Source organism: Pleurodeles waltl, chromosome 10, assembly GCF_031143425.1.
Source record: "Pleurodeles waltl isolate 20211129_DDA chromosome 10, aPleWal1.hap1.20221129, whole genome shotgun sequence".
In the NCBI taxonomy this organism is placed as follows: Eukaryota; Metazoa; Chordata; class Amphibia; order Caudata; family Salamandridae; genus Pleurodeles; species Pleurodeles waltl.
In genome coordinates, this window is record NC_090449.1 from 1,008,604,382 (window position 1) to 1,008,676,196 (window position 71,815).

At 46.5% G+C, this 71,815-nt stretch overlaps 2 protein-coding genes across 2 annotated transcripts; one reads left to right on the top strand and one right to left on the bottom strand.

The window, feature by feature from the left end:
* Positions 1–481: 481 nt before the first annotated feature.
* LOC138262469 (cis-aconitate decarboxylase-like) lies at positions 482–11,200 on the bottom strand. Its single transcript, XM_069212363.1, has 6 exons — positions 11,042–11,200; positions 4,433–4,487; positions 3,893–4,080; positions 2,404–2,496; positions 1,925–2,130; positions 482–1,429 (listed from the first exon to the last, which is right to left on the bottom strand). Exons 1-6 carry the CDS (start codon positions 11,198–11,200, stop codon positions 508–510), a joined length of 1,623 nt encoding a protein of 540 aa, XP_069068464.1. The 3' UTR covers positions 482–507.
* A 24,503-nt stretch (positions 11,201–35,703) lies between these two features.
* On the top strand, positions 35,704–48,497 carry LOC138260849 (uncharacterized). Its single transcript, XM_069209272.1, has 9 exons — positions 35,704–36,085; positions 36,705–36,818; positions 38,158–39,843; positions 40,790–40,889; positions 41,630–41,778; positions 43,777–43,889; positions 45,229–45,318; positions 46,481–46,603; positions 47,961–48,497. The coding sequence occupies exons 1-9, from the start codon at positions 36,019–36,021 to the stop codon at positions 48,153–48,155; spliced, it is 2,637 nt and encodes an 878-aa protein (XP_069065373.1). The 5' UTR covers positions 35,704–36,018; the 3' UTR covers positions 48,156–48,497.
* The last annotated feature ends 23,318 nt before the right edge of the window (positions 48,498–71,815 follow it).

The window sequence follows — 71,815 nt, forward strand, 5'->3', positions numbered from 1 at the left end:
AGTGAGTAAAAGGGACCTCGTTGTAATGTTGGACCTGACAGCATCTTTCATGAGAGGAGAGGAGAACAGTCTCTCGGTGTCTGATGCAATGTGTTGGGATTGTTCCTCACCTTAGGCCGATTTTCAGTCTTGTGTAGAACAAGTTCTGGTAATGATGAATGTATAGCGTGGGAGGTTTTAGGTTGAACCCCTACTTTGTGAGAGGGATGAATTTTCATTGAACACGTTTACTGCAGAGAGGATGCCAGTTGGGAGCTGTCAACATGTTTACTGCAGGGAGGATGCCAGGTGTGAGCTCTCTACACTTTTACTGCAGGGAGGATGCCAGGTGTGAGCTGTCTACATGTTTACTGCAGGGAGGATGCCAGGTGTGAGCTGTCAACACCTCTACTGCAGGGAGGATGCCAGGTGTGATCTCTCTACACTTTTACTGCAGAAAGGATGCCAGGTGTGAGCTGTCAACACCTCTACTGCAGGGAGGATGCCAGGTGTGAGCTGTCTACATGTTTACTGCAGAGAGGATGCCAGGTGTGAGCTGTCTTCGAGGTTCTCGATCTCCTCCACCACCTCAATAATGGCCTCCGCCTGGACTTGGTGGAGCACATGGGCAGTGTTGGAGCGGAACTTCTCATAGAGCGATTCTTGGCTGAGGGGCTTCCTCCAGTGTCCATAGAAGGTGTCACATCTGCCCGTCACGATCTCTCCGCTCTCCAGGAGTAGCACTACTTCTCCGTACATCTTGTCGAAGTTAGCCACATTGTCCTCAGGGTGCTCCACCACCACCTTCTTCAACAGGTTGATGAGCTCAGGTCTCCTGAGGCTGTCCTCACTGAAGGAAGAAATGCCCACCTTGCCATCCAGGAGGGCTGTGCATGCGTTGAACTGGAATGAGTGTCGGGCCTCATGTTCAGACTCTGGGAAGGACCTGTTGATGTACTTCGAGACCGGAACCCTCAGAAGTACAGAGCAGATGGCAGCGGGGTTGAAGAATCCCATCATGTTGATGACTCGGTTTCTGACTGACAGGGCAGCGTCTGCGACCCAGTGCATGCCCAAGTGAGCTGGGAACCTCTTGAAGGCAATGTCTTGCTTCTCCAAGAGGAAGCTGTAATCTAGATCTGGCACTGCCAGTGGTGAGGGCTGGTAGTCACCATAGAAAGCACTGAACCCTGAGCAGCCGGGCACATCATCCAAGATGAGTGGGTTGGCTTCCATCCCGCAGGCAGCTAGAAGTGCTGCTTCCATGCCAAGGCGGGTGGCGTTGCCAATATGGAGAGGCTTGGCAAGAGTTGCTGCATTGGCCATAGGTGCCCCTGCCAGAGAGGCAGCGATCGCCAGAGCATGGGCACATTGGTCTGCATTTAGGGAAAGAAGTTTTGCTGTGGCAGCAGCACTGCCTATGGTGCCAACAACAGAAGGTGGATGGAACCTGAAGGAAATACAAACAACAGTGTCAGAGAGGAAATAATGACAATACCAACATAAAGAAGGACAAAGCTAAAAATTAGTGTAAACTAAGGAAATATACTTAAAGCATGTCAGACATGCAACATTATTGTTAGCATGAACTATGAGAAGGAATTGAAAATATGCTACGATCTAACTAATTAAGCATTTAATACAAAAAAGAATCCCGTTATAGTGAACAGAAACATACACTTTACCATATTTTTCTTGTATTGTGTGGTATACACATACATGATTTTGTGTCCATCATAGTTTCCTCCTGGTGGTATTTTTGCCCTTTTTTGCACATCAGGCACACATCATAACATTACCCCCCTTTAGGGATCTCACACATAACGTATGGGCTATGTGTACCCTCTTTGAGCATCATAACCGTGACCTGGAGATACTGCAGCCACCTATAGGCATTGTGTGTTGGTCATGGGATATTTATGTCCTTTGTGGACATCACACATACCTCTTGGGAATATTGCTGGCTTCTTTGGAGAAATGCATGAGTCTTCCTTGCACCTCGATGCCCAAGTTGAATGCCAAGAGGAAGTCTGAGCTGGTGGGTCGTGAGCCCCCGGGGAGCACCTGGGAAGCAGCTATTAGAGCTGGCAGCACAGCGCCCGAGGGGTGAGTGGCAGGGTGCCAAGTGTCATCGAAGTCCATGGAGTGTGTCTGTTAGTAGAGGAGAAGAGGGTTAGGAGGTCCTCAAATAGGGGGATCAGGAAGTGAGGTTAAACAGAGAGATTGTGTCATCGACCTATGGAAACAATTTACAGATGTGGAGAGTTTGTTGAGTTGCTGCACAGTTGCCCAATACAGACTCTTTACAGAAGTGGAAACAGACAATATTAAATATTGAAGGAGACAGCATTTATAAAATGTTCATAAACTCATCGCTCTTCGTCTAGGATTGATGGATAAATTGATAGCTGTTAAATTCCTCACCGCTACTCCATTGACATATGCAGCCAGTGTGGGAGGTAGTCGCAGTCCTTTTCTTCCATACACAGAGCTGATTGCAGACAAGGAGAACATGTCCTGTTAGAGAAAGAATTAAGTTAGGAATGAATAGTGCACATAGACACCTAGTGGAGAAAGCATGGGAGCTTGTGGAAGTATGGATTACTCAACACCTTGGCCTTGAGAGTCACCTCATACCTGATGGGGGCTATTAGGAGAAAGACAGGAGGTGAGGTGGGGATCTCCATGAGTAGAGGTAGTGTTTCTGAAGGACAGCTGTTTAGATGATCAGAGGTCCCAAGTTTAGTTGCTTACCCTAGTTGATGCTTGCTCTCCTAGTAGTGTTTCGAGACAGTGAGTCCGTGGTGTGGCTAGTGGATGAATAATTCATGTGGATTTGGTGACTTGGTCTTTCTCGCTTCTTACCGATGATTTCAGGTAGACGGTCACGCTGTTTGTCTAGAGGGTTAATTAATGTGTGGGTAGTCCATGGTGTGATGCTTGAGTAGATCCCAGACTCTGATAAGCTGGTAAAATCTTATGATGATAATAAACAACTAAATTCCAAAATGGGTTTTCATTAAAGAATGGTATGATTCATGAAACCTTGCTTTTTTAATGAATGTCTTATTTTTCTTTTGAGTATCTCAAGGAGATGTGAGGTCTGGATCCTGGTAGGATGTTTTAATGGTTGTGTGTTATGTTTTAGTGGACGTGTACTCCATGGTATGCTTTCTGATTTGGGCCTTGCCTCCTTTTAAAACATGGGGTCTCGACGAGATTATGACATAGGCGCTTTTTAATTGCTGGGTGGTGAATGGTCTGCTTGTTGTGGCCCATTTCTCAGGCTGGATCACAAGGAGATGGTGATCAGGGCAGGTGTAGAGGGGTTTAATGGGTGTATGCTTCATTGGAGTTCAATGGCGTATTTGGTGGTGCAGCGCCTGTCGCCTTTTACTTGGCAAGATCACGAGAACATGGTCACACTCTTTGGTCTAAAAGGGGTTTGTAGAGAATGTTCTATGTCTCTTCTCACCTGGCAAGATCCCAGGGAGACAGTTACACTGTACATGGCAGTATCACAGGCCAATGGTCACACTGTTGTCCTAGAAGGGTTTTTAATGGATGCATGTTGCATGGTGTGTTACATGTTGTGTTCCATGTCTCCTCTCACCTGCAGGATCACAGGGAGATGATGCACACTGTTGTCCTATAAGGGTTTGTAATGGATGGCATGGCATGGTGTGTTTCTTGGTGTGTTCCATGTCGCATTTTACCTGGCAGTATGTAGAGGGCGGTGGCCACACTGTTGGCCAAGCGGGTGTTTTAACGAATGTGTGTGGCGTGGTGTGTTGCTTGGTGTGTTCCATGTCACATCTTACCTGGCAGTATGGAGAGGGCGGTGGCCACACTTTTGGGCAAGAGGATGTTTTAATGGATGGGTGTTGCTTAGTGTGTCAATGTTTCCTCTTACCTGGCAGTATCCCAGGGCGATGTTGAACACATGGGTCGTGCTTCCCACCAGTCCAACCCCGATGCTGTCCAGGATCATACGCTTGCTTCGGTGCCGCACAGCTTGGGACAGGTGATCTGCCTGGACTCCATGTATGAAGGAAGCAAAGCTGCTGGTGACTGCCTTCTCAAGGGGCCTCTCCTCCAGTGCTGGGTGAGGAGAAGAAACAGGATCAGAACTACTGGCGCACTGGGTTGGCATGAGACCAGAGTCCAGCTGATCCAGACCAGCACCAGTGCTTGTTTACATGGGACAATCATTACGCAGGACCCTTGGAGTGTAGACTGATAGCAGACTCCAGCCGGGGCGAGCAGCACCAGATCTAGTAACTGGGACCATGGCATAAGGGACCCAAGTCAAGGTGAGTGACACCAGAACCTGTTACTGGGCCCTAGTGATAGAGAGTGGTCTTAGACCAAGGGGAGTGATACCAGAACCAGTAACTGGACACAGAAGCTACAGAGCGACCTCAGACCAGAGAGTGAGTGAAGAGAGACTTACCTTCCACCACTGCCGAGTGCACCTGCCTGGACATCCTGAGGATGGCCTGTGGTTTCTGGAAGAAGAAAGAGAGAGAGAGCAATATTAGCAGAGTTGTTGCAGTGTATTGGAGCATGGAAAGGAGAGCAAAGGGGTAGAAGAGAAGGGGAGTGGGCAACAGGGCCGAGATGGGGAAGAGGATAGAGAAGGAGAAATAACAGAGGAGAGATTTGAGGGTGGTCACTCTTAGAGCCCCTGGTTTGTCAAACTGCTGTCCAAGAGTGGTAAACGAGAAAGTTCATGGCCCATGGCCAGTCCCAGCCTTTCCTACGAGCAATCCTAGGATGGCACATGACCTCCCCCAGCATGACACATAAGTAGTCACTGCCTGGAATGTCAGCAGTTAAAGTCTGGTTTGTAAACAGCCCAAGGCTTGTACATCGGCTGCAGGACTGGCACCGTTGCCACTCTGTCAAAAGGATCAACCTGGTACACGTGATCAGCACCGCTAACGCACTGAACAGTCCCCAGGATGCACTGGCACCACCCTGGCATATGATGCCAGCCTCTGGACACAAATATGATGTCAGCACTCTGATATTTGATGCCAGCACCTTGGCAAATGAAGTCAGCACACTGACATATCATGAAAGAACCCCGGCAACATAGGACCCACCCTGGAATGTTATGCCCGCACCTTAGGTTGGCATACTGGCAAATGACGCTGGTCGATCGGCCTTTGCCGCCAGCACATAGGGCTATGATGCCAGCATCCTGGCACATCATGTCGGCACTTGAGGTGGTCTCTGTTCTGGTGCAGGCATTCTGATGGGATGTTGGCAGAGAAACAGTCTGGGTATGATGTCATTTAGCACAGTATGAAACGGTTTATCTTACTCCTGACGTAGACGTGAGATGGGCACTGGTTCCTGGGGGCACAGTCTGCCACACTGGCACTATTTACCAAAAGGCACAAGCATTTCATCTGGGACACCGTATTCATCATGGCACAGGTTTATGATCGCTAAAGTAAAGTCATTTTGAAAATCCCCCCCAGGGCTGCCCCTAAAGCCTACTGCTATCTGAAAACGTTGTGTAACGTGCATTACTACACATACTTTGTGAAACAAGTACCTACAATCCAGACCCAAACTCCTTTTACAACAGACCTTAATTACCTTAGATGCTTCTATAATGTTCACGGCAAACATGCACCTCCGCAGTATGAACAGCAGAGAAATACAGGACAAATGGACTAGAGCTGACGATATTAGGACACGTGATGAGGTAAGAATAAAAGGTGCTACCCTTTTATTCACCAACGTACATTTAAAAACAGAAAAACACATTAAAAGTATGAGAACCAACGTACATTTAAAAATAAAAACAGAAAACAACATAAAAAAAAGTATGGGAGTTTGAAAAGTATATTAAGAAAGTACGAGAATGTTACAGTGAAATAAAAAACGAATACACGTGTAAAAGGAATATTATGATCATGTGCATTTTCTAAGAAGTAAGTGCACCATCTGGTGTATTTTATAATAAATCCATCTGTAAAAACGAATTGATTTTCGAGATCGGGAGATAGGTTTTCAGCCAATCTAAAGTGTGTTATGGAAACAAATGATGTCTCCCAAACTGACGCAAAATATACAAATCCAGCCATTAAAGCTCCGGAAACCTGATGTCCGTGGCAGGGCTCACCTGGAAGGAACATTGTAGCATCTTGTGCACTGATGTCTGCCTCTGTCCTGAGAGAGGTTGTATCTGTCCCTGCAGTCAGTCTCTGGGGGAGGTCTTCTCTGCCTCTACAGTCAGTCCTAGTCACAAGAGACGTTTCCTCGGTCTCTGCAGTCAGTGTCCGCCCCAAGAGAGGTCTCTGCAATCAGTTGCTGGTTTCCAGATAGACGTTCTCTGCCTCGCAGTCTATTTCTGTCCTTCTTAGAGGGGTCTTTTCCGCTCCTGTCCTGGGACAGCCCAGCCCTTCTCTCTCTCTCTCTGTGGTGCTGACAGGAAGGGGCAGGTTGGGCCTCTGGTGTTGGCAGATGCTGTGTCTCTTTCCAGGGGTTATATACGCTTAAAAGGGAAGTGATCTCCCCCCAAAAAAGCCCTATGCAGAGTGACATCACTGAAAGGGGCGGGGCGAGATATATCCCGGGCCGGGCATCACCCTCTGGGAAAGACCAGGAAGAAGTCTTGGGAATTCCTGTAGGGCAAATACTACAGAAAAGACCAAAGGCAGGAGGGGCCGGGGGGAAATCCCAGGAAGGCATCCCAGACGGATTCTAAGTGTCCATGGAGCCCTCCCCTGGCTTCCTAAGATGGAGAATGGACTTAGATAATAGTGACCGTGGTATGTGCGCGCGCTCAGGCATATAGTTCTTTCTCTGTATGGTTCTAAATCTGAGCATGTATATAAGTATGAATGAAACCGCAAATTTAGTTTACAATAGAACATTTACATTTACACATATGAGCCCACTTTAAATGATTTTTGCAAACCTCACTGTCGTAATTCGAGGGAATAATACATCATTGTTTTATAAGGAATGTATGAAAAATGATATTTTACTGTGGTTTTTATTTTTGGAATACCGTTTTAAAATAACGGGCTTCAAATAGTGAAACGAAATTATTTCTCTTTGGAAACCTTTGAAAACCTGTGATGTCATATCTCAGGAGCTGGGGATGGGAGACTGCGAGGTGAAGCTCCTGCTGGAATTCCCCACAATAAACATGAACATTCCAATAAGTTAAGTTTCTTTTATGCATCGGGTTGGGGGGAGGGGGGGTCTCTCTAAGTAACACCTACCCGGAGCCTGCAGGGGGCTCCACTCACTGCCTTTGTTTCCGAAGTCAGGAAACCCCGGAAGTTTAGGACTATAACCCCTCGCAGGGGCGGCCGCTCTTTGGGACAGTCCATACTAGACCCCCGCCCCCCCCACACAGAGCACGTTCCACAGGTCCAGGACCCGCAAGTAGAACACGTCGATTCACACCGAGACTAGTGATTAACATTGTACAAAGGTGGGGACATTACACAGCATTCACAATAGAGATGTTTGGCTTTTTGAGGAGCGCACATAGCGCTTTAATGCAGCCTCACAGCGCTATGAGATAAAGGTGCACGGAGAACGGTAGGAGTGATGGTGGTGCAGAGTCTGACGGTGATCAGTGATCCAAGGCCTCAGAATGGTCGTGAGATGTAGAAACCTTGGGGCCTATTTACAAGGAAGTGGAGGAGGGCAGTGCAGCAAGTCACCTTGGCTCACTGCCCTGCGCCACAGGGAAAGGGCAGAAATGCACCGTATTTACAAAATACAGTGCAATTCTGTCCTCTCCCCTGCGCTGGCGCCCTTTAGCATCCCTCTGCCAGTTAACAACTCTTCACAAATTCTATTAGACATGACTCTATGATATGCCAGGGCTCTGCCGTCATGTGCTAGTCCAATACAAATCTAAGGGTTGTACAAATATTCCAAAGTTTTCTCAGTTAAGAGTGTTCTTAATATGATGCTCAGGGTGCCAGTCTGTCCCTTGTTCTTCTCAGCTGTGCCAGACTTAGGATGCTGCTCACAGTGCCAGAGGTCTCCTCACTGTGCCAGAGGTCTCCTCACAGTGCCTGGGGTCTGCTCACAGTGCTTCAGGTCTGCTCACAGAGCAGATGTCTGTTCACTGTGTCAGGATTACGATCAGAATGCTAAGGGGATATGCTCACATTACTAGGGTCTGCTCCCAGTGCCAGAGGTCCCCTCACAGTGTCAGGTGTCTGCTCACAGTGCCAGGGGTCTGCCCACAGTGCCAATAATCCTCTCAGACTGCCAGGGGTCTGTCCACAATCCCAGGGGCCTACTCACAGTGCCATGGGTGTGCTCACTGGGCGAGGGGTCTGCTCACAGTGCTACAGGCCTGCTCACGGTGCTAGATGTCTGCTCACAGAGCAGATGTCTGCTCAGAGTGCCAGGATTATGATCAGACTTCTGGGGGATAAGCTCACATTGCCAGGGTCTGCTCCCAGTGCCAGTGGTCTTCTCACAGTGCTATGGTGCTGTTCACCATGCTAGGGTCTGCTCACAGTGCCAGAGGTCGCTCACAGTGCTTGATGTCTGCTCACAGTACCAGAGGTCTGTTCACAGTGCCAGCGATCAGCTCACAGTGACAGGGGTCTGCTCACAGTACTATAGGTCTGGTAACAGTGCTAGGGTGTTGTTCACAGGTGTCAGAAAACAGCTCACACAGCCAGAGACATACTCACAGTATTAGGGGTCTGGTCACAGTGCCAGTGGTCTACTCACAGTGCCAAAGGTCTGCCCGAGGTGTGCTCTTAGTTCTATCGGTCTGGTCACAGTGCCAGGGGTCTGCTCACAGTGCCAGAAGTCTACTCACTGTGATAGGGGTCTGCTTACAGTGCTAGAGGTGTATTCACAGTACTAGGGGTCTGCTCACAGTGCCCGAGGTCTACTCACAGTTCTAGGCACTGCTCATATGATGTTCAATGTGCCAGCCTGCTGGCTATGGTGCCCATCTGCGCTAACTATGCTCATGGTATGATTGTGCCAGGGAGGGGCACAGATGCTCAGAAAGGCTGAGTCTTTCTCCAAATCCAACAGTCTGCCACAGTGCCAGGGATCTCCTCACAGATGGTTAAAAACTCACTGCATTGCTGGCACCCTTCCTTTTGGCCACTGGAGCTTGCCCCCACTCCTACTAAGTGGACAAGTCCTAAAAAAAGAAGTGGGAGGACTTAACAAGTTAGGCAGTATGCAAGTGACATCATGGTGCATGACATCACGGCGCATGACATCGCCCTTGGCATCACAACCAATGACCTAACAGGAAGTTGCATCAGATATTAACACCTCAGACATATGTTGAGCAGTTTTATTATGACTACATTTGAGTGCATTGCAAGATTTAACAAGTTAAATTTTGCATTGGGGTTGTGTCAAAAAAGTTGTGCACCCCTGAAACAAAATCTGGGTCTCAATTTACACATTTCAGGGCAGATTTACGAGCCCCCTTGCATCGCTGTTGTGTTACATTTTGTGATGCAACAGCAGCGCAAACCTTAAATTAATATCTATGAGACCACACAAAGTCACTTTGCGTGGCTTAGAATGGACTCATAGATATGGGGTAAGGCAAAGCATTGCAAATCGCTGTGTTGTCTTACTCTGCGCAAGGGAGGCATTCCACGAGTGTTCCCACGCAACACCCATGGATTTTGACACATCCGCATATTTACAAGACCTTGTAAAACTAGTGATGTGCCAAAACATTTACTTCTCCTCATTTTTTCCTCTTGCTATGTGTGCTGCGTACTGCAGCACCCATAGAAAGAGGAAAAGGCCTCCTAGGATTGTTTGTGTGCAGGAAGGTGTCCCTTCCTGCACAAAAACAATCATACCTACAACGCAGGCACCCTTGAACCATGGTGCAAGGCTGCCTGCGTTGGTGCTCGGAAGCCCATTGTGCACCAGGGCAGTGGGAAAGGACAGGAATGCGGCGTATGCCACAGATATGCCACATACCAACTATTTCACGCTGACGCAGGGCAGCGCAGCAAGGTGACTTCTTTCGCTGCCCGCACCACAAACCCATAAACATGGGCCTGATTTTTTTAAAGCTCTGCCACAAAGATATTGGCAGCAAGGAGAAACGTGGCAGTAAATCAGTTCTGCTTAATTGGTTGCAAATTCTGCATTTGAATTTTGAAATATCGCATATGGTTAAGGCACCTGCTGCAGAGATCTTTGTGGCCCAGTAAATCTCAGGGAAGAATAATAATGGTAAGATAACTCTGGAGGCTCATGCATGTGCTGGATAAATCTGTGCTTTGCCTGGTCCCAGATTTGAACGTGTCTCCTTCAAAGCACATCATGTAATATGCAGATGATAGATTTGTATTTATGTAGATCGGTAACTGGGTTACCACTTTTAACACAAATATTTTTTTGATAGCTTGCAGTTCAGAACTTGTAATCCTTTTAATAAAAGACAGGGAGCTGCGAAGGACTTGAGACTCTTATTACTTATAAACCTTAGTTTATTATGTAACACATCCTTATTAACACACATATCATTTGTCAATGTATTGTCAGACATCCTACATTGGCATGAGAAGTGCTATAAAAGCAATAAAACAAAGTATTAAATTGGTATTTGTGTAAATACTGGGACAGACCAACACATCAGAGATTCTTAGAGTGCATGCCTATCTCTTGTATAGAGAGACTGAACAAAATAAAAAACATGCATCTCTTAAGTACATATGAAGTGATAACAAGCTGTGGGCCTTTGTTTCCTCCACTGCAGCTAGGTGTGAGGCTCCAGACTGCTTCCAGCCAGGCTAATCAAACAAAGGAAGGGCTGATGGCCTCTTAATTTCAGCCTTGTGTCCTGGGCCAACAGGAATTTAAAATAAGAAAGCCCTCTCTGGTCCTGCATGTTGCTGCTCAGAACAAAGGAAAGCATACAACGTGCAGACACTGTTAACGCGTGTGCAGACCCTGCTGAAAGTGTCCTGGTGCATTGGACGAAATCACTATATTTTTCTGGGTGCTGAACTTGGCACAGTGGACTGTGAAAATAGTGGGTGGCCGCCGCCCACTTGCATGTACCCCTCACCTGTGCCCTGCTCCTACTCCAAAAAAAGTGACGAAGAGCCTTGTGATTCTTGTTGACGAAGATCAACGAACCCCCAGATTGCAGCAGTGCCTTCTTCCAGTTGTTTCGGCTCCGCAAGATTAAAAATATCAGGATTTTCTTCTCTACTGAGGCGATCATTCAGATTGTTCTTGCACACGTGATGTCCCGCATTGATTATGATAATGCTCCCTACTTAGGTCTCCCTAAAGGTCTGAGTCAAAGATTGCAGCTTGTGCAAAATCAAGAAGCTAGATTGGTATTTCAGCAACCTAGATACTGTCACACTAAACCATTGTTAAAGAAACTGCGCTGGCTTCCAGTTGCACAAAGAGCACTGTTTAAAACAGGCTGCATGATTTTTAAAATCTGTCAGAGCAAAAGCACCTCCTGTGTGTCTTCCAAACCACAGAACTACGGGCCAGATGGATGAAAACAGGGGTCTGCTAATCGCAAAATGCGAATTTTAAGAAATGAGTCGCAATTGGCCATGTAACAAAATTGCGATTCGGAATTAGCGATTTCTTAAAAATCGCTATCTGTGCTTTGCGAGGCCCATTTTCCTAATCGCAATTTTCAAGAAGCGAGAAAGTTCGAGAATGCACACCTGGAGGTGATTGATGACTCATCAGCAGGAAATGAGTCATCCCAGGCAGGTACAAAAGCCACACCCAAGCCAGCATCCAGAGGGAGAGCAGCCCAGCCACTGTGAGGAGCACTGTGAAGGAGTAGAATCATCTGAGCCACCATGGAGCCCCAAGGTCCTGGAGCAGAGAAGCAGGAGAGGAAGCGCAAGCTCAAATTTAGTGAGCAGGAGCTGGAGCTCCTAACAGAGGAGGTGGTGAGGAGCCATGACTGCCTGTTTGGCAAATCCTCCCTCCAGGTGCCAGCGAGCGAGAAGAGGAGACTCTGGCTGGACATTCAAACGAAGATTTGCGCCATTGGAGTGGCCCAGCGCTCCTTAGATGAAATCAAGAAGCACTGGTATGACCTGCGGTCCCGGGCCAAGGAGAGGGTGGCAAGGCAACTTGCAGAGGCCAGGAGCACAGGAGGTGGACCACCAACAGAGCCACCTGCCACACCACTGGAGGACCTAGTGGAATCAACCCTCCTACCAGAAGCAGTGACTGTGGTCACTGACATAGACACCTCGGCCCAACCAAGTACCAGCCAAGGTAAGTGCCAAATCTGTTGTGTGAACACTGTATGTGCATGCATAAAAGCCACGTAGGAATTAGCATGCAATGTGAAGTAGTGTGTGCAGTAGTCCACTCCACATCTCATTAGCAGCCAAAACATGCATTATGGGAGTCGCGGTCCACAAACTAGAACAGACAGCGGCATGATAATGTTAGCAAGCATAGGGACACCCAAGGTAACACAATCATGTACAGCAGTATGTATAGTATTATTGCCATTTCTGGACAGATAATGTAACATACAGAACTGACATGCTCCATATTGTTGTTGCAGGTGGGCCTGGCACAGCAGCCACAGCAGAGACGGGTGTAGTGGACACGGACACGCAGCTGCCCTTAGACAACAACACCAGTGGGTCCAGCAATCTTCCTACTGTGCGCCGCAGGCATAGGCCGTTACCACTACCGGACCTCAGTGGTGACTCAGATGTGCAGCAGGAAAGTTCCGGCACACCATCCGCATCTGGGATGCGCAGCCAGGTACCGGAGGACAGGTGTCCTGCAGCGCGTCGTCCACGTGCCCCAGTGTCACTACAGCAATTGCAGGAGGCAGCTGAGGGTACATCCCTGTTCGGTGGACTGGAGGCTGCAATGTTGCAGCAACAACGGCAGCAAAATAGAAGGATCCAAAGTTTGGACAGGAGCCTCAGAGTCCACAATCGGAACACGGTCGGACTGCATCGGAGACTGGACAGCCTCAATGAGAACATAAACCAGCTGCGTGAGGGACAGGTACAGGCCTCCCAGGACACTCGTGAGTTGACAACTGCTGTGCGTGACCTGTGCGAGGAGCTGCGACAAGAACGCCTGAGTAAACGCAGACATGAGCACCGATTCCGCACCATGTTTGCAACATACTGCCGGTCATCCAATCGCATGGCCAACTCCACCGCCCTCATTGCCGATCGTGCTGTGGCGGCCCAGGTTGAGGCTTCACACACCAGTAGGGATGTGGTCCAGGCCCTTGTGCAGATCACCACTGTGATCGAACAGGTATTGGGACAGAGGTCGGCCACTCCGAGTGAGGTTGCCTTGGGTGACACGGAGGATACCTCAAGCCTCAGCAGTGTGCACCTACCAGCTCCAGACCACAGACGGCGCAGTGCCAGGCGCAGCACTGCCACAGAGCCTGACATTCAGGGTGCCAGTGATGCAACTGGGCACCCCAGTGGTGTGCGAGGGAGGAGGAAGTGACTTCTGCCTCATTGACTCTGGTGTCCCCACTATGGAGTAATAGTATGGGACTCTGTTCATTTGTTAATTTTCGTTTTGACAATCCCCCTTTTATTTTACACATCACAATTCTGAACCTGCCGTAAAGGAATACATTTTATTTCTCACTATAGCTACAGTAGTCAGTAGAGTTTGATTGTGCATACTCACATCTGGAATGGTTGTGTGTGATGTCAGCAGGCCTTTGCCGTCCCTCTGCTGCACTGGTCCTGTCTGCTGGCTGTAGAGGTGGTATGGGATCGTCATCCTCAACTGATTCGGTGTCACTGATTTCTATAGGTATGCCCCTGGTTGTAGCTATATTGTGCAAGATTGCACAAGTAGCCACTATTATACCTGGCCACAAGATCAGTTATGATGTAGGTGGCATTGCATATCTCCTGTTTATTCATGGGATGTTGGTGTTTACGGTTTCGGTACACATACTCTGTGACTGATGGTGGACACATTGCCACATGTGTGCCATCTATGGCACCTAGGACGTGGGGGAAGTGTGCAATTTGATAAACGTTAATTTTTGTCTGCTGTATTTCCTGTGGGGTGTGGGGGAATCGGATGTACTGTTGGAGTTTGCTTAGCATGGCGTTGATACATGCATTGACAAATCAGAAGAGGGTGTTCTGTGTGACCCCCCCAGCCGCTGCTATGACCCCTTGATAGCTCCCTGAGGTAAGTAGGTGGAGGGTGCATGATACCTGCCCATGCTATGTGTCCTTAGTGTTCTGCGCTGCAGTATGGGTTGTAGCTCAGCTATGAGATCATGAATCATGGCTGAGTTCACCCTATACCTCTCACATATGTTCTCCTCTGTCACGTCAAATAGTGTAATGCTCCCTAGAAATGCGCTCCTGTCTCCTCCTCCCTCTCCTCAAACCTGCCAGGATCCTCATCCTCCTCGCCATGACGTAGAGTGCAGCCATTGTGGTGGGGGGTCTGAGGCATTCTGGGCCACTTCATATAGGTTGCACCTGGTTACCACCTGCTTTCACTTAGTGGTATTTTGCATGTGCAAAATGCCATTCTGCAAAAAATCGCTAATTGCGATTTTTTGATGCATCTCTTTGGGATTCGGATTTTGCGATTCGCATTTTGCTTCTCGCAATTTCCTACTGGAAATACTGAATTGCAAAATGCGACTCGCAAAACCAGGTCGCAACGCAAGAAATCGCAAATTTAGCAATTTCTTATTTTTGGTCTGCGAATGCCTTTCATGCATCGCAGACCACGTTTTTGCACTCGCAAACGGCCGGTTTTTGCGATTCGCACCGTTTGCGAGTGAAAAAACTTTTCATACATCTGGCCCTACATCTCCAGGCGTAACCTCAGAGCAGCACACCTCAGTCTTTTAGAGGTCCCTAAGTACAAGAAGAAAAGGCTGGGGGGGGGTACCAGGGTTGCGGCATTGGCTCCTGGAACTCTCTCCCAGACAACATAAGAGCAGCCACCTCTCATGAGAAATTTAGAACTCCCCTAAAATCATGGCTTTTTAGACAAGCCTATGATATGCCTCTCCGCCCTGCTTCTAGTGCTCCCAGCACCAAGAAACCTTTCGGTGAACCAGCGCTTTAGAAGTTACACATAACATAACATAACAGTGGCAATGTGCCAGAGGTCTGCTCATAGCATCAAGGGTCTCTGCTCACTGTGCAGAGGTCTGCTCACAGCACCAGGGGTCTCTGCACACAATGCCAGGGGTCTGCTCACTATGCCAGAGGTCTGCTCACAGAGCCCGGGGTCTCTGCTCACAGAGCCAGGGGTCTCTGCTCACAGCACCAGGGGTCTCTGTTCACTATGCCAGAGGTCCGTTCACAGTGTTAGGGGTCTGCTCACAGTGCCAGATGTCTGCTCACAGCACCAGTGGTATCTGCTCACAGTGCCAGGAGTCTGCTCACTGTGCCAGAGGTCTGCTCACAGTGCCAGGGGTCTCTGCTCACTATGCCAGAGGTCTGCTCACAGTGCCAGGGGGTCTACTACTCATTACCTCCCGTGCCTCCCTCACCTTCCTTTAAGACCAATGAAGCTCCTTGCCTCCCCTAGACCCTTCCCTTTTAAAAAGTCCCCCCACCCGACTCCACCTGTTTTTTCTTTTCTAGCCTAACTAGACTTACCTTTTCTTTCTCCTCTACAGCAGGGCCTGGAGGGGCATTGTGTTGCCGCATGGCGGGTGCTGAGCTCCTCGCAGTGGGGTCCCGGCCGGAGCTTCTTCCTGGAGGTGTGCAGGGCTGCCTTGCTGGAGGCTGTTTCCGAGTCGGCTGATGGAGTCGGTCAGCTCTATGGTGGCTGGGGCTGCGCTTCCAGATCTTAGCCTCGTGTTGCTGGACGAGTTTGCCGGTTGGTTTCGTCTTCTCTCTCCTGGTAAAGCGGGTGGTTTATACTCGCGTTTTTCTTATTTTTGGTTGATTGGTGCTGGGTCTGTGCCACATTTTTATTTGCTGATGGTTGGGGGGGGGGGGGGGAGTTTCTCTTCCCTATTTAGCTGGCTTCTGTTTGGAGTAGCAGTGGCTATTTGGTCATGTCGGTGCAGGGACTAGGAAAGAGACGCCGGATTGTATCTTCCTCCTCCTCCTCCTCGGAGGGGGAGGCTGTTGCGGTTCACGTTCAGCCGCCTGGTGGGCACCAGGTTGCGGTGGGGACTCTTGCCCCTCTCATGTCTAGGGAGGAGGTTCAGGACATGATTGAGGTGGCTGTGTCCAAGGCTCTTCAGGCTGGGGTGACCCGCCCTGGGCGTCCTACCTCTCGCCCTAGTGGCGGCAGAGGGGTCCTCTTCCTCAGAGGATGATGCTCCTTCTACGTCTTCTGGTAGGAAGTATGTCTCCAGGGAGGAGATGGAGGATGTTCTGGCTCATGTTCGTGACAATTTGGGCTTTCCTGTTTTTTTCCCTCCTTGGGCTGACTCCCGCTTGTTTCTGCAATATGTTACTCCTTCTCGGTTTGCCATACCTTTCCAGGGCCCGGTTAAGGATATGGTTTTCCGTTAGTGGAAGTAGGTTGACAAGGCCCAGGTTCCTTGTTTTCTTCAGAAGTTATACTTGCTGCAGGGGGATGAGGATTTACCACCTTCCATTAAACTGGATTCCATGTTGGTTCCTTTAACTGGCAAAACTGTGGTCAATCCGGAGGACTGTATTCCTGCTGATGCCACTGACGGGAAAGTGGATTCTGGTCTGAAGAGGGCCTTTGCTGCTGAAAATTTGGCTCTTAGGATTGGTTTTTTCTCTGCATATTCTGCACAATCTTTGGTTCAGGACTTTGACAAATGTACGGTGGCAGTGCAGGAGGGCTCTGAATGCTCGGAGCTGCTAGCTGTTATGGGACAGCAGGCCAGGTTGCTGGCTGATATGTCTTCTGATGTGGTCCGCAGTTCGGCTCTGGAATCAGGGGCCTTGATTGGGGTCTGGTTGTATATATGGGAGGCTTAACTCGGGGGAGAAGACTGCTCTCCTGTGGCTTCCCTTTGAAGGTCAGGCACTGTTTGGGGATCAATAGCCCCTCCATGATTTCCAAAGCTTTTAATGACAGGAAGCACGCCTTGCCATATAAGGGTGGTTCCTCGTTGGGTAAAGGTTGGCGGAGGCATTCTCGGCCTTCTCCCAAGTTTGATTCCAAGTCTTTTTCTTCCAGGAAACGTTGTTTTCAGCCCCGGTTTTCTCCTAAGAGATCAGGTCCTTCTGTTCGGGGTGGCCTCAAGAAGGGATCCTGACAATCACTGTTGGACTGGAGGTTGGCTGGTTGAGGGTCGGCTTAGATACTTTCTTCCAGATTGGCAGGGGGATGTCAACGATCGCTGTGTCCTGGACATTGTGGAGAATGGCTACGCCATCAACTTCGATCTGGTTCCTCCAGATACTGGGGTTCGTCCGACACCCTTGCCTGCAGCCGGTACCAGGAGAGCAGCTTTGCTGGAGGGTGTCTGAGACTTGCTGTTGAAATGGGCCATCTCCTGGATTCCTGTCGGAGAACGGGGCCAGGGTGCTTATTCCCTCTTGTTCCTTGTCCAGAAGGTGTCGGGGGTTTTCGTCCGGTCCTGAATCTAAAGTGGGTAAATTCCTGGATCAAGACTGTGCACTTCCGGATGTTGTCCATTCAGGCAATTTTTCCTCTGATCAGTCCGGGGGAGTTCCTGAGTTCTCTGGATCTGCAGGATGCTTACCTGCACATCCCTGTCACCTTTTCCTTTCAGAGGTTCCTCTGCTCTGCAAAAGGCCTGGAGCATTTTCAGTTCTGTGTTCTTCCGTTTGGCCTTGAGTCCTCTCCCAGGATTTTCACCAAGGTGCTGGCTCCCCTGGTGGCCTTTCTTCATTCCGAGGGGGTGTTTGTCCATCCATATTTGGACGATATTTTGATTCAGGCTCCCAGCAGGGAACTGTTGGGGGTTCATGTGTTGAGAGTTTTGCTGATCCTCCAGGGTGACAGGTTTTTGGTAAATTGGGGGAAGTCAGATTTGGCTCCTTCCCAGGCCCTGGTGTTCATCGGCCCAGTTTCTGAGTCTGCAGGGTTTGGTGACTGTGTCGGAAAGGAGGCTGCTAGGCCTCCGAGCGCAGGTGATTGCTGTTTTGTTACAGGGGGCTCCCAGGGCTCTCCAGTGGTTGTGCCTGCAGGGTCACTTGAATTCTGTGATTTTTCTGGTGCCTTGGGCACGGTTTCATCTTGTTTGCCTGGTCAACTGGTTTTTCTCCCATTGGTCTCCGGATCCGTGCGATCTTCAGACGAGGATTCCTGTATTAGGGTTCATTCGCAGGGACTTGGGTAGGAGGCTGGTGCCAGCTCATCTTTAGTTGGGGGTGTCTTTGGCCCCTTCGGTGCCTGTGGTGGTGACGACCGATGCCAGTCTCTCCAGTTGGGGCGCCTGGATGGGGTTGGGCAGGTACAAGGGTTTTGGTCTCTCCAAGAGTCGGTCAAGTCCTCGAATTGGCAGGAATTGAAGGTCGCTCTTCTTTCTCTGGTGCATTTGCAGGTGCTCCTGCGGGACAAGGGTGGGCTTGTCCAGATGGACAACTTGGTCATCCAGTCTTACATTGCCAGGCAGGGTGGGAACCAGGCCCGGCCTCTTTTTCGGATTGCGAGGGACATTTTCGTCTTGGCTCAGGGCTTTGTTTTGTCTCTTCAGGCCACATACATTCAAGGGGTGGTCAATGTTCAGACGGATCAGTTGAGCAGGGTCATTCCTTCCTCCCAGGTTTTTTCCCTGGTTGTCTCTGTTCCATCGTCTGGTATGGACGTGGGGTCGTCCGGTGCTGGATTTGTTTCCCTCCCCAGAGAATGAAAAGGTGATGAGCTTCTGTTCCTGTTTCGGTGCCCTCAGGCATGGGCAATGGACGCAATGTCTTGTCAATGGCCACGGGGTCTTCTTTATGCATTTCCCCCTTTTCAGTTGCTCCGTGCCTTTCTGGTGCGGGTCTGCCTGCTGGGGACAAGGGTTGTTTTGATCACTCCTCGTTGGCCTCGGGCGAATTGTTTTCCGTTGCTTGGGTTGCTGGCCTCTGGTCAGTAGTGGACTCTTCCTCTCCATCCCTCTCCTCTAGCGTTTCCTTGCCTGTCCCGGGGGTCGTGGTGGAGGCTGCACTTGACGGCTTTGAGGTTGAACGGTGGGGGTTGACGGAGTTGGGGGTTCCTGGTCCGTTGACTGGGACTTTTTTGGCCTCCAGACGCCATTCCACATTGCTTTCCTATGGTCATCAGTGGAAAGGTGTTTTCGGCTTGGTGTTTGCGTCACCAGGTAGATCCTACGGTGGCGTCTCTGTTTGTGGTGATGTTGTTTTTGCGGGATGGGGCTTACATGGAGTTGATTGTTGCTACTCTGTGGGTGCAGTGGGTGGCTATTCAGGCTTTAGGGGTTGTAGGAAAGTACCATCTTGCCTGGCATGTTACCCCCTTAATTCACTGTATACATGTTGTTTTAGTTGTATGTGTCACTGGGACCCTGCCAGTGTGCCCTGTATGTGTTACCTGTGACTAACTGTCTCACTAAGGCTCTGCTAACCAGAACCTCAGTGGTTATGCTCTCTCATTTCTTTCCAAATTGTCACTAACAGGCTAGTGACCAATTTCACCAATTTACATTGGCATACTGGAACACCCTTATAATTCCCTAGTATATGGTACTGAGGTACCCAGGGTATTGGGGTTCCAGGAGATCCCTATGGGCTGCAGCATTTCTTTTGCCACCCATAGGGAGCTCTGACAATTCTTACACAGGCCTGCCATTGCAGCCTGAGTGAAATAACGTCCACGTTATTTCACAGCCATTTACCACTGCACTTAAGTAACTTATAAGTCACCTATATGTCTAACCTTTACCTCGTAAAGGTTGGGTGCTAAGTTACTTAGTGTGTGGGCACCTTGGCACTAGCCAAGGTGCCCCCACATTGTTCAGGGCAAATTCCCTGGACTTTGTGAGTGCGGGGACACCATTACACGCGTGCACTATACATATGTCACGACATATGTATAGTGTCACAATGGTAACTCCGAACATGGCCATGTAACATGTCTAAGATCATTGAATTGTCACCCCAATGCCATTCTGGCATTGGGGAGACAATTCCATGATCCATGATCCCCGAGTCTCTAGCACAGACCCGGGTACTGCCAAACTACCTTTCCCGGGGTTTCACTGCAGCTGCTGCCAACCCCTCAGACAGGTTTCTGCCCTCCTGGGGTCCAGCCAGGCTTGGCCCAGGAAGGCAGAACAAAGGACTCCCTCAGAGAGAGGGTGTTACACCCTCTCCCTTTGGAAAAACGTGTCAGGGCTGGGGAGGAGTAGCCTCCCCCAGCCTCTGGAAATGCTTTGATGGGCACAGATGCTGCCCATCTCTGCATAAGCCAGTCTACACCGGTTCAGGGATCCCCCAGCCCTGCTCTGGAGCGAAACTGGACAAAGGAAAGGGGAGTGACCACTCTCCTGACCTGCACCTCCCCTGGGAGGTGCCCAAAGCTCCTCCAGTGTGCTCCAGACCTCTGCCATCTTGGAAACAGAGGTGCTGCTGGCACACTGGACTGCTCTGAATGGCCAGGGCCAGCAGGTGACGTCAGAGACTCCTTCTGATAGGCTCTTACCTGTGTTGCTAGCCTATCCTCCTTCCTAGGTAGCCAAACCTCCTTTTCTGGCTATTTAGGGTCTCTGCTTTGGGGAATTCTTACGCATAACGAATGCAAGAGCTCATCAGAGTTCCTCTGCATCTCTTTCTTCACCTTCTGCCAAGGAATCGACCGCTGACTGCTCTGGACGCCTGCAAAACTGCAACAAAGTAGCAAAGACGACTACTGCGACCTTGTAACGCTGATCCGGCTGCCTTCTCGCCTGTTTTCCTGGTGGTGCATGCTGTGGGGGTAGTCTGCCTCCTCTCTGCACTAGAAGCTCCGAAGAAATCTCCTGTGGGTCGACGGAATCTTCCCCCTGCAACCGCAGGCACCAAAAGACTGCATCACTGGTCCTCTGGGTCTCCTCTCAGCACGACGAGCGTGGTCCCTGGAACTCAGCAACTCTGTCCAAGTGACTCCCACAGTCCAGTGACTCTTCATTCCAAGTTTGGTAGAGGTAAGTCCTTGCCTCCCTACGCTAGACTGCATTGCTGGGTACCCCATGATTTGAAGCTGCTCCGGCTCCTGTGCACTCTTCCAGGATTTCCTTTGTGCGCAGCCAAGCCTGTGTCCCCAGGACTCTAACCTGCAGTGCACGACCTCCTGAGTTGTCCTCCGGCGTCGTGGGACCTTCTTTTGTGACTTCGGGTGATCTCCGGTTCACTCTTCTTTGTAGTTCCTGTTCTGGCACTTCTGCGGGTGCTGCTTGCTTCTGAGTGGGCTCTTTGTCTTGCTGGACGCCCCCTCTGTCTCGTCACGCGATTGGCAACTTCCTGATCCCTCCTGGGCCACAGCAGCATCCAAAAACGCTAACTGCAACCCTTGCAGCTAGCAAGGCTTGTTTGCAGTCTTTCTGCACAGAAACACCTCTGCAAGCTTCTTCACAACGTGGGACATCCATCCTCTAAAGGGGAAGTTTCTAGCCCTCTTCGTTCTTGCAGAATCCACAGCTTCTACCATCTGGTGGCAGCTTCTTTGCACCAACAGCTGGCATTTCCTGGGCATCTGCCCACTCCCGACTTGATCGTGACTCTTGGACTTGGTCCCCTTGTTCCACAGGTACTCTCGTCTGGAAATCCATCGTTGTTGCATTGCTGGTGTTGGTCTTCCTTGCAGAATTCCCCTATCACGACTTCTGTGCTCTCTGAGGAACTTAGGTGTACTTTGCACCCACTTTTCAGGGTCTTGGGTTGGGCTATTTTTCTAACCCTCACTGTTTTCTTACAGTCCCAGCGACCCTCTACAAGCTCACATAGGTTTGGGGTCCATTCGTGGTTCGCATTCCTCTTCTAGAGTATATGGTTTGTGTTGCCCCTATACCTATGTGCTCCCATTGCATTCTATTGTGACTATACATTGCTTGCACTGTTTTCTATTGCTATTAATGCATGTTTTGGTATTGTGTACATATATCTTGTGTATATTTGCTATCCTCATACTGAGGGTACTCACTGAGATACTTTGGCATATTGTCATAAAAATAAAGTACCTTTATTTTTAGTATATCTGTGTATTGTGTTTTCTTATGATATTGTGCATATGACACCAGTGGTACAGTAGGAGCTTCACATGTCTCCTAGTTTAGCCTAAGCTGCTCTGCTAAGCTACCTTTTCTATCAGCCTAAGCTGCTAGACACCTCTTCTACACTAATAAGGGATAACTGGACCTGGTGCAGAGTGTAAGTACCCCTTGGTACCACTACAAACCAGGCCAGCCTCCTACATTGGTTGTGCAGCGGTGGGATAAGTACTTGCAACTACTTACCACTTTGTCATTTTGTACTTTTCATAAGAGAAAAATATACAAAACAAGTTCAGTGTATGTACACCTAACCAAAAAGTTTTGCTTTTCTTCTCTTACTCTTTTGCTAAGTGCTGAAAAGTACCTATAAAACTTTCAAAAAGTTCTTTAAAAAGTTTTAAAAGTTTTTTTTCTGTTCCTTAAAAAGTTCTGAAACTTTTTCTTTCTTTTTCTGTCCCTTAAACCTTTTCTATTATGTCTGGTACAGATCAAACACTGGATCTGTCCAGAATCGCTTATGACCACCTTAGCTGGAAAGGAGCAAGGAGTCTCTGCATTGAAAGAGGTTTTAGGGTAGGGAAGAATCCCTCAAGAGAATTGTTAGTTAATATGCTCATTGAACAGGATAAGACCATAGTTGGCACATCTGGTGAGAAATTAGCTGATTGTTCACACTCTGATTCTGGGGCACCCCAGTAAGAGGATTAGAAGGGAATCTCCCTAACCTGCCCATTAGCAGACCACCTAGCAGGGTTGGTACTGATGTGAGTTCTCATCATAGTATAGAGGTTACTCCTTTAGGCCAGGTTGTTAGAGTGCCATCTGTTAGGGACAGGTCTCCCTCTGTTCATTCACACCATTCTTCTGTGTCAAAGCATGCCCAACCCACCCTCCATGAAGACAGAATGTTAGAAAGGGAACTCAATAGATTGAGAGTGGGAGAATCCAGACTGAAGCTCAAGAAGCAACAGCTGGACCTAGACAGACAAGCATTTGACTTAGAAAACGAAAGACAGAGGTTGGGGTTTGGACCCCATGGTGGCAGCAGCAGTATTACAGATAGTAATCCTGTAAAAGAGCATGATTCTAGGAATCTGCACAAGATAGTTCCCCCTTACAAGGAGGGGGATGACATTAACAAGTGGTTTGCTGCACTTGAGAGGGCCTGTAATGTACAGGGGGTCCCTCAAAGGCAGTGGGCTGCTATCCTATGGCTATCTTTCAGTGGAAAGGGTAGGGATAGGCTCCTTACTGTTAAGGAATGTGATGCCAATGATTTTACAGTTCTTAAGAATGCACTGCTAGATGGTTATGGCTTAACCACTGAACAGTACAGGATCAAGTTCAGAGAAACCAAACCTTGTTGACCATTCAGTGAAGGCCTTGGAGGGGTGGTTACATGGCAGTAACGTTTCTGACTATGAAAGCCTGTATAACTTAATCCTGAGAGAGCATATTCTTAATAATTGTGTGTCTGATTTGTTGCACCAGTACCTAGTGGACTCTGATCTGACCTCTCCCCAAGAATTGGGAAAGAAGGCAGACAAATGGGTCAGAACAAGGGTGAACAGAAAAGTTCATACATTGGGTGACAAGGATGGCAAGAAGAAGGATGGTAAGTCTTCAGACAAGGGTGGGGACAAATCTAAAAATGAGTCTTTATCAGGCCCACAAAAACACTCTGGTGGGGGTGGTGGGCCCAAATCCTCTTCAAATCAAGTAAAGAAACCATGGTGCTATTTATGTAAAGTAAAAGGCCATTGGACAACTGATCCCAGTTGTCCAAAGAAAAGCACCAAGCCTCCTACCACTACAACCCCTGCTGCTACACCTAGTGCCCCTAGTAATAGCAGTGGTGGTGGGAGCAAACCTACTAATAGCCAATCCAAGGGAGTAGCTGGGCTCACTTTTGGTAATTTAGTTGGGGTTGGTCTTGTTAGGGAGACCACAGAGGCTGTGTTAGTCTCTGAAGGTGCCATTGATTTGGCCACCTTGGTTGCTTGTCCCCTTAATATGGATAAGTACGAGCAAATTCCCCTAATAAATGGTGTTGAGGTTCAGGCCTACAGGGACACAGGTGCCAGTGTTACCATGGTAATAGAGAAACTGGTCCACCCTGAACAACACCTACTTGGTCACCAATACCAAGTGACTGATGCTCATAACAACACTCTTAGCCACCCCATGGCTGTTGTGCATCTCAACTGGGGGTGGGGGGGGGGTACTGGTCCAAAGAAAGTTGTGGTTGCCTCAGATTTACCTGTAGACTGTCTACTAGGGAACGATTTAGAGACATCAGCTTGGGCAGAAGTGAAGTTGGAGGCCCATGCAGCAATGCTGGGCATTCCAGGGCATATTTTTGCTTTAACCAGGGCTCAGGCCAAAATGCAAAAAGGACAGGGTGACTTGGATCCTGGAACAATGGACCAAGTGCTCCCTAAAGCTAGGGTTAGTAAAGGTAAGACACTACCTACTATCCCTCCCTCTACAGTGGATTCAACTTCTGAGGAAGAAGAATGTCCACCCTGTGCAGAACCTACACCAGAGGAGCTGGAAGCAGACACTGCTGAGCTTTTGGGTGGAGGGGGGCCTGCCAGGGAGGAGCTGAGTGTGGCACAGCAGACCTGTCCCACACTAGAGGGTCTAAGACAGCAAGCTGTCAAACAGCAAAATGGGGATGTCAGTGACTCTCACAGAGTTTACTGGGAGGACAACCTCGTGTATACTGAAGCAAGGGATCTAAAACCTGGAGCTGCCAGGAGATTGGTGATTCCTCAGCAAAACAGAGAGTTCCTCTTAACTGTAGCCCACGACATTCCCTTGGCTGGACATTTGGGACAAATGAAAACATGGGACAGGCTTGTTCCCTTGTTTCATTGGCCTAGAATGTCAGAGGACACAAAGGAATTTTGTAAGTCCTGTGAAACCTGTCAAGCCAATGGCAAAACAGGTGGCACCCCAAAGGCACCCCTTATTCCACTACTTGTGGTTGGGGTTCCCTTTGAAAGGGTAGGGGTTGACATAGTTGGCCCCCTTGACCCTCCTACTGCTTCAGGCAATAGGTTTATCTTGGTGGTAGTGGACCATGCCACCAGATATCCTGAAGCAATTCCTCTAAGGACCACTACAGCTCCTGCAGTGGCAAAGGCCCTCCTGGGTATCTTTTCCAGGGTGGGCTTCCCAAAAGAGGTGGTATCAGACAGGGCAAGCAATTTCATGTCTGCTTACTTAAAGGCCATGTGGAAGGAATGTGGTGTTACATACAAGTTCACCACACCCTATCATCCACAAACAAATGGGATGGTTGAGAGGTTTAATAAAACTCTCAAAGGAATGATAATGGGACTCCCTGAAAAACTCTGGAGGAGATGGGATGTCCTGTTACCTTGCCTCCTTTTTGCTTACAGGGAGGTACCCCAAAAAGGAGTGGGCTTCAGCCCCTTTGAACCCCTATTTGGACACCCTGTAAGAGGTCCTCTAACACTTGTGAAGGAGGGTTGGGAACAACCTTTAAAAGCTCGCAAGCAAGACATAGTGGACTATGTACTTGGCCTAAGATCTAGGATGGCTGAGTACATGAAAAAGGCCAGTAAAAACCTTCAGGCCAGCCAAGAGCTCCAAAAGCAATGGCATGACCAGAAGGCTGTTCTGATTCAGTACCAACCAGGGCAGAAAGTGTGGGTCTTGGAGCCTGTGGCCCCAAGAGCACTCCAAGACAAATGGAGTGGCCCCCACATTATTGTTGAAAAAAAGGGAGAAGTCACCTACTTAGTTGACTTGGGCACTGCCAGGAGTCCCCTTAGGGTGCTCCATGTCAATCACCTGAAACCCTACTATGAGAGGGCTGATCTCACCCTGCTCATAGCAACAGATGAAGGACAGGAAGAAGAGAGTGACCCTCTCCCTGATCTTTTCTCTTCCACAGAACAAGATGCTCTAGTGGAAGGTGTCGTTTTGGCAGATTGTCTTACTGCTGAGCAGAAAGACCACTGCATAAATCTCCTGGGTCAGTTTTCTGAACTCTTTTCTACTGTGCCAGGCACCACTTCTTGGTGTGAGCGCACTATAGATACTGGAGATAGCTTGCCTGTCAAAAGTAAGATCTATAGGCAGCCTGACCATGTCAGGGACTGCATAAAACAAGAGGTTCAGAAAATGCTTGAACTGGTAGTGTTGGGCACTCTGAAAGTCCATGGGCCTCTCCTGTGGTACTTGTACCAAAGCCTCATTCCAAAGATGGGAAAAGGGAAATGAGATTTTGTGTTGACTACAGAGGTCTCAACCAGGTAACTAAAACTGATGCTCACCCTATACCCAGGGCAGATGAGCTAATAGATACACTGGCATCTGCCAAGTATGTAAGCACCTTTGATTTGACTGCAGGGTATTGGCAGATCAAGTTATCAGAGGATGCTAAAGCAAAAACTGCATTTTCTACCATTGGAGGGCACTACCAATTCACAGTAATGCCCTTTGGTTTGAAAGATGCAACTGCCACTTTTCAGAGGTTGGTGAATACAGTCCTGCAAGGGCTGGAGGCTTTTAGTGCAGCATATCTAGATGATATAGCTGTCTTTAGCTTCAGCTGGGATGATCACCTGGTCCACCTATGGAAAGTTTTGGAGGCCCTGCAAAAGGCAGGCCTCACTATCAAGGCTTCAAAATGCCAGATAGGGCAGGGGAAAGTGGTTTATCTGGGACACCTGGTAGGTGGAGAACAGATTGCACCACTTCAGGGGAAAGTCCAAACTATTATAGATTGGGTTCCCCCTACAACTCAGTCTCAGGTGAGAGCCTTTTTAGGCATCACTGGGTACTACAGGAGGTTCATAAAGAACTATGGCTCCATAGCAGCCCCTCTTAATGACCTCACTTCAAAGAAAATGCCTAAAAAGGTATTATGGACAGCAAACTGTCAGAAAGCTTTTGAGGAGCTGAAGCAGGCCATGTGCTCTGCACCTGTCCTGAAAAGCCCCTGTTACTCCAAAAAATTCATTGTCCAAACTGATGCATCTGAATTAGGGCTAGTGGCACTCTTATCACAACTTAATTCTAAGGGCCAGGATCAACCTGTTGCTTTTATCAGCAGGAGGTTGACCCCTAGAGAAAAGCGTTGGTCTGCCATAGAGAGGGAGGCCTTTGCTGTGGTCTGGGCACTGAAGAAGTTGAGGCCATACCTGTTTGGCACTCACTTCATTGTTCAGACAGACCACAAACCTCTACTTTGGCTAAAACAAATGAAAGGTGAAAACCCTAAATTGTTGAGGTGGTCCATATCCCTACAAGGAATGGACTATACAGTGGAACACAGACCTGGGAGTACCCACTCCAATGCAGATGGACTCTCCAGATATTTTCACTTAGACAATGAAGACTCATCAGATCATGGCTAGTCTTATTGCCCTTCGTTTGGGGGGTGTGTGTGTAGGAAAGTACCATCTTGCCTGGCATGTTACCCCCATATTTCACTGTATATATGTTGTTTTAGTTGTATGTGTCACTGGGACCCTGCCAGCCAGGGCCCCAGTGCTCATAGGTGTGCCCTGTATGTGTTACCTGTGTTATGACTAACTGTCTCACTGAGGCTCTGCTAACCAGAACCTCAGTGGTTATGCTCTCTCATTTCTTTCCAAATTGTCACTAACAGGCTAGTGACCAATTTCACCAATTTACATTGGCATACTGGAACACCCTTATAATTCCCTAGTATATGGTACTGAGGTACCCAGGGTATTGGGGTTAAAGGAGATCCGTTTGGGCTGCAGCATTTCTTTTGCCACCCATAGGGAGCTCTGACAATTCTTTCACAGGCCTGCCATTGCAGCCTGAGTGAAATAACGTCCACGTTATTTCACAGCCATTTACCACTGCACTTAAGTAACTTATAAGTCACCTATATGTCTAACCTTTACCTGGTAAAGGTTGGGTGCTAAGTTACTTAGTGTGTGGGCACCCTGGCACTAGCCAAGGTGCCCCCACATTGTTCAGGGCAAATACCCCGGACTTTGTGAGTGCGGGGACACCATTACACGCGTGCACTATACATATGTCACGACATATGTATAGCGTCACAATGGTAACTCCGAACATGGCCATGTAACATGTCTAGGATCATGGAATTGGGGAGACAATTCCATGATCCCCTGAGTCTCTAGCACAGACCCGAGTACTGCCAAACTACCTTTCCCGGGGTTTCACTGCAGCTGCTTCTGCTGCCAAACCCTCAGACAGGTTTCTGCCCTCCTGGGGTCCAGCCAGGCTCGGCCCAGGAAGGCAGAACAAAGGACTTCCTCAGAGAGAGGGTGTTACAACCTCTCCCTTTGGAAAAAGGTGTCAGGGCTGGGGAGGAGTAGCCTCCCCCAGCCTCTGGAAATGCTTTGATGGGCACAGATGGTGGCCATCTCTGCATAAGCCAGTCTACACCGGTTCAGGGATCCCCCAGCCCTGCTCTGGCGCGAAACTGGACAAAGGAAAGGGGAGTGACCACTCCCCTGACCTGCACCTCCCCTGGGAGGTGCCCAGAGCTCCTCCAGTGTGCTCCAGACCTCTGCCATCTTGGAAACAAAGGTGCTGCTGGCACACTGGACTGCTCTGAGTGGCCAGGGCCAGCAGGTGACGTCAGAGACTCCTTCTGATAGGCTCTTACCTGTGTTGCTAGCCTATCCTCCTTCCTAGGTAGCCAAACCTCCTTTTCTGGCTATTTAGGGTCTCTGCTTTGGGGAATTCTTTAGATAACGAATGCAAGAGCTCATCAGAGTTCCTCTGCATCTCTCTCTTCACCTTTTGGCAAGGAATCGAGTGCTGACTGCTCTGGACGCCTGCAAAACTGCAACAAAGTAGCAAAGACAACTACTGCGACGTTGTAACGCTGATCAGGCCGCCTTCTCGACTGTTTTCCTGGTGGTGCATGCTGTGGGGGTAGTCTGTCTCCTCTCTGCACTAGAAGCTCCGAAGAAATCTCCAGTGGGTCGACGGAATCTTCCCCCTGCAACCGCAGGCACCAAAAGACTGCATCACCGGTCCTCTGGGTCCCCTCTCAGCACAATGAGCGTGGTCCCTGGAACTCAGCAACTCTGTCCAAGTGACTCCCACAGTCCAGTGACTCTTCAGTCCAAGTTTGGTGGAGGTAAGTCCTTGCCTCCCCACGCTAGACTGCATTGCTGGGTACTTCGTGATTTGCAGCTGCTTCGGCTCCTGTGCACTCTTCCAGGATATCCTTTGTGCACAGCCAAGCCTGGGTCCCCGGCACTCTAACCTGCAGTGCACGACCTCCTGAGTTGTCCTCCGGCGTTGTGGGACCTTCTTTTGTGACTTCAGGTGAGCTCCGGTTCACTCTTCTTCGTAGTGCCTGTTTTGGCACTTCTGCGGGTGCTGCTTGCTTCTGAGTGGGCTCTTTGTCTTGCTGGACACCCCCTCTGTCTCCTCATGCAATTGGCGACATCCTGGCCCCTCCTGGGCCACAGCAGCATCCAAAAACCCTAATCGCAACCCTTGCAGCTAGCAAGGCTTGTTTGCAGTCTTTCTGCACGGAAACACCTCTGCAAGCTTCTTCACGACGTGGCACATCCATCCTCCAAAGAAGAAGTTTCTATCCCTCTTCGTTCTTGCAGAATCCACAGCTTCAACCATCCGGTGGTAGCTTCTTTGCACCAACAGCTGGCATTTCCTGGGTATCTGCCCACTCCCGACTTGATCGTGACTCTTGGACTTGGTCCCCTTGTTCCACAGGTACTCTCGTCTGGAAATCCATCGTTGTTGCATTGCTGGTGTTGGTCTTCCTTGCAGAATTCCCCTATCACGACTTCTGTGCTCCCTGGGGAACTTAGGTGTACTTTGCACCCACTTTTCAGGGTCTTGGGGTGGGCTATTTTTCTAACCCTCACTGTTTTCTTACAGTCCCAGCGACCCTCTACAAGCTCACATAGGTTTGGGGTCCATTCGTGGTTTGCATTCCACTTGTAGAGTATATGGTTTGTGTTGCCCCTATACCTATGTGCTCCCATTGCATTCTATTGTGACTATACATTGCTTGCACTGTTTTCTATTGCTATTACTGCATATTTTGGTATTGTGTACATATATCTTGTGTATATTTTCTATCCTCATACTGAGGGTACTCACTGAGATACTTTGGCATATTGTCATAAAAATAAAGTACCTTTATTTTTAGTATATCTGTGTATTGTGTTTTCTTATGATATTGTGCATATGTCACCAGTGGTACAGTAGGAGCTTCACACGTCTCCTAGTTCAGCCTAAGCTGCTCTGCTAAGCTACCATTTCTATCAGCCTAAGCTGCTAGACACCTTTTCTACACTAATAAGGGATAACTGGACCTGGTGCAGAGTGTAAGTACCCCTTTGTACCACTACAAACCAGGCCAGCCTCCTACAGGGGTCCTTGGTGTAATCTGTCTGATGAGGGGCATTTGATGCCTACATTTTTTCAAGGCCTTCTGAACTTGTTTCCTCGTCCAGTGCATTCCTTTCCCACCTGGGATCTTCTGTTGGTGTTGGAGGTCTTGTCGGGCCCTCCTTTTGAGCCTCTGGAGGCCTGTGATTTGCGTCATCTGACGTTGAAAACCTTTTTTCTGGTTGCCATCACTTCGGCCCGGCATTTGGGGGAGTTGGAGGCGTTGGCCTGCACTTTTCCTTTTTGCAAGATTTTTCCGGATCGGGTTGTTCTTCTTTCCAGTTCCCTCTTTTGTTCCGAAGGTGAATTTGGCTTTCTATGCTCGTCAGGAGGTGATTCTCCCTGCTTTTTGTCCTGACCCTTCCTCAGATGAGGAGGTCCGGTTGCATTCCTTGGATGTGCGTCGGGCCTTTTTGGGGTACCTGAAGGTCGTTGCTCCATTCTGGAAGGGTGATTCCTTGGGGAGAAACCGTCTACTGCTTCTTTGAGTCACTGGGTCCGCTCATTGGTTTTGCTGGCCTATTCTTTGAAGGGGGCTGTGCCTCCTCTAGGCATTCAGGGGTGTTCTACTTGGGGTATGGCTGCTATGGTGGCTGAGTTGCAGGGTGCCTCTGTGGTGGAAATTTGTAGGGCGGCTACTTGAGCCTGTCCCACCACCTTTGTTCATTACAGAATTGCGGAACTGGGGTGTTTGGAGTCGGTGTTAGGACACAGGGTATTGTCCTCTATGTTGTAACAGAGGTGTTCTTTTCTGATGTCCTGCTTTGTTGTGATTAAATATGTTTTCTGTTGCAACTCAGAGTCTTCGTGTCTTGTTTTTCTCTTGCTACATCTCATTGGTTTTAAAGGAAGGCGAGGGAGGGACGCGAGGTAATGCGTCCATTACTCACTGGTAATGGCATTACTCCTAGTCCTGCTCCATGGCCTTCCTTTCGCCTGAGACAGGGATGCCTGAGTTTCTTTTTTGGGCTTGTTTCTGTAAAGGAGGAGTCGGGTGGGGGGCTTTTTTAAAGGGGAAGTGAGGGATCTAGGGGAGGCAAGGAGCCTCATTGGTTTTAAAGGAAGGCAAAGGAGTAGGACTAGGTGTAATGCCAATAACTGGTAAGTAATGGACGCATTACTGATATCATGTTGGTAATGCAATGATGCCCAAAAGTGTGAAATGCGCATTCCTATGCCAGTCACTTACACGGTCCTGCATGTAAAGCACCATTGTCATGCAAGTAACTCGGAATGGATGCCTGGTGTGGGCAATAAGGAACTATTTATACATATGTAATGATACAGTCTTCATAGGTATGTACTTATTAATGTGAAGGAAAAGACGTGAACACCAGATAGAATGATCTGCCTTGAAGAAGGTGCATGTCTTCCACCGGGGGTAATACTGCTCAGATGCCTTCTACTGCACACATGAGACTTGTACACACTTGTGTACACTGGAAGGGTTGAAGGAAATCCATAAACAGAAGGCCCCGTCCTTCTCGACGTTTACTCTTTGTATCTGGAACAACATCTTTCCTTGGCCTCGTCCCAGACACGTTGCTCTTTAAAATAGAACTTAAAATACTATCGCTATATACATACTTTACTTAAAGTCAGTGCTTAATTTGTGCTTGTTGTTTCCGGTGCTGAGCACCGGCACTTATTTTTGAGGGCCGGGACTTATTCTTCTGCCTCAAGCATTTGCTGCGAGCAAAAGACACATATGGGAAAGACGGATGAAGGGAAAAACGAAAAAGCGTCACAAGGGGAGAAAGTACAAATCTGCAAGAGTGAGCAGAAGGGGCAGGGAGTGGCTTTATATGGATTGAAGAGGCCCGGGATAGCTTCAGGATTACGTCGCCTCAATATTCCGTGTTCACACATTTAATTGCACGAGCCGCATGTTTAAGAGAAGGCCTTTGGCACCAGCACCTTTTTATTTTCAAATTAAGCACTGCTTAAAGTAAACGACCATAGACTGTCCCGGAGCCACATCTACAGCTATACACACTCATCTGTCACCGTCAATCAATCAGTAACTCTCACAAACCTCTCACAATATCCTCACTAATTGTTGCAAAGAATTATTTCTCTTTACACCTCTGTTCTTTGCACACCAGAGCGTCCTCTCGGTAGGTAAGTCCTCTCTCTCTTTCTAATATCGGCCACTTGCTGTACATCCCTGTTGTGTAATTATTACATTAATCTAATCTTTAATTGTTTCTGATTAGATGCGCTTTATGTGTAGTCTGTTCACAATTCCACAGTACAGGTGCTATGGTGCCTCAGGGGGGCTAGTCGGCGCTATATTGCAATGAATAACCACACACATTAAATACGTTTTATTTTATCTGCTCTTGGTTTGAGAGATGCACATCCTTCCCTCTTTAAACCGGTGTAATTTCTGGAGAAATCATGACCACCTTCCCCCTACCTGACCAATTTCTGCCCTATGGAAAGTTGTGCCAGCCTGTCCTGGACACAGGCCTGTATGTAAAGTGTGACCCTGCTGCTACAGGTGCCAGCAGAAGCAGCTCCAGGTGTGACCCTCCTGCTACTGTAGAAGCAGCTCCAGGTGTGACCCCTGCTGCTACTGGTGCCGGTAGAAGCAGCTCCAGGTGTGACCCCCTGCTGCTGGTGCCCGTAGAAGCAGCTCCAGGTGTGACCCCTGCTGCTACCCGTAGAAGCAGCTCCAGGTGTGATCCCTGCTGCTACTGGTGCCCGTAGAAGAGAACAAATTTTTACGCCGATTACTTTGTCTAGGTAATGCTACACCAATGAATGCAATAAGAATTGATCTGCAGATGAGAAAGGTTGAGGACTACATCGCTCTGGCTCCAGTAAGATACTGGATCCGTATTTGGACAAAAGAGGCTCTCAAACCATTTAGAGACGTACTTAAGGATATCATGAAGCTGCAAAACCATTGGAAACTGCCCTGGTTCAAACATATCTCAACTATCCTGGCTGCTATCGGCCAGGATGACTTTTGGCTCCATCCAGAAAAAATCGGAAGGCCTAGTCTAGCTGTTATAAAAAAGGCATATTGGGAGCGAAAGACAGAGATTATGTGCGAGTCATTTAGCCCTTTATTCAAGCGGTATATTTTGTTTAACCAAGAGCTTAAACCAGCAATATTCATAGACAGTATTTATCCGGAGGAAAAAGGGCTCTCTACTTTAAATTCCGTATGGGCACACTACCAGTGACAGCGGTGGTCAACAGATGGCAATCCGCTCCTCCGGGTAGATCAGAATGTTGTCCATGCCTTCATGGTGGTCCGGAAACACTTTCCCACTTCCTTTTATTATGCCACTTTACGCTCAAACTCCGTAAACTGTACCTTCGTCCACTTTTCAGATCTTACGGAGTTAGGAAGTGCAAGGAGGCGGAAGCGCTATGTATGCGTTCAGATGAGAAACACATTGTGACAAAGGTCTCAACTTATATCTTGGAAGCATGGAAATTACGTCTATCAATGCACCCACAGTTGGCATAGGCACAACAGCCTATGGTATCCCGTAGCTATTTAGCTTGGGAAATCGGTGCAGGGTAGTGTAAAACTGGGTCAGGCCTCGGGCTTTTATCATTAAATCATTAAATGGTTGGAAGGCAATGTAAGGCCCCAAACGATTCGTCCCATAATAAGACATTTTAAATATTAGACTTATAATGTTTTTCTAGAATAAGTTACGTTTTTATGTAAATTACGGCCAAATCAGGTTTTACGATAATGCATGGTAATTTGGATACATTTTGGCACATGTTAAATCAAAAATTCAAGCATAGTTTCCTTTTTATTGAGATGTTTTATTCAATGTGATTTTTATTGAGTTTGATGGATTGATATTTATGGTGTGATTATTGTTAAGGCCGGATAGGCTAATAACAATTAAATAAATGGTAAAAAAAATGGTAAAATGGGCTACTGGTGCCCGTAGAAGTAGCTGCAGGTGCGACCCTTTCTGCAGCTGTAGAAGCAGCTCTTGTGTGACCCCTGCTGCTACTGGCGCCCGCAGAAGCAGCTCCAGGTGTGACCCCTACTGCTACTGGTGCCTGTGGAAGCAGCTCCAGGAGTGACCCCTGCTGCTACCCGTAGAAGCACCTCCAGGTGTGACCCCTATTGCTACTGCTGCCCGTAGAAGCAGCTCCAAGTGTGACCCCTGCTGCTACTGGTGCCTGTAGAAGCAGCTCCAGGTGCGACCCCTTCTACAACTGTAGAAGCAGCTCTCGTGTGACCCCTGCTGCTACTGGTTCCCGCAGAAGCAGCTCCTGGTGTGACCCTGCTGCTACTGCTGCCCGTAGAAGCAGCTCCAGGTGTGACACCTGTTGCTACTGCTGCCCGTAGAAGCAGCTCCAGGTGTGACCCCTGTTGCTACTGCTGCCAGTAGAAGCAGCTCCAGGTGTGACCCCTGCTGCTACCTGTAGAAGCAGCACCAGGTGTGAGCCCCTTTGCTACTGCTGCCCGTAGAAGCAGCTCCAGGTGTGACCCCTGCTGCTACTGGCAGGGATGGCTTTAGCATTGGTGGTGCCCTGTGCGACAATCTTTCCTGGTGCCCCCCACCACCCATGACCGTTTCTTCTGATTCCCGCACTACCACTGACAAAAGTGCCCCTCATATCTCCATAGCCCCTCTTTCACATACATTTCATTTTTTTTCAAGCTCTGGTAAAGGCTGGCTTTACAGCACCCACTCAACTATACACATAAAATAGAGATTTGTTCTTTGCAACAGGCATATTATCCCTCTGCGCTACTTTATGAGTCAAAACTGACACTGGACAAAACTCCGCTCTCTCTCTGTCAGGAACATGGATCACAAATGTTGTCTTGACATTTTTAGTGTTGCCTGATAGCTGGTCATATGGAACTTTGGTTCAGTGCTTTTAAATTGTAAGTTATTGCCAACCACAGTGCCCCCTCCCCTGAGGTCAGCGCCCCCCCTCCAGGTTAGTGCCCAGTGCGGCCGCACCAGTCGCGCCTCATTAAAGCCGGCACTGGCTACTGGTGCCGTAGAAGCAGCTCCAGGTGTGACACCTTCCCCACCCCCTCAAATGTGTCCCACCCCACAGGGAGGGTGACGGCTGGAGAAGGAAACAAGGGGCTGCCCTTTGGGAAAATCCCACTGCAGCTTGAGTGACAGCGACTAGACACTCCCCCCTCGGGGGCACTGTACATAAAGTGCTGATGCGCGCGGATGTGGAGTGAGACACCAGCACTGTCTGACCAGGGGCTCTTCAGCTGAGACGGGATTTAAATTCAACCACACTTCGAACTCACTCCGAATTCAGCCGAGACTCATCCCGGATTCAGCCCATACTCCAGGCTCATCCCGGATTCAGCCCATACTCCAGACTCACACTCCAGACTCATCCCGGATTCAGCCCATACTCCAGCCTCATCCCGGATTCCGCCCATACTCCAGACTCATCCCGGATTCAGCCCAGACTCATCCCGGATTCAGCCCATACTCAGCCCGGATTCAGCCCATACTCCAGACTCACAACGGATTTACTCCAGCCGCAGGATGCCGGAGCCAGGGAAGGCACCAGAGCCCCTTCACTATTCCGTAGGGATCCTGTCCATCTCAGCAGGTAGGACCCATACTGCCACTTAGGTCATGTTTAGTGAGTTTCTATAGCGCTAAAATCCGTTTGAGGCAGGCAGGCGCTTTGTGAATGGAGAGTCATGACCCTTGTTTAGACGAGGTGTTGTTGAGGGATCCTATTGTGCTGAGTTATTTTCTGAGGCCTAAGAGACGATGGGATTACAGGGACCGGGTGCAGGTAGAGCTGGGGAGAGTCAGTGACTTGCTTCCTTCACAATCCACTGCGACTGACAGTCTCAGCTCTACCGGCCTTCGGATGCAGGAGCCTCTCAGGAGGTCTCGGCCCCTGTAGCTCAGCTCATGTCTGAATACAGCCACATAGGGCGCCTTCCCCCACTACCTCACCTGTAGCCAATCATTACTGAATATTGGAATAATACTGTGAACGCGGATTCCTGAGTTAACGCGCATGCTGCGGAGATCTGAAAGGAATAGGTGCGTGTTTATGTCACGGGCGTCTTTGGTGTGTATCCGGGTACCTCCGGTCTGAGTGTACGTCATCATTTCATGGCTGTTGTGTTTCCAGATGTCCTCCTAAGGTGGGACTCTGGCAGGAGTGTATCTCGTGTATCATTGCATCATGGTTGTGTTTGCTGTTCTTCCAGGCTCCCTCCTGCTGGCAGTGACGTCCTATAGCTCCTCCAGAGCCCCGCCCCTCATCCCCAGCACATCCCTGGGGGTCCTGCTGATCATAGTGGCAGCTCTGCTGGGATATACAGGTGAGAGATCACATCTGTGGCGGTGCAGGGGGATCGGGGAGGGAGGCACACAGGCGAGACTTTGTGCGACATAGCGCCTAAAGACCTCATCATTGCTTCAATGCGCTTTTGACAAAGCAATATGGGAACTGAGTGCTTGAAACGAATGCCAGGCGGAGATGCGGAGAGAGAAAGTCTTCCCTCGCTCACCCTGTGGGTGAGAGAGACTCGTTCTTTCGGATTAATGAAAGAAAACTTGTAGAACAGCCTGGAGCCGGTTCTCCGGGTTACTGGGGGCAAATAAAGCGCAGTCCATGAACTAATACAACCTGACACCGGCTCTGGCCGAGATACTGATGAGTTGGTAAAACTATCAGCTGGGAAGACAGGAAGTGAAATTGATGCTGATCCGACCCCTTTTCTTTTTACATTTTCTCTTTCTTGTTTCCACCTTTTCTTTCCCCCTCGAATAACCATTCCACTCTTTCATTCCTCTCACTCCGACTACTTTTAGCATTCCTTTCTTTTAATGATTTTCTTTTCCTCTGTAGCCACTTCTCCCTTCTGTTTCTTTTCCTGTCTCTCACTACTATCTCCCTCATTCCACATACTACCCATTCCCACACTTGCTCCCTTTCTCTATATTTACTTGGCCCCTTTTTCTGTCACCCTTTATCTCTCTCTCTCCTCTTTGCCACCCCTGTTTTATATCCCTTTCTCTCGTTTCTCATTGCCTATTTGTTTTCTACATTTACCCCCCCGACTCTTTCTTTAACCACCCTTTCCCTTACATTTATCTTTTCATTTTCTCTGCCTCTCTGCTTTTCTTTCTGTCTCTCCTCTCCGCCATCCCTCTTTTTAATCCCTTTGTCACACTTTTTCATTGTTTCGTTTTTTTTAATTTTTAAATGTACTTTTCCATTCTCTCTTTATTTCTCTCCTCTTTGTTTTCCTCTTTCTCTTCTTGTCCTCACTCCTACTCGCTCTTTTTCCATTCTCTCCTTTTTATTTTATTTTCTTTCTTCCTACATTTACCGCCCCCTTTCTGTTTCCCTACCTATTTTTTCTTTTCCTTTCTCAGTCCTCTCATGAGCACCTTGTCACTTGTTTCTTTGTCTAGTTCTCTTTTTTCCTTAAATGTATTTCTCCCATCTTCCTTTATCTTCTCACCCCCTCTCACCCAATCTCTTTAATTCCTCTAATTCTCTCCTTTTGTCTTTCTCTCTCCAATGCCATCTTTCCTATACTAACTTGTACCTTCTATATCTTTCACTCTCTTTCCCATCTCTACCTCGTCACCCATTTGTGCCTTTTATTTTCTTCCTGCCTATATTTACTTCTCCCTTCTTCTCTCCCGTAGGAGTCCGGAGGAGCCGAGGTCCTGTCCCCTTGTTTGTGTCCTTCTGCCTGGCTGTCTCAGCGCTATGGTGCTCTAAGGGAGTGATCCATATCATGGAGGGGCAGGGGGTCCTGAGAGGGTCCCTTGATCTCCGTAATGCCATGGTCCCAGGTCTTGCAGCCTTCACCCTGGGACTGCTCATCATCAGTGTGGTGGGCGTCCTTCAGAAGGAAGCTGCCCTCGCCATGATGGCGTTGGCCATCTGGCTCTCCACTGCCCATGAAACCGCCACATACTATGACAGTAGCTTTGGTGCCTCGGCTGTGGCTTCTAACCACCTCATCGTCTGTCTTGTTGGGGCTTACTTTGGTGGAGGGAGGCTCCTTTATATACTTACTAGGAAGTGGGTCACCCTCCCTGGCACTGACCTGGCTAAGGCGAAAGCCAACACACAGGGCTCACCCATGGGCTCTGGCACCAACGACCTGGTCATCATTGGGCTGATCTTGAATATGGTGTCTGCCAGCGTCTTCGGATGCAGGGTCCTGGGAGTGACCACCAGTCTCTTTGTGGGGCAGGTGCCTTGGCTTTGGATGGCGGGGCTCATCCAGATTGGGGTCTGCATCCTGTCGTATCGATCTTTGGATACCCTGGTGGCCACCTTCTTTGGCTTCACCTCCATCCTACGGTTCGCTGAAGGGTATTCCTTGCTCTACCAGGTCTGGCAGTCAATTGAACCCATTTTCCCTGTCCCATTACAGGTGGTCTTTCTGCTCCTGTTTATGGTCTTGGCCGTATTTATGGCTGGCAGGAGCCTAGTAGACGGCCTGTACCTGTTGTTTTATGTGACCTACTGCATCGCTTCGGCTTCACGTCCCACTGGTTTCTTCCATGGTGGATCCCAAGGAGTCAATGTGGCTATTTACGTGGCTTCAGCACTTATGACACTTGTTAAACTTTACAACATGAAAGCATCCACCAAGATCCCAACAGGGGAGGGGATTGTTAAGAACCTGTTCACATCCAGTAGCATTTTCAAGTTACGTCAAGAAAAAGACCTGCATGTTCCTTACCTTGGTTATTCTAAGTTTGCTGATGCGGAGGTGCTGGGCCACGCAGGCAGCATTTTGTCTGCCTTTGCCATCACCATGTCTGTGGACCCAACAGACCCACGTGCCACTGTTGTCCTACCATGGGTGGTGGTAGCTGGAGGGCTTCTGAAACTTGTCTGTGGCTCAGTGGCCTTCTCCCGTGGTAAGACCCTTGAGAGCAGCACCTTCATTCTCTATGGATTTATGTGGATCATCTGGGGTCTCACCAGGTACGGTGGCCTCTACGGCCCCACAAGAGGCTTCCACATGGCTGTGGGCATCATCTGCTTCATGCTCTTGAATGGGTTCATTATTTTCTGCACACTGTTCCTAAGCAAAGCCTGGTTTCTTTATTGCCTCACCTTTGAACTCATCCTCATCAGTTTTCTATTGGACGCCATCGGAGCCCTCCCAGCTGGGTATGACATTGCTGTCACCATCATCTTTGGCGTGGTCAGCTTCTACTGCTTCCTGTCTGGACTGGTCAGTAACACCTTTGAAGAACCCCAGCTGCCCATGGGCTGCCCACTTCTTCAGCTCCAGGGATATGGGGGTGGATCCTCCAAGTGCCCCCACCTTCCTGCCAGGAGAGCCACATCCGTCATACAGATCGCAGGTAAGGAGATTTTGGGGTGAAATCCTTTTTTGTGTTGCATGTTGGGGAATTTAAAACTCTTCTAATCTGCTGATAGTAATGTCTGAAATTGTCAAACGTTTCCATTCTTAGTTTAACAGAGCTGTGCCTTGTTTGCTGCTAACATTTGGCATAAAAGAGTTAGTGAAAGCATGATTTTTCCAGCAAAATAATTTCTCCTTGGTAAAAATATGACTTCGCTTTTACCTCCAAGTCCCTGATATTGAACACTAAATAATATTAGCCACATTTTAGTTCTTTCTTCTTTGTTTTACCACTTAAAACCATTTAGAACTATTTAATTTATTTTAATAGGATAAGGGAGGTGCTTGTTTATTCTAGCTGTTCCCAATCCAACCCGCACATTTTTTATCTACTTTTGTCTGGCTACCTACCCTGGCAATGTGTGCTGCTCCTACAGCTGCGTGGTTTCGGAGGACTACAATGCCCAGCATGCAAAGGAATGCTTTTGTATTAGAATCCCCCTATGACTTCTGGAATGTTGGGTATATGTTACTTTCTGAGTCACAACTATGTCTACATGCTTGACTCTGATACCAAGTATATGCCACCTGCCCCATGTCATGAGGCCCACTGTCATCCACTCCTGTTGTTTAACCAACAGTACTTTGCATTCTGGGACTCATAGTTTCTCCTGCTCCAGATGCCTACCAGCCCGAGGATGCAAAGTGCTGCTGGCTAAAAAGCCAGGCATGGATGAGGGTGATCCTCGTGACATGGAGTCAGCTAGCAGCTCTGAAGCCATGCCTCTGAGTCTTTGGCCACAAGATGGGAAGCCCCAGAGGGTAGGTACTAGTGATACGTGAAAGCCCAGAGTAAATCACACCATTCACTAATTTCAGGACTGAACCTGCTTTAGTAAGCTCAGTATTCTTATATTCATGGGGTTCTCACTTTTCTGTTGCAGAAATCATGAAAAACGGAGGAGTCTGTGGTGTCCCCACAGACACAGTGTATGTGGTGGTGGGAGCCTGTAACCGCCCTGCGGCCGTGGAGAAGGTGTACAGGTGGGTGTCATCAACACAAGCCTTATTTTCAATCAATAGTAGATATTTTAGATTGATGGCTTCATATGACAATGAGAAAAATGGAAATGAAACAACCAGACAGCAATTACACTGAGGAAACCCGAAGAAGAAACAACTATATAACAACAGCACAGAGCACCCTTGGAAATGAAGCAACCAAAAGCCAGTAACATTAGACATTTTGTAAAGAATAAAGCAAGTATCCTTTAACAATTGGGTAACAGGTTAGTAGGCCTATCCCTCGCTCTGCATCTTTTTAGGCACATGAAAAGCCAATAAAAAAACAGGATTTCTTTTTGGCAAGCAAAAAGGACCAGAGTCGTGCTCTATAAATTTGTGCTGGGTGTGTGATGGCTTCTTCAGGGCTGTGGTTTGAGTCAGGCTTAGGAAGGACAGACTGCAGATTGTTCAATGTCAGGTGTGAGCAGCTCAGCTGGTTCTGTCTGTGTCTGTTGATGCTAGAAGTTGTAGTAAAACAATTCCCAAAAAACACAAGTCTACAGCAACCAGAACATGAAGACGACGTACGACTTTTTAAATTGTTCAGGCCCAAGATGGAAAGTAGATGTGATCCTAAATGTCCCTCGTTCTGTCATCATGTTAATGCTGGGGTGCTGGTGGTCTGGGGTTGGGCAGGATCTCAACCATGGATCCTCCAATCCCGGTAAGATGGATCTCTTCCCTTCGCTCAGCTGACCTCAGCCTTGTTTCTTCTCCAGGACAAAGCTGAAGCCCAAGGACGCCCCCATGTCCATCTGGATCTCGAGCCTGAAGCAGCTGGAGCCGGCTAGGCACCTCTTCAGCCCTCTGCTCTGGGACTTCATGCAGGTGGCCTGGCCTTCGCAGATGAGCCTGGTCATTCCACGAGGTGAGTAGCGGAGTCTGTATCTGTGGGTGCACATGAAGACCAGCAGATCCCAGCACAGGGCCTCCAACAGAGGGGACTGATGGGACAAATAACACCCATCATCTGGATGCAAACCAACCACAAACATGAAGTGTGATTGCAGACCCATCTCCCGCCTACACCCATGCTTCACTGCTTCATCTGTACACACAGACCACTCATGCTCTCCAGCCTCTCTGTGGGGTTGCTCCCCTGTTCCCTCATGTACTGTTGCTGTTGCCACTCCTGCTGCATACATGCACTGCCAGTTCTGAGTGTGAGCTGAAGCATTACATCATCGCCACATGTCCGGCAAACCCATGTGCTTTATCCATCACATGCCTTTATGGAGGAAGCCCCTTCATTGCTTGATTCATGCATGTAGGACGAGCCCCTATGTACTGTCCGACCTCTGACTGTAGCAAGGAACTTCAATGATTATTTATACCTTGTGAGCTCTTGTAAATATCCCGGTCTGTGACTGCAGAGAGCCTCTCCAGTATGTGACCCCAGTCATAGGATGTGCACTGTCCGCTCACTGTCCTGTATCTGTGTCTACAGGGAGTGAATCTCTCCATTATCTGACTCCACCCACAGGATGTGCACTGTCCGCTCACTGTCCTGTATCTCTGTCTACAGGGAGTGAATCTCTCCATTATCTGACTCCACCCACAGGATGTGCACTGTCCGCTCACTGTCCTGTATCTCTGTCTACAGGGAGTGAATCTCTCCATTATCTGACTCCGCCCACAGGATGTGCACTGTCCGCTCACTGTCCTGTATCTCTGTCTACAGGGAGTGAATCTCTCCATTATCAGACCCAGCCCTCTGGGATGAGCACACTTTGCTGTCTGTACCATATATAGACAAGGTTCTCTTCATCATTTGACCCGCGCCTTTAAGGTGACACCTGCATACTGCCTGACATCTCTCTATAGGGAACCTCTCTATTGTGTGAGTCCCGTCTACAGCATGTATATTGTCCTTTGCATGCTGTGTTTCTGTATGGAGAGGTTATTCCATCATCTGACCCTTCCAACCTATAGTGCGAGCACCTGTGGATCTTGAATGCTGGTTATAGAGAGGCTCCAAGCCGTAGGTGCATTGAATGTTGGCTTCCAGGGATGCGCTGAACAGCAGCAGGCCATGTTACGCGTTTAGTGCACATCATAGGATCCTCCGGCTGCTTGGGAGGAGAGGGTGCTCTCGTGGTCTCTCAGTAAGGGGCCACGTTGGATGCTGCACTGTCAGCCACAATGCATGAGTTTAGTGTATTTCTAAGACCAGAGTTGCTTGGAGCTTCCTCCATCATCAGTGACTCTCACACCTAGTCGTTAGTTTACAAGTAGAGGGGCATCAATGACTCTCACACCTAGTGGTTAGTTTACAGTAGAGGGGCATCAGTGACTCTCACACCTAGTGGTTAGTTTACAAGTAGAGGGGCATTAGTGACTCTCACGCCTAGTGGTTAGTTTACAAGTAGAGGGGCATCAGTGACTCTCACACCTAGTGGTTAGTTTACAACTAGAGGGGCATTAGTGACTCTCACGCCTAGTGGTTAGTTTACAAGTAGAGGGGCATCAGTGACTCTCACACCTAGTGGTTAGTTTACAAGTAGAGGGGCCCATAGCTTTTCTTAGGAGTCCACTGCTGGCATCACCGAATGCTGGGCTTTAGCAAATGCCAAGGCTGCCTCACCTTGTTCCACCTCACGCCTCTTTCTTCTACCACCTTACACTTCTTGTCTCTTTATTTCACTTTTACAGATTCTTCATCCTTGCTTTACTTGCTGTTGTTTTCCTTTCTTTCACTTCTTCCGTAATTATCTGGTTCTCCCTTTTTAACTCTTGCTGTGGATCCAAGTGGAACGATGAAACATAAGCCTTGGTTGCCAAAACTGAGCGCTGAGGCTTAGCGACAGCAAACAGCAGTCCAAATGGAGGACCGCTCACTCCCTTCTGTCTCCTCTCTCATCCACAGGCGAGTGGCTGCAGTGCTTCGGACTAAAGGACTCCGCGAAGTACATTGGTACCGCAGAGAGCATCGCCATCAGGATCCCAGACTGTTCTGTAACCACATCCCTGATTGACCTGGTGAGTTGTCTGGTGATAGTGAGCTGCCAGCGCTGCAGGGGAAGGGATGGCGATATTCTGCCACCAGTGATGTGCATGTGTGCCAGCCTGCTGCACCCTCTGCAGGGGCAGCACTGGCATTGGGCTGCTAACACTACACAAGCAAGGGCTGTGTGTAGATCTGCAGACCCTTAAGTGGGTGATATGTAAACAAATCTCTCGATATCTTGGAGAGTGTATGGAGTTTTCCTCTATCTGCCAATCAAAAGTGAGTTGGAAAGTAGAAATATCAATATGTTCCACGAGGACAGGGAGGGAATTAGAGATGGAAGGAGTAAGAGCCCTTCTCTGTGTCTTAGAGAAGGCAGAATGGCTGACACAGACAGAAGCCTTAAAAAGTTTGGAGTTTGGGCTCATCTCCCACTGAATGCTCTGCCTTCTGTTTTGCCATCTTTGAAAATGTAGTCTGTGACACACGTCCGTACCCCATAGAGTGTCACTGGGTATCCTACATGTCCATCAACAAAAAGGGCAAGTAGAAATATTGCTCTCTTGTCTCTGAGTAGGGGGGTAGACACAGGTCCATTTTAGTCTGAAAGTGTAGGTTTGGACACTTGCATCACCTATAGGTAGTTCAAGGGACACACCAACCTCCGTGATGTAAAGGATAAAGTGTTCACGACTTCATGCCTAAGAGTAGGTAGGAGCCTGGAGACGCCTGAGCACATCTTTAATCTCACTGATAACACAAGAGCATGTAGTGCATCTCCATAAGAAGGTGTGGATGTATGTGACATCTGCATGCCTTAAGGAGACCAAAGAGGGTAGAGAAATGTTCCTAAACCTCAAGAAGGTGGGCGTGTTGACACATTTAAACACCTAGTTGTTTTCTCTATAATCCCAATTTGTTTCGTCAATTTACTGTGCCATGGTTGTGCACCACAGGATCCTTTTAGAATACAGATCGAGAGTAATTAGCAGTGTCTGAAAATAATTCATTAATTTAAGCACTCCATTCATCACTTCCTTTTAAACAAAGATCTCGGTGCCATAGCAACTCATGTGTCTGACAAACCTCCATCGCTGAGGGTCATTAGATATATGTGCTTTAAAATGGTCATTTACTACCGTACACCTATAATCAGGGAAATCACATTACTTTTATTTTATTTCTCAGCAGATAATCATTTTTTCTACTTGAATACAGCATAGTTTAGACAAAATGTTTATAAGGAGCAGCAAATGTGTTTTGTTCCTTCCGCTAGGTAACAGGATGACCCTGCTGTGCGCGCTCACTACTTCCCATCCCGACTGTGAAATGAGAAGTCACCAACTATGTCTCTTTGTTGTTTCTCTCCAGGTTGGGCCCATTGTGGTCTCATCAGCCAATCCGAGCGGAGAAGCCGACACCACTCATCACAACCAAGTGTACGCCAAGTTGGGAGACAAGGTAAATTACTATTACAAACACTAGAAACAAATCTGAGGACACTGTGTTTAGAACTTAGAGACCTAGTAGGTCAAGGAGTCTCTGCGTGCACAGCCTTGAGAAGACAACATTTACTGGGGACTGTCTATTTCAATTGTTACTTGTCCTGGTGATAATAGGTTTTGCTAGATATTTCTGACTCAGTAACTAACCTTTAGTAGCTTGTGTTACCAAATATAAATTCATAAAGTTTACAAATATGGCTCAGTTTAAAAACATAAAATTGTTAAATGGGAGTAGGTGAACTTTGACAACTTTGTTTACAGACAGCATAGCATTTCCAAATAGTGTGATGGTTGCTTACTCTATGTGTAAAGAAAATCCAAGGGTAGGATGGTAAAAGTACACGTGGAGTCTGAAGAAAGTCCTCTCAGTACGACAATGAAAATCTAGGTGGTATGTGTGGGGGGATCCCAGAGTAGGATGTTGAAGGTGTGTGCAGTAATGCATAGGGGATACTCACAACAGGGCGAGGATGATGCACACAGTGTCTGAGGGTGGTCCGTTGATTAGGATGATGGAGAGGGAAGCGCTAGTGGAGCATGGTTAAGGGGTGTGCTGTGCCTGTAGTTGATCCCATAACAGGATGGTGAACAACCATGTTGTATCCTGAGAGTTCCACGATTGGGCAATGCTTATCTAAAGTACTGGATCATCAGTTCTGATCCTAGAGCAGGATGGTGAAGACCGGAGAGGACCACAGAGTGAGATTTTTTTCTATGCAAAGCGGCAGACAGTTGTGACCCGTATTTGTAGAATGGAAAGATTGTGGATAAGGGTGCAGTAGTGTGATGGTACTCAGACGGCAGTGAAAGTGAAGACACTCTAGTGGAGGAATCCTGATAGACAGGGGGCAGGGTAAACTTAAATTTAATAAGAGGTTTTGTGTAATTCTCAAACACTCCAGAAAGTAATGATTGGATAATGATAAAACTGAATGAATCAGTAGAGCAGTGAACTCCCTTTGTGGTGTCAACCGTGTCTTTGGTGAGAAGAAGGCCCAGTTGGACCCTGAAATGAATACAATGATCCAATTTCTTTACTATCCATGGAAGGACCATAGCTGTCTGCAATATGGGACAACCTGTTGCTCTGTGATCTCACACGTGGCTTTGTTCCTCAGGTGGACGGAGTCCTCTGCAATGGACCTTCTCCAGAGAACATCGCCTCCACCATCGTCAACTGCACCAAGATCGACACTGGGACCATTGGGTTTTTCAGGATAGGAACGGTGCCCAAATCTCACGTAAGTACTCTGTGTCTGTGTGTCAATTTGTGTGTGTGCCTGTGTGTGTATGTGTGTGTGTGTCGGTCCACCTGTTTACGTGTGAATGTGTGTGTGTGTGTGTGTGTGTGTGTGTGTAAGAGAGAGAGATTGTGTTGCCATTTATTTCACTGGAAGATATTTGGACTATAATATAGTGAGAGGGAGATAGGATAAGGCATTGGATGGTGTGGTTAATGGGAAGTAGATCATGTGTACTTGTTAGTTTAATTTAAGGCAAGTAGCGTCATCCAGCGGTAAATGCCAGGAAAACAACTGGTCACTTACTCTTGGAAATTGGAAGAAGAGAGTTGAAAGAACATTAGATGTAATCAGAAAATGTGTGGTAGAGGAAACTCAAAGTAGTGCAGCGAGAGGATAGAGTGGAGTCTAAAAGACTTGTTGTCAGATGTCCTCGGGTAGAGGGCTGTGTGTGGAGTTAGAGGGGTGCCATCCGAAAAAGAGGGGTTTGAATATCTAGGTCGGAGGCAAACCTGATGATTTGGCGTTGCCCAGGGCCAACTTCAGTTTGGAGTCACATACAATGTTGCTGGCCAGTTAAATGTAGGAGAAGAAATTAAAGTAAACATGTCAGCAGGATTGATAGAATGCTCCCTGGATGAGCCTGAGATGCCAAGAGTAGGTGTTTGTCAGTAGAGTCTGATTGAGCACATCCAAGAAGGTAGTAAGTACAGAGACGGTGACTTTAGTGTGGAGATGGCTGTGGTAAGTTGTGGTGAGGGCGCTTAAGACGTGGGTAAGTTCTAACTCCATCCGGTGCATTTAGTGAAATCATGACTACGGGTGGTCTGTGGGCAGACTGGTGGAGGGAATGGTGAGACTGCTGAAGAGCTGCCTTATGTGAGGTTTGGACATGAGAAGGAGGAGGCAGAGGAAGAGGCTGGATGAAAGTTTACTGAACCTTAGGGCTGGTGAAAGGAGTTTTAGGCAGGGACGATAATGGCCGTCTGTAATGAGAGACAACAGGCACCAGTGAGTAGAGATTGGAGATGGGATATTGTGAGTGCACAGGGTGCATTCTCTAAAATGTACACCATGAAACTATTATAACACAGAGGTACCTGAGACATATGGAGCGGAAATAAAACCAATTACTTTACAATAGAACACATTCTCCACAGGCACACAGAAGTACAACATTAGTTAACCTTCAAGAGTAGACAATTAAACAGCCCTCACTAGAGCCTGAACGGATAGGCCAGAGAGTGGAGGATTCCATTGTACCTCTCTCTTCAGGGGGAGGCCTACAGCCCAAACCCCTGGAGGGGAAGTCATGACATTGCTCATTCAGTAATGGCGCCGGTGTCTCTCTTTACAGGTGCTCCAGCTCTTCGAGCAGGTCCAGAAGAATCACAGCTCCGGTCACGTGTCCAGCACCTTCACCGAGGTACCCTTGGAGCCTCCATACTGGTCCAGTGCCTTCACGGAGGACGCGCTCTCCAATAGCTCTGGGGACGCTTCCCAGCAGTCTTACGTCAATGGAGGATTCAGCATGGAACATGAGAAGTTGTGATCCATATGCGTGAGGAGAGCGTCACCTAGTGGCGCAGCAGGAGTGCTAGTGACTCTAGTCGGTGCAAGGGACCCCCTACTCTTTGACTGGGTAGTAAAACTCTGTCAGCACTGGGATCTCGCGGAACCCGAAAAGGCAGGTACTATTAATTACAATGAAAAAAAGACTTTACCATCTTGGAATCCCAAAGTCATAGATCTTTACAAAGACATTGACAGGAGGGACCTCACCCGGCTTGAGAGGGTTCACCGCATCACTTGTGTGTGATGTTGCGCACATACAAAAACTCTTTAGTCTGTTCCATACCGCATTGTTGAGATTGTGTCAATGGGTACATTATTCTATTAGTGAAATTTTGAAAATATGTTTATATATCAATGTATTTATTTATATTTGGTACTTTATCTATGAATAAACTCAGTTTTGATCCTATGTCGTTCACCATTTTTTTAATATCAGCCCATCAATTCAATCTTGATTCCAGTTCATAAAGTACTTTAAAGCCATACGGCTCTTCAGAGTACTTCACCGACTAGGCGGTATACTTGAAGAAGTGTGGAGTGGTTGCCCGGCCAATCCCGCTAAAGGCAGGGAATTGATTCTGGTTCATTAGATGACAGATTGCAACCACCCCTGAGGATTTATTTTACACACTTATCTCACTTAATTGTACCTTGGCGCTGTACCGTTTGATTGGTTCTACCCTCTCACTCTCATTCAGATCGGTTCTTATTTGCTAACACTCTGGGGCCCATATTTAAGAAAAAGTGGTGCATCAGCTATGATGTGCTACTTTTCTTGCCCCGCCCCCTTACAATACCATGGTTGCACAGTATTTATAATACGGTGCATCATGGCAGTCGTTAGCAGCACAATAGCATCAAATTTCTTGACGCTATTGTGGTGCTTTGCAACACTAGCATCGAAAATATTGCCGCTACTGCTGCGTGGTGCAAGGAGGCTCGCGGGTACTATGAGAGCGTCATTTTCACGCCTGCTCCGATCAGGCGTTAAAAGCGATGCTAAAAATGACGCAGTGAAGTCTTTTAAGTTTCACTGTGCTTTTTTGCAGGCCTCCTAACGCCGGAGCGGCCCCCTTGCATACATTATGCCTGGTGCAGGCATAATGTGGCATGGCACAAAACCCACCTTAGCGCTGCCTCAGCATTGAAAAAGGACGCTATGTTGTCACTAAGGTGGCACGAGGGGCTCTTAAATGTGCCCCTGGGTCCCTTCAGTGGGATCGGAGTGCAGTGCTGGCACCGTCTCTAGGCCCTCACTAAACACAAAGCACACAGCGCTCCGCCCGAATCTTTAAATGAGGACTGCGCACGACAGTCACACAGTCACTACAGTGTAAAAATATGTCACAACTTAACATATCCTTCTGAATGTAGCCTATGAAGAGCCGATTCTCAAAACAATTTGTAAATCACTGACTGCAGGTTCCAACCTTCCCTGTGAGCAGGTTTACAAACTGTTGAAACTTACAAAAGTTACAAGTCTTTGCAAACTTTTATGAATTGTTGAATTCTGTCTACACAAAGTCATTTGTGCATGCTTAGTTGTAGGCGGTGTAACATCACACATGGAGGAAAAACATCCCATTTGTGCAATTGAACTTATTTTCCAACATTTTTTCGAGTCGAGATCCCTCTTCTCTTTCCACAACAAATTTTCATTTATCTTGTGCGTAATCCCTTCCATTCCCTGCAACGTGACATTGTTTGATGGTAACAGACGTATGAGTAAATGGATGTAGGAGCGCAAGTTTGCTCTGCGTGAACTGATTGCACCTGTAAATTACACTATTTGCAGACGTAAATTAGACCCGTGGGCACGAACTGGGTTGTGAATTAGGTCCATTGGTCCCGTCGCTTGTCCTTCATGATGGGTCTCTCTCTCAACTCAACACAAACCTCATGCTGCTTACATAATCTACTAATCCTCACTCAGGATCCATCTCCCTCTCACACCAATCACAAATTAACTGAACTGCAACAACAAAACCAACAAGGGGGAAGGGAGCACTGTACAAAACTGTACAAGAGAAAACTAAAACTAAAACAAGAACAATAAAAATAGGATTACGGAGCAAACACATCTCTTTGTTTCTCACTCACTATCTAATCAACTAAATCTAGCTCCTACTTCACAAGTTTGTTGAGTGAGGCACAATCTCACCCCCAATGAAGTGTGTGTTAGAGACTCCAATTTAGGCGCTTGGGTGACTTGGTTGGCCCATTTAGAACTAAAAGACATCTGCTAAATGTTGCATGACACTGACATTCGTGCTACAGAGGTCCATCCTGGATGCCAGGTAGTTATCCCTAAAGAAGCAGAGGATGGGACACTGCCCTTCCCTCCTCTGCAGGAGCCTCATCCACCTGTTCCAGGCCAGTAAGTGTGCTCCCTCCTGCCTTACACACTGCACCTTCATCATCTCGTGCTAGACAGTCCCTTCATCACAACTGTGCACATTGAACATAGGTCATAGCTGGATGGAACATTAGTATAGTATATGCCACAAGAAGTCATTGTTTCTAGGCGCTGTAGAAAAACACTTAATCATTTAATAAATGTTTGATATTATGGTTTCACAACACAGGATAAGATAATATTCCACAGCTGTGCTCCGAGGGAGTATAAGGGCCATCTCCTATATCTGGAGTTTAAAGAAAGGTCGAGGGACTAGTTGGCCTAAGGTTTCTTGGTTGTGTACCTTGGTGTTTTCATTAAGGTATGTAGGATCTAGAAACTGTTTACACTTGAAGATGTTGCTCAGAATTTTCAGGAGTTTAAGATGCATCCTAGAAGAATAGCTCTACTGTGGTGTGGAGTTAAATAAATGACTTCCCACAGCTGAATGAGAACAAACAATGGGGCCTATTTACAAAGACGTCATGCAGTGCAGCAAGTCACCTTCCTGCGCTGTTCTGCATGACACGCAAAGGGGCAAGAACGCGGGGTATTAAGGCAACACGGCACATTTCTGCCTTTTCCTTGCGCTGGTGACCTTTTGGCAGCCTAGCACCAATGCAGGCACCATGGTGCAACGCTGCCTTCGTTGAGTGCAGGATTGTTTCTGTGCAGGAAGGTGCACAGAAACAATCCTTAGAGGCATATTACAGCACACACAGAAAGAGGAAGTAACGAGGACAAATAAGATACCCCTCCTCATTACGCCTCTCCTGTGGTGGCGTATCTTTTTGGAGTGTTCCCAGATTTACCAGTTTTGGTAAATCTGGAAATGCGTCAAAAACTATGGGAGCTGCATGGGAACACCTACGCAGCACCAATGGAATGCCTTCCCAGGGCAGAGTAAGGCAACGCAGCAATTTGCACTGCGTTGCCGTATTCCAGATTTATGGAGCCACTGAGTGCCACACAACGTGGCCTTGCGTGGCTTCATTAATTGCGTTTATGATTTGCGTCGCACTTGCACCACTGTGCGTGGTGCAAGAGCGACACAAACCACCTCGTAAAGAGACCCCCATGCTTTTATCACAATGAGGGTGCGGTCTCACTTAGATATAAACCCAGAGTTTTTTTTTTTTTTTTTTGGTTAATTCATGTTCACCTTATTCTATCAAAAGCAGAAGCAGAAAGGCTCAAGTATCACATTTATCCAACCAGGCCCTAGGTTTTGTAAATATGAGCTCCATTTCTCTCCCATCAGATTTAAATGATGCATTGATCTCTTTCAGGATAGTCAATAGAGAATTCTGATTCTAGTGGGTCCCTTCACCTTCACACAATAAATTAGTCTCAGGGATACTCTCTCTTCTCAACAATTACACACATATTAAATTGACGGAAACCTTTCTTACAATTCATTAAAATTGGACACATTACTCATGTTGAAAGTTCTCAATCCTTGTCATTTCTTTTATTTTCCTTTGGAATTGTATTCATTATTATAAATCAAATTTGTGTTTCACACACAATGCATTACTTGGTTATAACTCCCCTTTCTTTGCAAGAACCAAAAAAATATTTCTAAAATGTCTAATTTTTAATTTCAAAAGAACACTAACAAATGTGTGCATGACTTAAACTGCATATTAATTATTTATACAATGAATATCTCCAATGTAAATAATTTAAAATTAGTGTTAGACTGTCCATGTTTAATCCTTCATATTATCGTCCTTAATGCAAGTCCATTGGTAATTATTTAATGATTCCTGTGATTGGAAATGGTGTACCCTTCCTTAGAAGCGCTTACATGATGGCATTCACATGCTGTGCTTTTGGACATATGGTATTAAGTAATTCATCTTCACCTAGAACTTATAACTATTTGTTAGAGTTAAAGCATCATTTTAGGAATTCACATAGATTCATGAATATATGCACTAAAAATTCCTCATCTTTTTCACTCATATAAAGCTGCATACATTCCGACATTCAATTAAATCATGCAGATGCAGTGCTATTAGTCTGCTCAGCCACAATCTTTCTCTTTTTAAAAACATGTTTTAATGTCTTCTTCACATGATGGTGTCTCATTTCTTCCACTATCAGGAAAATTATGCAACTGATTGAATCAAATTTTTCTAAAAATGTCTTAGCAGCTCAGGATTTAACGCTATCATTATATATATCAGGTTTATTTCGATTCATTTTATTTTGCCTTTCGCCTAGTGTCTCCTAAAAAGTAATATATAAGTTTCCATGTGGGAAGAAAAACTACACTTCATATGAAACTATTGTTAACAATTTTACAACTAAAACAAGGAAAACATGCCAGGTTTGTGGAGTAGGCAAAATTTGAGTCAACGTTTGGTAGCATGTCGTTTTACCTTTTTCCACCATGATTCAATATTTGTCCTTTTTTGTTAGCCATCACTCGTCTTTCATGAAATTATTTGACTGCCAATTTCCATTTTCTTTGCAATTCCATTTATAAACAACATCTTTTTTATACAGTAGTTGTGCAAATTAAATGCTTTTTAAAATTATTTTTGGGTTATCACTTAAACAAATCATTTTGTACCTCATTTCACCCCAGTATTGTTTGTCTCAGAATGTTAGAAATAAGTTTTCTTGAAAACAATATCATCCAGTGCAAGTCAGATAATCTTTAATATCTTATAGTATGGTACCACCCAACAACACTTTCTCTGTGTGTGACTAAGTCACCTTGAAAAACAGCACTGTTGCAGTGAGGTGCTCTAGAAGAAAGATCTGCCTATGTAGCCGCCTGGCGTCTACTTGAGGGAATGACATTAATAGAAAAAATGAAATCAATTTCCTCAAACGTTCTGAGCAACAATCACAGAGAAGCTGCAGCCTTGGCAAATATATCAGACACTTACTGTGGTCCCAGTTCAAGTTTGTGAATGGGAGCCACCAAAAATAATTTCTAAAATATACACATCTGTGGGGTGTGGCACATTGGTGTGACACATCTGTAGGTGTGACACATCTGTGTCGTCAAACTACACATTAACTGAAAATGTCAGACCGAGTGTGCGGGAAGGCAAAAAATAATTCCAGAAACTAAAAGAAAAATAGAGAAAAAATAGAAGATAAGGATAGGATCTCTGTCAACTCAAGAGTCCAGTCGGGGTGATTACAATTTGAGGGACTGTAATAAAATGAAAAAGCCGGAACAGAATGATAGCAGTTCTTCCCGTTCCTTTCAGGAATCTGATAGTAAAAGGGCAAAAAGTATTGGTCAGATCGATTACCACAGAAAGGACGAGAATTCCAAGCATAAAATTGAACCAGGACATAAAGTTGAGGTAAGTGTAAAGAAGGAAGAGCAATATCCTGACTCTAAGATTCACTTGAAAAAGAAAAAAGTGTCAGGACTAATGAAAAATCATGGACTGCAGACTACAGATACTTCTATGGAGCAAGACATGGGTGATAGTGGCTTCTGGACACCTCAGCAGATGTGACAATTGTGCATGAGACTCTCCAAGAGCTTTTGATGGTGAATCTGACTAATACATTTATACAGGGTGATCCTCCAGATGGATATGTAAACCCTCCAGACAGGGTTTATAATGTTATGCTATAAGTTTGTAAAGCATGTGATTACCCTAGAGTATCTTGACGCTTGGATCACCTTAAGCTTAGTTCCAGTTGGAAGGTATTATATCAAAAAAAGAGAAATCTTAGGAGTTTTATGAAACTGGAGTAAATAAGATGCGCAGTGTAGATTGAGGGAGAGAACGTTCCATGAAGAAGCATTGACTGTAGAAAGGCACGTCCCCTAATGCAGGATTTTTTAAACAGGGGACGTGACAGCCCAAGAGTGGGAGGATCTCATCAGGCGTCTAGGACTGTAAAATGCAAATAATGTGGTCATGTAGGAAAGAGAGGGTGAGGGCAACAACGCTTTGTGGCATAAACATAATGCTTTAAAAATTATACATTTGTGGACAGGCAACCAGTGTAAGGAAGACATCACCGACTAGGCAGAGGCTCATTTAGGTGCGAAGCGAATCAATCGTGTAGCCGTGTTTTGCGCAAGTTGTAATTTATGGATCAGAAATGCAAGTAGATCAATATAGAGTGAGTTACAATAATCCAGCCTACTTAATATTAACAACTGGATCAAGATCTTCCAGGAGTGAAAAAGGCAGAAGGGGTAAATCTTTCTCAGTATTTTGGACATAAATAGCAAGTGGATATAAGTTTTGAAATTTTACAACTAAAAGATAAATTGGAGTCAAAAACATCTCCCACATTGTGGGCTGATTCTACTGGATTTGGTGGGCTGTCAAAGGAGCAATGACACCAGTGAAAGGACCACACATCTGGTTTACCAAATGTGAGGATTTCAGCTGTTGAGGTTTTGAGGTATAATACATTATTCTTCTCCCAGAGGACTAAAGAATCGATACAGGATTGGGTCTCAGCCTCAGAATGAGAAAACCTTGCACCTTGAATATTATTTGAGTGTCATACACATCTACAAAGGATGACAAGTAAAAGATGCAATCAGATGGGCAAGGAGGCAATGTAAAAATACACATCGAGGGGGCTATACCACAAATAATTAAACCAATAGTATGACTGCATTTATCATATGTTTATGACAATCTTTTGCAGAGGACGACTGGCCTCTAGTTTAGCATGAGGGATGTGCCTTGAGGCTAGGAGGAAATAATAGTATTTTCTTTTTTAGTGTCTGAAAATCTCAAGGAAATATATACAGGAGGGTTTTACAGCAAGCTTCAGTGTGGTATAGAAACCAATTGCGATGGGATAAAAATTATTTTCCACATGCCATTCCTTTATGGAGTAAGCCAGAAAGACAGACTCAATATCCACTGAAGCCAGAAAGAAAGTGCAACATAAAAGCCATCCTAGATCAGCTACAATATCCAGATATTATGGTGCCTTGTAGTCAACAATGAAAACCTCGCTTTGCCTGGTATGAAAATCTAATGGATCATAAAAAAAAATATTGGACTACAGTAATTTGAACTCACACATCTTTCCTTATGCTGTACAAAATGCTCTTAGCACAGGAATCATGACCTATCTGGTGCTGAAAAGACAAAACGACCCTGGATATCTCCAATGGGTGGGTATTTATTCGTTTTCTCATGTAACGTATTTCAGGTCTCTTCGTCACTCTTGCCTGTGGGCCACGAGAATAGTCCTGGTTATTTGTGGCACACATCATGGAAATCTTATAGAAAGATCCAGAGGAGCTATCCCAAATTGACGACATTTACAGTACAGACAATGACGTATATCAACACCTGACTATAGTGGATCAGATCTGACAATACTACCACACACACAGTTACACAATTAATTAAAAAAAAAATCAGAATGGCTTACACAAATGTGATTTTCCTCTGAAACAAACCATACGTGTAGGGTAAGTGTGTGTCACCAGACATCATGCAGATGTGTGCCACCTTCCAACCTTCCAACACGTTAAGTAAGTTACAAGTCTTAATTAAATATCTTAACTTCAGAAGGACATACTTGCTGTATTGTGCTGAATGAATGCAGTCCTTGCACACCTTAAATTCTCTAACGTTTGAAGGAAAAACACACTCACCTGGAATCCGTGGGTTACTGCAGGGGTGATGCTGGTCCACCCACTCAGCTCTTAAACCCAGGGATGATACACAGTGAGGTGGCAGGCATTCCTGAAGAAAGGGGGAGTGGGAAAGAGATAAGACTAACATACTTTGTAGGGTATTCGGAATCACTAGCTTCTCCTTACTGGCTGCTTTCTCTAGCGGGGTTTGTTTAGTCCTCAGACAATACCTCTCACAACACATGCTAACCACTTATGAGCTTTTACCTGAAGGATTATTAACAAATATGTGCACTGAATCTGTCAATATGCAATTTGATTACTTCACTCATACTACTTCATTATCACCACTGAGCATACCTGTATATAACATGTTCAAAGATTAGTAAAACCAGCAGTTCTAGTTCGGCAGACTTTAATCTTCTTCCTGATGACGGGCTGAAGGATATTTGAATTGTCTCAATTCTTTTGGTGAGTTTAGCTTAGGAAAGTTCACAATTCTCTCATAAATCTTGGCCTAGAGCAGATTGCTTCTCTGCTAAATATCACAGTATTCCTTAGGTCTACATTTTTTGTAATGTTTAGTTCACTGACGTGTCTTCTGTGTTCTGCTCTGCTGTTTGCATGATGGTGAACCTTTAAGCTTCACATGATTTCTCCAGTAGCGGCTCACGGTGCGTGGCGGGGTGGCGCATGGGGGGGGCGGTTGAAAACAAATTAATAATTAAAAAAATAATAAACTTACCTGGATGCGCCATCAACGCCACCACCACTGCGCAGCTCCTCTTTCCTTTGCCGCAGGCACAGGCTCCATGACAGCAGCGATAGACATAGTTTATTATTGTTGCATTGTAGAAGTTTGGCAGCTGCTGCTGCTTGCGGGGGGCGACGCTTCTCCACCCAAACGGAGGAGCCACCCTAGATTTCTCTTGTCCATTTCTTTCAGGTTGGGGTCCAGTACCAGGACAAGGATGCTGTGAAATGGGGATCCTTCAGGACATGGACGACCGAACCCGGAGATTCTCTTTTACCTTGATGTTACCTGGCACCTCTGTTTTTTCCAGGAAACGGCAAATATGGTCAGTAGAAGGTGAATCCCAAAACCAAGCAGGGCCATGTATTGTGGGTACAATATCTATACCCATGCCCTCAAATCACGGCCAAGGGATGTGTAACATCTGAGAACTCAGGAGAACACACAAAGACATATGTGCTCTTGCAAGATCTCGGATAGTGGTGCTATTGAGATGGAAGAGCTAAGGCCTAGACAAACGAAGGAGCGGCAGGTCCCAGGGAAGCTATAATGGCCTCCGAGAGGGGTGGTGTCACAGTTGGGCGGCCACCCAGGGACTCACCGTACAAAAGAATGTGTGCTGCTTGAGACCCAGAATGGAAATGAGGGAGTGGGTAGTAATCAAAGTATTTTAACACATTTTTTTGTTTTTTATACTGGTTTTCATTTGTATAACAATAACACATGCTCATGACACATTTTTATTTTAAATTCTAGAATATGTGGCACGAGAGGAGAACATGGACAGTGTTTTCATACCTTAAACAATTGCAGCCCTCATAATAAGTGCTATTTTTTTAAGCATGTGTTTATTGTTGTGGAAGATTAAAGGGGCACTTTCCTGCACGAAAACAATCCTGAGAGGCATTTTACTCTTTCCATGTGTGCTGCAGTCTGTAGCATGCATAGAAAGAAGAGTAACGAGGAGAAATAAAGATATTTCTGCTCGTTACGTCTCACCTGGGGAGGCATAGCATTTTGACACATTCTCAGGTCTACCAGTAATAATAAATCTGGTAATGCGCCAAACCCATGGGTGGATGCGTGAGAACTCCCATGTTCCTCCTAAGGAACATCTTTCCAGGACAGAGTAAAGCAATGCACCGATTTGCGCTGCGTTGTGTTACTCTACATATATCAAGCCAAGCAACGCCACGCACAATGGCCTTGCCTTGCTTGATAAATCTAACGTAAGAGTTATGTTGCTCTTGCACCTCGTTGCATGGCACAAGGGTAATCCAAGCCCACCTGTTCCAGTTTTTGTGGTTGAAGCCACACCAACTGTAATCCTTCTGATCATGTTTAAAAGCATGTGGCCAATTCTGTTCTGCAGACCCCCTCCCCCCCCCCGATGCCACTGTGCTTTCAGAGCAGAACCTCACAGCCTCTCCCTACTCTGAAGAAACTACATCAAGAAGAGAACAGTCGTGCTGAAATCCTCATCGCACTCAGGGCACTCCAGAGCCTGCTGTGTCTCCAAATTTACACCAAGTGCCAGATTCCACTGAGGATCCTGATGCTGCAATTTCAACAATTCGAACTGTCTCAATTAACGCTCTGAGCCAATATACAATACATTGAAGTGTTGCCATGTAAAGACGTAATGCTTTAAAAAACGGAGTCGGACTCTGGGTAAGATGACATAACAACACACTCAACAATTACTCACCATCACTGACGGCTTGCTGTTTGCTGCTGATCTCATGACTAGTATTTTATGTCTCAGTGGTCTTCTGGAGTGTTACTGGAGTATTCTACCCCCTAATGGTGATCATCACGCTCATTACAGCGTTGCTGTTAATAAATGTACATTACATTGTGGATAATACTGTGCCTGTCCCTGTGGTTCAGGAATTGCTAGTGCATCCTTCTTCTCACAGCGCACGCCAAGATCATCATGCAGTGAATATCATCCCATACGGTGTGCAGGATGGTGTGGTTGCGCAAAAGGTTCCCTATCAGATCATTCAGCTTACTTAGCTATTATAGCTCCCCTAGGTTTTAAAGATCTCACTAGATGATGTAGTAATACCTGGTCCCTTTTTAGATCAAAGAGACATTAAAACTGTTAAAAGAATGGTAAAATACTTATAACAATATGCTACAGAAGACAATGAAGGCTGCATTTGAATAGTGATAATCAGACAGAAAGGTATTGTTTCCACTGCTTCGGTCATTACTACATACACAGAGCCAGCATTCCTGGTGAAGTACATAATCATACACAGTGGGAGCATTGGGGCGTTCCACACACAAATAGCCATCCAAATTTTCAAAGGAAATTCCTGTATTTCAACAATGTTTTCAGCTTTTTATTATATAAAAGAAGATGAAAAACCGCAGAAAAACCTGATCACTAATCACAAACTAATATGCCCCCATAAATCTATTGAAAACCTTGTAGCACAAGGCTTTGAGTATTGGAAAGAAAGTGTTTATGAAAAAAAGTACAAAACGTTGGCAAACTGGGAGTAAAGAAGTCTTGTTGGTAGCATGCATATTTCCCAAATAAATTATTTTTTGTATAAAGACTGTCCAGCAGACAAAATGCCTAAGAATTAATTGGAACCACTGGAGATTTAAAGGCACTACTGTTGATTTCAGAAGTCAATTCAACACCATTTCCAAACTGGCAAAGGAAAGAAAATATCAGAGATGCTGAAATAAATGACATAAATCAGAATGGTACTTATAATTTGACAATGTTACACCCCGAAGGGAAAGCCCTAAGGCCAATTGATACTGGAATATGCATGCACAAATTTCATTCTGAAACTCTTGGTACTCATACCCGGGACCATCCAGATCCCAGGTACATCAAATATGCATTTGTAACATTTGCCACATACAGTGTGGGAAAGTTGTGCCAATGCTGACTAGCACATTCCAGCCTTGTGGTTATGAAGGAGCACAATTCCACAATTGGTGAAAATATTGGTTTTAATGATTTTCTTCTGGGTCCCCACCCAGCTAAAGCGAGACACTTCATGTTTGCTGCAGCTCATGCTATTTCTAATGAAAGGCACAAATATTCACAGAACGAAACTGATGAAAGGCTTAGAGAGGTTGACAAATAAATAATGCAAGCAATCTTTAAAGTAATTGGCAGAGGCATGCAAATACTCCACAAACAAGTGCACGCTATGAGCACTGTATTGTCATTGGCCTGTGACCAACTGAAAGAAGATGTACATCTTTTAAGCATCGACAGGCTCAGTTGTGAGCTATTATATAGGTAAATTGGGTGCTGGAAACACTAAAATCTAAGAAAGTGACTTTGCAGCTCATAAACAAATGTGCCATATTTGAACTTTACAATTTAACCACCACACCTAAAACCATGTCTAAGAAAGAAGCCACCTATATGTTGGCTACCACATTCCAGCCTTGTGGTTATGAAGGAGCACAAGTCCATAATTGGTGAAAATATGGGTTTGAATGATTTTCGTCTGGGTCCCCACCCAGCTAAAGTGAAACGCTTCATGTTTGCTGAAGCTCATGCTATTACTAATGAAATGCACAAATATTCACAGAACGAAACTGATGAAAGGCTTAGAGAGGTTGACAAAAAAATAATGCAAGCAATCTTTAAAGTAATTGGCAATGGTGTGCAAATACTCTACAAACAAGTGCACACTAACAGCACTGTATTGTCATTGGGCTGTGACCTACTGAAAGAAGCTGTACATCTTTTAAGCATGGACAGGCTCAGTTGTGAGCTATTATATAGGTAAATTGGGTTCTAGAAACACTAAAATCTAAGAAAGTGACTTTGCAGCTCATAAACAAATGTGCCATATTTGAACTTTACAATTTAACCATCACACCTAAAACCATGCCTAAGATAGAAGCCACCTATATTCTCATATGCACAGATGATGTCCCATTTACAATAGCAGAAGACTCATACAGCACGTGGCTTCTTCTGTTCATTGGCTGTGACATTCTCAAGTTTCTTATAGAAAATAAATAAAAACGGATTCAACCGACATCATGAATTTCAGTTATCCAACTGAAAGGCAGTGCTGTGAAAGCTTTGCATTTTACCTTGAATATGAATGACAGACTGCCTTGAGGGAGCATTGGACTATATCAGTTGGTATACGGGATACTCCACAAGTAAGACCAGTCTATTAGTGTATGAACTGGTTACAAGAAACCATCCTGAAACCTTGTTTAGAGATGCCCTCACTTGCATCCATAAATGTGAAACAATTGCTTTAGCTGCTAAAGTTGCACCAGGCATATTGTCAAGCACTGCAATTGCCAGTAGTCAAGTTTGTTCAGTACAATGGGTCATCTATTCCCACGGGGACAATCTACAAGGAATTTCACCATCACTAGAATCCCTGGATCTGAATGATCTATTCCAGTGCATCTCCCCATCACCTGCACCTGCAGTTGCTAAGCCAAAGACAAAGGATTAATTTTCCATATGCAAGAGGACACTCTTTCAATATCGTCATTTGTACAGCAGTAAGAACTTACTCAGTAGGAGTAAATCACTCCTCTGAAGTGGAATATAACGTGATCAGTATACTATTAGAGTTATCTGTCCATCATTATTAATTACATATGTGTAGCCAAATGTGCTGAGAACAACCCTAATTAATAGGTTTTGCTTGTTGTTGTGTGTCTGTTAATATTTAATCTCTAAAATATCTGTGTGTTTTTGTCCATTTTTTTCTCAGAAAATATTGAGTGACCAATTTTTATACGGGCTTACCCGTGCTACTAAAATGTAGTAAGTAAGCTAGTTGGATGTTGAAAAAGCACACTTTTGTAGGAAGTCAGGTGCCAATCCTTTACCCTCACTGGATATTTCATATCCAAGTAAAATAACACTAAGGTACATAATCTAAGGTTTTTAAAAGTTTTTTTATACCCATGTTGGGCTAAAGGTGTCACTAATCTGTTCGTATATAGGTGTTCATTCAAGTTGTCACCTGTATTGTATATGTCTTCAATTACTGTAGATGGCTCTGGGTCTTCTTGTAAGATCTCCATAATCGTTGCTGCAAAGAGACCTGGGCTATTCTTATACCCCTGAAGTAATCTTGTGCAAGCAAACTGGAAACCACAGAATGAATATGTGGTTAGATATTGTGATTCAGATGCTTTAGTCTAGCTGTAGAATCCATTCAATTTATCTAGCGCTATCCTGACTACATTTGTCATCAGCCCAGTATTATGAACATTTTGCACTGCATGTTTGCTTGTGCGTTAATTTAAATTCTTATAATCTAAAGTTATTCCATATGGCTTATCATGTTTTAACACTGAAAAAGGGGAGTATTTATCATTGAATGACTAGGCACTGTTACAGCTTGATATTGTAATTGATCTAATATAGGTTTTGCATGACATTTAGCTTCTGTATTTAAAGGATATTGGGGGTCATTCTGACCCCGGCGGTCTCAGACCGCCGGGGCCAGGGTCGGCGGGAGCACCGCCAACAGGCCGGCGGTGCCCCGCAGGGCATTCTGACCGCGGCGGTTCGGCCGCGGTCAGATGCGGAAAACCGGCGGTCTCCCGCCGGTTTTCCGCTGCCCATGCGAATCCTCCATGGCGGCGGAGCGCGCTCCGCCGCCATGGGGATTCTGACACCCCCTACCGCCATCCTGTTCCTGGCGGGTCTCCCGCCAGGAACAGGATGGCGGTAGGGGGTGCCACGGGGCCCCTGGGGCCCCTGCAGTGCCCATGCCAATGGCATGGGCACTGCAGGGGCCCCCGTAAGAGGGCCCCACTTGGTATTTCAGTGTCTGCTATGCAGACACTGAAATACGCGACGGGTGCAACTGCACCCGTCGCACATACCCACTCCGCCTGCTCCATTCGGAGCCGGCTTCCTCGTGGGGAGGGGTTTCCCGCTGGGCTGGCGGGCGGCCTTCTGGCGGTCGCCCGCCAGCCCAGCGGGAAAGCCAGAATGGCCTCCGCGGTCTTTCGACCGCGGAGCGGCCATATGGCGGCTCCCTCCACGCGGGCGGCGACCTCCGCCCGCCGGCCTCAGAATGAGGCCCATTATGTCTGAACCTGAGGTACATCTCTTATAAAAGATGGAGGCTAATCATCTTATGCAAGAATTATGTCATAACTATCTACTAAATGAGACCAGAATATTGCTTTATTTTTCCCAATATATCCCTCCCGATTTGCATTTCTCTAGAGAGTTTATGCATCTCCACTGGTTCATATTTATTAATTGGAATCTCTACAAAATGCTTTTCTGAGAGTCTAGCTATCTGTTGTCACTTCTGCTGGCTGTCCAGAAACGCTACCGTCCAGAATACCTCCTGAGCTGCAGCACTTCTCGCAATCCATGAGGCATGCTTCATCACTGAAACAGCCACTTTCTTTTCCTTAAAATGAGTGTTTGAGTCTGAATTATTCTCTTCTTTCTTCACACCAATTCCAACCTTATACGCTGGCTCACCTTTCAGTCTGATGTATTTGTCCTTTCTGCCATCCTCAGTCTGTCCTCACTTTCTGTCCTTTAACTGTCCTCAGAGTCTTGCAAAAAACGACTATAATATTAATACCAATCCAGTTTTCTGATTTTACCACAAAATCTCAAATTATATCCAACAGTGCTGGACACTCAAGGTGCAGGAGATCCAGTTCTGTTTTTCAGTTTTGCTTTCTATTTTTCATTATCTCTTTTGCAGCTTTCTCTGTTCTGGGTGCCCTCAGAGTTTTTTTGCTTTGGGTTGCATTTTATGACATGAGAACCTAAAGTTTCAAAGCCTACAGAGGTGTAACATTCTGGAATCATTTTAGGAAGCTCCCTTTCATAGTCTTGAACAGGAACTGCTGCCAAGCGCTTACTCACTGCCAGAGCTGTGGCTTCTTCATGAACATTATGCAGAGCTATTGAGGAAACCATTCCAAAATTACCCATTAATTTCAATCCTAAATCAAGAGTAAATGCAGCTCCGTACCTGTTCTGAATTTGTTTTAGCACCTCTGGTAACAGTATCCATGGCAGTGTATCGCACGTAATAGTATAAATACTCACAAAAAAACTTCCCTCTGTAGTACTCACTTTTGGTGATAGAATAGTTAGATCACTTAATATGTTTGGTACATATTGATTTGAATTCTATATTTGTAAATATGGGCAATTGTATCCTCCATAGCCCTGAAGAAGTCGATGCGAATATCCCTCGCATGAAGTAACACGTGTTGGCTCTTGGTTTGGACTATGGTCAAGGGGAACATTTCAGAGAAAATAAACAAGAAATTGGATTCAAGCTGCTGTCTAGTGATTATATGTTTTTTTTTGCATTCATTCCAATAACAAGAAGAAGATGTTTGATTACACTAGACATGGGCACTAATGTTCTCTTTATTTGCACGAGTGCCTTGGATTTTCATTTGATCTTGTACGGGTGGTACCTTACCAAGTGGAACACACACGGTTACATCCTATGCTTATCCTGGGGTGTTGCAAGAAGATAGACTGCTTCCAGCTGACTAGTTTTACAAACAATCCAACAAGCAATATTGTCTCATTTTGAAGTCGCTTTGCCCATGAAAGTATTAATAGTCTGTGGAATAATTTCCTGCACCCAGGGATGCCCTTGTTGTACAGGGCCAGGAACAAAGAATGCCCCCATCAGAGTTGATTGTAAAACAGACTGTGAAAGTTGCCTAAAGATGGTTACTAACTGTATTAGTAAATGTCGCAAATGTCGTAAACCTGGAATTGGAAGACCTGTTCTGATATTATGAACGTGGGGCCAGATGTAGCAACAAAGCAAATTGCGACTTGCAATTTGCAAGTCTGTGCGACTCGCAAATTGCAAGTCGCAATTTGCTATGCAGAAAGGTGTCTCAGACACCTTCTGCAACTCGCAATGGGGTCGCAAAGCCCCACCTCATTAATATTAATGAGGTGGGTCGCAGTATGCGACCCCATTGCGAGTATGGGCACTCACGGGGATGGTGGCCTGCTGGAGTCAGCAGACCACCATGTCCGTGACTGATTTTTAATAAAGCAGTTTTTTTTTTTCCCATCTGCAGCCCGTTTTCCTTAAAGGAAAACGAGCTGCACTTGGAAAAAAAAACGGAAACCTTTAGTTTCGGTTTTTTTCAGGGCAGGCAGTGGTCCATTGGACCACTGCCTGCTCTGATTTTTTTTTTTTTTTTTCCATTCACAAAGGGGAAGGGGTCCCCTGGGGACCCCTTCCCATTTGCGACTGGGTTACCATCCACTTCAAGTGGATGGTAACTGCGATTTCATTTGCAACCATGAAATTGAATAGCATTGCGAGTCGCAAATAGGAAGGGAACACCCCTTCCTATTTGCGAGTAGGATATGCATTTTGCGAGTCGGATCCGACTCGCAAAATGCATTTCTGCATAGCAGAGAGGCTTTTGCGCCTCACAAACTGCGTTTTTCGCCGTTTGCGAGGCGCAAACCCTTTGCTACATCTGGCCCTAGATGAGGTAGATGTCCACCAAACCAGGGTTAGTGCTTTTGATATACTAGCGAGACTTCTATGTCATGATAGGGATTATAATTAGCAGGTAATGCAGTAGCTCTCTATGTATGAAAGCTCTTAGTATTGAGATCCACGGCATCAAAGTCCACAGATGAGTGAAAAATGTCAAAGGGGCATGCAGCATGTGCATTTACCATTAGATTTACTCCAATCCCTGTATTAGGAAATCCCTGATCTAAGAGGTGTTGTGTAAGTGGTGCTGTAAAATTTACTCCTATCAGGATAGATTGCTGTGCCTTTGCCAGATTCAAAACATGACATTCAAAACTGAAATCAGTACCTTTTATTATTCAAGTGCATAACAAACCCACAGTGAGAGGGAGCACCTGTCTAAACTGAGGGAGGAGATAAATATTACAATGGACGTCTCTGCTGTTAGTAATAATTGGCAAAATCTTCATTACTTAAAAATAGGGCCTGGTGTACGAGCAGCAATGGTATGTTCTGTAGATATCTACTCTAGAACCTGGCCTGAGAAAGTATTCTCTAGAACCTCTGATACTATGACCATCATGAGACAGAGAAACCAGTGGACCCCCAACCCACTGAGAATTACTTGAGTAAGGTTTGTATTAGATAACAATTAGTCCTTTACGACTCACAGGAGTAGTAAATGTAGGCTCCAAAGCCTCTTCTATCATGAAGAACCAAACTAAATAATTCACACTAGGAATATGTTTGTATGTTTCATTAAAATCAAAAACTTGTCCAACTGCTTACTGTTAGAAATTGGGTCTCTAGTTGGCAGTCATTTTACACTCTGTCCAAGCAGGGGCCCTCACTATAGTCAGAGTAGGGAGATACACACTTAGGATAACCCCTTTTCATACCCTGGTAGCTTGGCACAAGATAGCTTTGCACTAGCAGTCAGGCTTGTCTCAGAGGCAATGTAAAAAGTATTTGTACCAACACACACAGTAACACAGTGAAAGCACCACAAAAGGACTCCACGCCAGTTTTAAACAAGCATTTGCAATGCAACGGGTCTCGCGTTTGCTCATGTTAGAGCTGATAGCGTTGTACAGTCCTAACCCGACTTTTCACATATCGGCAAAAGTGCATTTATGTGCGTAACCCAAAAAGTGCAATTAACTATGTAAAGCGCTCAACTTCTGCCAAGCAAAATCGTGCTCATAAATTAGAGAAAAAGTAGTCCACGAGCCGGACAGAAAACAGCGAGCCTCGCATGTTTTCTGTACTTGGTCGATGCGCTTGAGGAGGGCTAGCCACCGGAAAAGGCATGACGTATGCATGCCTTCGACTAATGAAAGCAAGCAGGTTTTATTAGGCAAGCCCACGAACCAATGAAAAACACTGACGTGACGTCGACAGGGCTCCGAGCCCTTTTCTAAACCCTAAATCGTCTTGCTGCGATAGGCATGCGCGAACGCATGCAACGCAGGCTCGACCCTAAAAATAGCCAATATTTATCCAAAACGACACAAATCCAACATACTCAAGCAAAGATATTAATTTTTAAAGTAAAATGAGTCTTATTCCATAGAAATCAATGGATGCGTTATTTTAGCACAAAGGACCTGGTATGCGTCACAAAATAAGGCTGCACAGGCGAGCGTGCGTCAGAAGAGCAAGTGATGCACTGATTCCTTACTCGCAAGTGAGGTAGTGTGTCAATTCTTTCTCCGCCAGGCAAGCAATGCGTCAATTCTTTCCTCGCATGGAAGAGATGCGTCGATTTCGAGACAACCTGCCTCAGGTCTGCGCAGTTATAATGCAGGTTTTGACACACAGGGACAATGCGTGGAAAATCCAGACGCACGACAGCGATAAATCTGCACTAAGCTGGCGATGCATCAATTATACAGGTGATGCGTCAATTTTTCAGCTGCTGTGCAGGCACTGCATCGATTTTTCTGCTGCTCTTGTCCGGTGTGGCGATTTTCACCTTGGGTTCACCAGCTTCTCATTTCAAGGGCCCTTGGACTGGATGTGGCACAACTTGGCAGGGTATAGGTCTCAGCCAGAGATCCCAGGCGCTGGCAGATGAAGTCTTTGATGGCCCTGAGACTTCAAAACAGGGGGCAAGCTCAGTCCAAGCCCTTGGAGAATCTTCCCAAGCATGATACACAGCGAAGCCCAGTTTATGTCCTCTTTAAGGCAGAAGCAGCAACTACAGGCCAACCCAGCAAAGCACACACAGCAAAGGGGCAGTAATCCTTCTCCAGCTCTTCAGCCCTTCTCTTTGGCAGGGGTTCCACTTAATCCAGAGTATTTTAAAAGTCTGGGGTTTTAGGTCCACTACTTATACTTATTTCTGCCTTTGAAGTAGGCAAACTTCAAAGGAAAGTCCTTGTTGTTCACAAGATCCTTTGCCCAGGCCTGGCCTCACACACACTCCAGGGGGTTGAAATCTGCATTGTGTGAGGACAGGCACAGCCTTTTCAGGTGTAAGTGTCAGCTCCTCCTGCCCCGCTCTAGCCCAGGAGACTCATCAGGATATGCTCTGTTCCCTTTGTGTCACTGTGTAGAAGGAATTCACAAACATCCCAACTGTCAGTCTGACCCAGGCAGGCAGAGTCACAGAATGGTTAAGCAAGAAAATGCCCACTTTCTAAAAGTGGCATTTTCAAACAGACTTTCTAAAAACCAACTCTATCAAAAGATGTATTTTCAGAGACCGACCCCAAACTCTATATCTCTACCTGCTCCCAATAGTAAACTGCACTTAAAAGATATTTAAAGGCAGTCCCCGTGCTAACCCATGGGAGAGATAGGCCTTGCAATAGTGAAAAACAAATTTGGCCCTTTTTCACTATCAGGAGATGTAAAACACACCAGTATATGCCCTGCCCTTTAAATACACTGCACCCTGCCCATGGGGCTACCTAGGGCCTACCATAGGGGTGAGTTGTATAGAGAAAAAAGTAAGGTTAGGGGCTTGAAAGTGAGTACTCTTGCCAGGTCAAATTTGCAGTGCAACACTGCACACACAGACATTGCAGTGGCAGGTCTGAGACATGTTTACAGGGCTACTAATGAGGGTGGCGGCACAATCAGTGCTGCAGGCCCACTAGTAGCATTTGATTTACAGGCCCTGGACACCTCTAGTGCACTTTACTAGGGACTTACCAGTAAATCAAATAGGCCAATCAGGGCTAACTAATCATAAACACACTTTACACAGGGAGCACTTGCCCTTTAGCACTCTTCAGCAGTGGTAAAGTGCCCAGAGTACCAAAAAGCCAGCAACACAAAACCCAGCACACAATAAAAAAAACAGGAAGCAAAGGCAAAAAGACAGGGAGAACCACACCAAGGATGCCAGGTCTAACATTTACAGTAGGGGTATTAGTTACTATGACAATAAACAAGATAGTGGCAATTGTATTTCTAACTAGATAGAACAGTAGCAAATATTATAATATTCTGACGTTAATGTAGGATTTTTCTGCATTGGTTTCTGAACTCCTCTCTCATCCCTTTAGGTAAATAAACTTTTCTTAGCACCAAAACCGACCTTTCACAAATCTTTTACTTGTCGTTGCTCACACCTGCAAACCCTTTTAGTACACTGAAGAAGTGTTCAATAAGGAGACTGCTGTTGGATGTCTGTGCCACAGCAGTTGTATTGTCCTCAGGCATTTAAGCCTGTTGAAGGACTTGAGTTTCCTCTTCAACCTTCACCAAGGAAAGGTGTTTACAGTTAAAGCTCTCATGATGTGCGAGCCCCAACCTGCAATGCCTAGATGGAAGTTCCTTTCTTACCAACAATACCTTAATACAGTTTATGTACACTGTTGGACCTGGCTTTTTGACAGGGTCATCCCCAAACTTTTTGCCTCCTTCCTCCTATTTTTTCTGACCTGCTGTTGTTGGCTTTTGAACTCTGGGCACTTTACCACTGCTAACCAGTGCTAAAGTGCATATGCTCTCTGTGTAAATTGTACTGTTGATTGGTTTATCCATGATTGGCTATTTGATTTACTTGTAAGAACCCAGTAGAGTGCACTATATGTGCCTAGGGCCTGTAGATTAAATACTACTAGTGGGCCTGCAGCACTGGTTGTACCACCCACTTAAGTAGCCACTTCACCTTGTCTCAGGCCTGCCATTGCAAGGCCTGTGTGTGCAGTTTCACTGCCACTTCGACTTGGCATTTAAAAGTACTTGCCAAGCCTAAAACTCCCCTTTCTCTACATATAAGTCACCCCTAATGTGTGCCCTAGGTAACCTCTAGAGCAGGGCGCTGTGTGGGTAAAAGGCAGAACATGTACCTGTGTAGTTTATATGTCCTGGTAGTGTAAAACTCCTAAATTCGTTTTTACACTACTGTGAGGCCTGCTCCCTTCATGGGCTAACATTGGGGCTGCCCTCATACATTGTTGAAGTGTCAGCTGCTGATCTGAAAGGAGCAGGAAGGTCATATTTAGTATGGCCAGAATGGTAATACAAAATCCTGCTGACTGGTGAAGTCGGATTTAATATTACTATTCTAGAAATGCCACTTTTAGAAAGTGAGCATTTCTTTGCACTTAAATCTTTCTGTGCCTTACAATCCACGTCTGGCTAGGTTTAGTTGACAGCTCCTTGTGCATTCACTCAGACACACCCCAAACACTGGGTACTCAGCCTCACTTGCATACATCTGCATTTTGAATGGGTCTTCCTGGGCTGGGAGGGTGGAGGGCCTGCCCTCACACAAAGGACTGCCACACCCCCTACTGGGACCCTGGCAGACAGGATTGAACTGAAAGGGGACCTGGTGCACTTCTTAGCCACTCTTTGAAGTAACCCCCACTTCAAAGGCACAATTTAGTATAAAACAGGGCTTCTGCCCTACCTCATCAGACACTTGCTGGAGAAGAAACCTGAACCAGAACCTACATCCTGCCAAGAAGAACTGCCTGGCTGCTCAAAGGACTCACCTGTCTGCTTTCTACAAAGGACTGCTGCCTTGCTGTTGGCCTGCTGCCTTGCTGAACTCTTGTCTGGCTGTAAAAGTGCTCTCCAAGGGCTTGGATAGAGCTTGCCTCCTGTTCCCTGAAGTCTCAGGACCAAAAAGACTTCTCTTTTTCATTTGGACTCCTCATGCGTCGAAAATTTTGACGCACAGCTTGTTCCGCATTGAGAAATTCACCGCACGCCGATCCAGAAAGACGCCGCTCGACGTGACGCCTGCAGTGCGACCAGAAACTTCGTCGCACGGCCTCGCATGAACAACGCTGCCCGACTTCCAGAGAGGAAATCGACGCAACGCCTGCCGTGAGAAAGAAAATTCCACGCACAGCCTCCCGGAACGACGCGCAGCCGGGTAACAAGCCGAGGAATCCACGCACAGACCCTGGGACATCTGGTAATCCTGCGATCCATAGAAGGAGACGGTCCGTGTGCTGGTAAACGACGCATGTCTTCCCCGAGTGAAAAACAACGACGCAAGGCCATGTGTGAATGGGCGCAACCAACGCACACACCATTTTTCTTCCCGTAGAACGACGCACGTCTCCCCGCATGAAAAATAACGACACAGGTCTGTGTGTGAAGGGGCCTAACCGACGCACACACCATTTTTCCACGCATCTCCTCTTCTGCGGCCCTCTGCGGAGATTTTCCACTTTAAACCTGGTACTTTGTGCTTGAAAGAGACTTTGTTTACTTTTTAAAGACTTAAGACACTTCATATCACTTTTTAGTGATATCTTTACAAATTCATATTGCATCTTTGATCGTTTTGACCTGCAAATACCCAGACAAATATTATATATTTTTCTAAACACTGTGTGGTGTATTTTTGTGGTGCTATATTGTGTTATTGTATGATTTATTGCACAGACGCTTTACACATTGCCTTCAAAGTTAAGCCTGAATGCTCGTGCCAAGCTGCCAGAGGGTGGGCACAGGATAATTTGGATTGTGTGTGACTTACCCTGACTAGAGTGAGGGTTCTTGCTTGGACAGAGGGTAACCTGACTGCCAACCAAAAACCCCATTTCTAACATACACCAATAAAACCACTATTCCAATATGGCATGCCATTTAGTAGGTCATGCGGTTGTGGTGTCACCAGGACAGTGCACTAGTTCACTTTGGTTTGGAAGAATTGAAGCTGAGGCTATGATGGCCGATTCAGTTGAGGGAAATAAGTGTTAAGAGATATTAGCTGAATATGCATACTTAGTTTGGTTCTCTGATGGTAAATCAGTAGGTCACTGATTGGTATACAATAGAAGAGCATAAGTCTGAGATTGCGACCATTTTTCCTGTATTGGTCATCTGATCTTTGAATAGGCCTCCACCTGTTTATTATCCTCAAGCAGTGTGGAGTATTTAACTAGTGGATTTGATGACACTAGAGCCCAATTTTTCAAAGGTTTAGCATCTGGTTAGT

Bases quoted from the DNA above. Each gene is read 5' to 3' on its own strand.
- LOC138262469 (XM_069212363.1), bottom strand. From the start codon at position 11,200: ATGATCGCCTCAGTAGAGAAGAAAATCCTGATATTTTTAATCTTGCGG. The intron at 2,497-3,892 runs GTAAGAGGAAAC...TTTCTCTAACAG, and splicing joins TCGCCCTGGGATACTGCCAG to GACATGTTCTCCTTGTCTGC. The intron at 1,430-1,924 runs GTATGTGTGATG...TATTTCCTTCAG, and splicing joins GCCAGCAATATTCCCAAGAG to GTTCCATCCACCTTCTGTTG.
- LOC138260849 (XM_069209272.1), top strand. From the start codon at position 36,019: ATGCCGGAGCCAGGGAAGGCACCAGAGCCCCTTCACTATTCCGTAGGG. The intron at 36,086-36,704 runs GTAGGACCCATA...CTGTTCTTCCAG, and splicing joins GATCCTGTCCATCTCAGCAG to GCTCCCTCCTGCTGGCAGTG. The intron at 41,779-43,776 runs GTGAGTAGCGGA...TCTCATCCACAG, and splicing joins GAGCCTGGTCATTCCACGAG to GCGAGTGGCTGCAGTGCTTC.